Source organism: Acanthopagrus latus, chromosome 21 (genome assembly GCF_904848185.1).
Source record: "Acanthopagrus latus isolate v.2019 chromosome 21, fAcaLat1.1, whole genome shotgun sequence".
Classification (NCBI taxonomy): domain Eukaryota; kingdom Metazoa; phylum Chordata; class Actinopteri; order Spariformes; family Sparidae; genus Acanthopagrus; species Acanthopagrus latus.
In genome coordinates this window covers 14,195,325-14,256,272 of record NC_051059.1, presented here as the reverse complement: position 1 = coordinate 14,256,272, position 60,948 = coordinate 14,195,325, and the positions used below count along the sequence as shown (strand labels likewise).

The 60,948-nt window shown below is 40.3% G+C and overlaps 4 protein-coding genes across 10 annotated transcripts in view; 2 read left to right on the top strand and 2 right to left on the bottom strand.

Moving 5' to 3' along the window:
* Positions 1 to 1,708: 1,708 nt before the first annotated feature.
* On the bottom strand, positions 1,709 to 35,418 carry prkci (protein kinase C, iota). Its single transcript, XM_037084404.1, has 18 exons — positions 34,952 to 35,418; positions 26,082 to 26,203; positions 22,307 to 22,396; positions 19,636 to 19,686; positions 18,939 to 19,024; positions 18,376 to 18,513; positions 18,208 to 18,265; positions 15,917 to 15,972; positions 14,839 to 15,015; positions 12,011 to 12,108; positions 11,014 to 11,100; positions 10,787 to 10,922; positions 10,576 to 10,663; positions 9,068 to 9,193; positions 8,566 to 8,645; positions 8,163 to 8,252; positions 3,571 to 3,686; positions 1,709 to 3,477 (listed from the first exon to the last, which is right to left on the bottom strand). Exons 1-18 carry the CDS (start codon positions 35,032 to 35,034, stop codon positions 3,390 to 3,392), a joined length of 1,770 nt encoding a protein of 589 aa, XP_036940299.1. The 5' UTR covers positions 35,035 to 35,418; the 3' UTR covers positions 1,709 to 3,389.
* Positions 35,419 to 36,306: 888 nt separating this feature from the next.
* On the top strand, positions 36,307 to 48,017 carry phc3 (polyhomeotic homolog 3 (Drosophila)). 7 transcript variants are annotated; one of them, XM_037084120.1, is made up of 15 exons: positions 36,307 to 36,871; positions 38,196 to 38,419; positions 40,044 to 40,199; positions 40,537 to 40,617; positions 40,717 to 40,875; positions 41,062 to 41,151; positions 41,377 to 41,599; positions 42,099 to 42,748; positions 42,838 to 42,961; positions 43,422 to 43,708; positions 43,922 to 44,081; positions 44,171 to 44,282; positions 44,991 to 45,120; positions 46,219 to 46,525; positions 47,264 to 48,017. In XM_037084120.1, exons 2-15 carry the CDS (start codon positions 38,231 to 38,233, stop codon positions 47,416 to 47,418), a joined length of 2,823 nt encoding a protein of 940 aa, XP_036940015.1. In that variant the 5' UTR covers positions 36,307 to 36,871; positions 38,196 to 38,230; the 3' UTR covers positions 47,419 to 48,017. The 7 variants fall into 7 exon arrangements, with proteins under 7 accessions (XP_036940015.1, XP_036940016.1, XP_036940010.1 ...); XM_037084121.1 differs by having other exon boundaries at positions 36,309 to 36,871; positions 43,425 to 43,708; XM_037084115.1 differs by having other exon boundaries at positions 36,309 to 36,871; positions 44,165 to 44,282.
* Positions 48,018 to 49,809: 1,792 nt separating this feature from the next.
* Positions 49,810 to 57,318, bottom strand: dapk3 (death-associated protein kinase 3). The gene is made up of 9 exons (XM_037084123.1): positions 57,198 to 57,318; positions 56,262 to 56,366; positions 54,753 to 55,113; positions 54,110 to 54,239; positions 53,901 to 53,949; positions 53,775 to 53,801; positions 53,507 to 53,659; positions 53,356 to 53,401; positions 49,810 to 52,213 (listed from the first exon to the last, which is right to left on the bottom strand). Exons 2-9 carry the CDS (start codon positions 56,321 to 56,323, stop codon positions 51,677 to 51,679), a joined length of 1,365 nt encoding a protein of 454 aa, XP_036940018.1. The 5' UTR covers positions 56,324 to 56,366; positions 57,198 to 57,318; the 3' UTR covers positions 49,810 to 51,676.
* Positions 57,319 to 59,934: 2,616 nt separating this feature from the next.
* sppl2 (signal peptide peptidase-like 2) overlaps positions 59,935 to 60,948 on the top strand; it is a 12,471-nt gene continuing 11,457 nt past the window's right edge. The window contains exon 1 of the mRNA XM_037083338.1: positions 59,935 to 60,088. Coding sequence (XP_036939233.1) covers positions 60,041 to 60,088 — 48 coding nt within the window. The 5' untranslated portion in view covers positions 59,935 to 60,040. The remainder of the gene's footprint in view (positions 60,089 to 60,948) is intronic.

The window sequence follows — 60,948 nt, the reverse complement described above, 5'->3', positions numbered from 1 at the left end:
TTCGGTTTACATCATTAATTATACAAGGTTAGTGTTCCCTGTGTCTTCCACAAGGTGATGTGGAGCCACAGTGCCTGGGGAGGCGTACCCTCATTCTCCACCGGAGAGGGCACAGGAACAATGTCAAACACACCATCATGGGAGTACAGAATTATGCAAAGGCATTTATCCTCGTCCTGCGCGCGGCGATGTGGTATTTGTCTCGTGCAGTGGTACAAGGGGAGTGTGAAATCTGGTTCAATTGAAACGATATATAATGGGGAAGCGGAGCAGGGTGTGAATTAAGCCCCACACAATTGGCTTCCATCTACCATTGTGCGGCTTATTGCAGCACACAAATCAATCCATTTTATTATTTCTGACACATCATCATCTCCGCGACCCTTTCTTTGTCACCTCTCAGCGGTCAGCAGCATGCGAGGGCAGAGGGGGGAGCAATGGTGTCAATGACCTCGTGACCTCTGGGGATGCCGAGGGCCTCCTAAAAGCCAGGCGGGAGTCACGTGACCAGCGGAAACACAGGCAGCTGGACTGGAAAAGCTGAAGCTTAACGACTCAGGCCTAATTCCCTTCGCTCCAGACGACCATGTGGGTCTGAGAGGGCTGAGGTCTGTCTCAGATGTTAGACGGTCACAAGCCTGATGGTGCAAGTTTGTCCAGACGGGAATGTGTGTGCACGATCTCAACAGTGAACCGCTTTCATATCCACTCTGTAGTCAGTCCGTGTCACATAAGAGGTGTTTCCTTACAAATTTTAAAAGGTAGGATCTTTTAGCCTCACTAATTGTGGTAGCTCTACGGACGATAATGTCTTTGGTCCAGACTGAAATATCTTGACAACTATTGGTTGGATTTCCTCTATAATCCGTGCAGATATTCCTGAGGCCCTGCGGATGAAGCCAACTCAGTCTGGTGACATTTTTGCTTTTTAGTGTAACACCTTGATAACCACTGGGCTCGTTGCCATGACATTTTAAACGGCCATTGATGGTGCAGACAAAATGAATCCTAAAGACTTAATCCACTTAATCGAATTAACACTTTGCTTCATGACTAACGTCACACGTCACATTAGAGCATAATACGTGTCACGCTTCCTCTGGAGCCACAAAAAGCTCTATACAACGTTTTTTCCCATCTGCTGCAGTACTCCTCACGACCCATTAACACACTTTATTGTGTCAAGTTGGTGGAGTTACCCTTTAACAGGACAAGTTATTGTTATTATAAAAATCTTAGGGAGGAAGGTGAGTTTTTATTTCAAAACATGGCACCCCATTTTTCTTCTTTGGCAAACAGGAAACACACTTAACATAATCTCCACCACTGTTTCAGTTTTGTTCAAAGGTATCATGTTTGTTTTCATTCATTTAATTTCCATTATTTTCTAGTCAATGTCTGCCCACAATGAATGGAAAATAATCACTTTCTCACCATAAACAGTCCTAAGTATTTATATCACAGTAATTTCAAAAAAACTGAATTTACTTAAAGAGTAAATTCAAGCCTTGAAAATTGCTTAATACTTTTTTTTAAAAAAATCATTTCATTGTTTGTTAATTTCATTGTCTGTTATTATAGAGTGTTGCCTTCTTATCCTATACAAAGTTCCTCTGCTGCCCAAGCAGACTTTATACGGCTTACTTATGTATAAAACTGACGGAGTTCTCCTTTAAATGAAGGACAGACTCACACTGACACAAGCACATATTACCACAAGGAGAGAAATAAAATGTTTATTTTACTGTCTGTGTTTTTTTCTTTGCACACTAATAACAAAGTTCAGCAGAGTCCTTTGGGTGGTAAACACCCCCAAAACACAAGTACAACAAATAGTGTTTCCATTGGGTTCACCCAGTAACATTTTGGAATCAATGTAGTGATAAAAAAAAAAAAAAAATTAAAATTAAAATGTGACTCGCAAAAAGAGAAACAACAGTAATGCGTGTAACAGATGAACGTGTTCCTCCTCCGGTCACCACGTGAGCCCAAAACAAAAAGTAGAGAGAAGCTTCGATTGGATGAGTGTCTGGAGGTTCATGCACCATCACTTTTAGTGTCAGGGGGTGGAGAGCGGCTCTACAGAGCCTTCAGATGCTTCAAAGCAGTTATACAAAATGTCTAATTCAGAAGATGAACAGTGGGTTCGACAGACACAGTGTACAGTTCTCAAGCCTGCCCTGTGTCACGACTTTGGACTTTAAATCGAGCTCTCGTCGTAACAATCACTTTTGATTTTAACAAAAGACATACATGGAATGGAGAAAGTACAAAAAAAGAGACCAGACCATATGTTTCCAAAAGGCATAGTATTAAAAATTAGCAAAAACAAATCTGTATATATAAATTCTATGACATAGGACAGCACATCTTCCTTACTGTACCTTCTTATTCGTACCAGCAAGACATTTTTCTGAAAAATGTTTGTTTGGTCCTGGTGTGAATGTTTGTTTCATGGAGGCTCTGCACAGCGATATGTAACCTCTGTTCCAGCGTTCAGGTATTATGTGCTTTTCTTCCAGCCCATTTCCCTGCATAGAGAGCTCTTTCATTCACAGTTTGAGAGTATTCACTCGTTACTAGTGTTGGTTGGATGCTTCTGTTTCCTTCATTCTGGGAGAAGGGACTCGAAGCAGACACCTTCTGTTTTCCAGATGTTGTGTGTTCGTCAAAACAACAAAAGCCTGAACCATTTTGGTTCCATAAGTCAGGCTGGACATTAAATGCTCAGAACAACATATATATAATGACTGCTATGTTGTTAAATAAAAAAACAAAAAGGAGAAAAATATATAGATTTTTATCTTTTTGTTTTTTTCAAAGGCTAGTCTTATGATTCTTCTTTAATCTACAGAATGGATGTCGCCACAAAAATCAAAATGATTTTATGATGATTATGTTTTGTCAGACTATGGCTTGAAGCTAAAAAGGCCTTGTCTAACTTTTTATCCTCAATAGTAGATTCATATATATACACAAATAAAATATGCATTGTAAGCACCCCACCAGCTGTAAGGAGAGGATGTTCAGTTTATGTGTCAGGGCGTCACCCCCTGTACAGCAACCTTGGAAGAACTTTGTAGCCTCTTGTTGGCTACCAATAAAGAGGCCCCCGATGAGAAAGTTGATATCAGTGCAGATTTACATGATATAAAAATAATTAAGAAAGAAGGTAGGCTTAAGGGCAAGTGGTTATAAATGGCTGAGTGTGAGACTGGTTTTGGCAAATAAGCGTTCTACTGTGCATGTGCGGTCCTGGAACAGAAGGTTGATGTCGTCAGGTTGTCTCGTAACCATGCAGCTTGAGGACACTGAGACGCCACGTAAAACACGTGCATGAGTGTGTGTGTGTGGGTGGTGTGTGTGAGCGAGTGCAGACGCTGCGTTGCTCACACACACTCCTCCGCCGACATCAGGAGTGGGTTGATATACTCGAAGCCTTCGAACTCAGACTGGTCGATTTTCTTCACGACATCACTACAATGAGCAAAAGACGAATGTTATTATTTTTTCAAGTGTTTTGTTTTTTTCTTTTTTAATATTAAAAAAATGAAGGGGGGGTGAACTCACTCATCATCAGGCGTGAGCTGGATGGGCTCGTTGGTGAACTGAGCATCGAAGTTGTCCAGTCCGAATTCCCCTGAGATGTTGGGCTTGAATGGAGGGACCACCTGCTTCTGCTCCAGCTGAAACAACAGGAGAGGAATCAGCTTTATTCAGCTTCACTGAAGCATTTGTGTTTTGTAGATGCAGACTAGTACATCAGTCGGTCGATATTATTGGCCGGTCATAGACATTTCAGTATCAGCATTTAATTCCAAATGAAATTTTGACTGTTTCAGTGCACTGGTGTCATTTTAGAGGCTGAAATGTATTGTTAAACTCCTAAAAATCCTTCCTTGACTACATATCATTGTTACATGTGTTTGAAAGCGACATTTGACTGATGATGTATCGACACTGAAATTTTTTACTCTCGAAATTCAGTATTGGCATCAGACCCAGTTATTGAGTATTGGTTGGGCTATAGTATTTTTATGTATGATTAATCATTTCAGTTATTTTTCAAGCAAAAAATATAAAATATTATTTGGTTACAACTTCTGCAAAGGTGAGAATTTACTCCTTGTCCTTGTCATATATTGTTTAAGTCTACGACTGAGGATTACTTTAATTGTTGATTAATCTGTCAATCAACCTCTCTCTCAATCTTTTAACAGATCAGAAAATGATGAAAGAAACTCTGGAAACTCTTTTTAAGATATTTTACAGGCTAAATGATTAATTGAGAACAAATCTGATAATGGAAATAAACTAGTTGTAGCCCTTGAGTGATAGTCAAACTTTATTCAGGCTCATCATTTATGTGTCAATGGAAATTAGCATTATCATTGGCCGGCTCATCATATAATTTCTTTCCTGTTTCCAGAAATAAAAAGCTGAGTGACCAACACTAACACCTTTAACCAAAAACAATATGAAGCCACAGCCATTAAAACATCAACTAAAATACTTTATCTACTTCTGAAAACACTAATCAGTATGTGGATATGACTCAGTGCTTCATCTGCCTCTGAACACCATACCCTGTGAGCTCAACACTGCTCCCCCTGCAGGCCGTTAGGAGCACAGCAGGTCAAACTTTCAGGTTAGTGTGGGTGAGGGAGAGGTGCAGGGGGGGTGAGGGAGTGAGAGGGTGGGAGGGGTGTAAGCCGATCCCTCCAGACACTCTGACCGACTGCTGGGTCTCTGCTCCAGACCAAACAGGGAAAAAGAGGTCATGCTGATCCCTGGCGAGCTGCCCTGTCTGTCTGTCACATCATCCACCAGTGCAAGTCCGTCTATCCACTCGTTAAGGTCATGTGGGTCTGTCTGTCTGTCTGTCTGTCTGTCTGTCTGTCTGTGGAGGTGACATGTGCCTGATCATTTACACGTGTACAGTACAGAGCTTCAGAAGTTCCCTCCCTTTACATTAAAGACTTCTGACATGATCTTGATATGAAGCTGTTACAATATGAAACTGAGCCATACTGCCTCTAGCGCAACCGAGTTCATTAAAACAAAAATAAAAGATGACACTTTGTTCTTTAGTAAATGTGAATTAAGTCGATTCCATAGCTTTAATCTTTAGTAAAATAAAATCAATCAATAAAATGGATTTCTTACTAAATGTTAACCCTTGTATACCCCCCTTGTATCCCTAAAAATACCATGCCAGAAAGCAAAAATATTTGATATTTTAAAAATATCATTTAAAAACAAAAGAAAAACTGTCTTTAATCACAACAATATACATCACTTGACTTAATTCAGCTTCTATCGGTCTTTAACCAAAGATCAGCTGTAATCATCATTTTGTTGGTTAAGTTCAAATATATTTTCAGCATTAACTGTGTGCAACTGTCGAAACATTTTCCGTAAAAAATGTTTCAAGCATAAAGTCAGGTGAGGACGAGTCAATTAAAAAACTCGTCAACAGACGCATATTTAATGGCCATGTATTCCAAATAAATCCATTAAGTGTTATTTTCCAAGCAGAAATGTTTGTTCCTGCTTATAAAATGTGCTGCTTCTCTGTGTTACATATGATTGTAAATTAGATATTTTTGTGTTTTGGACTTTAAACTGATACAAATTGTAATTTGCCGAGTTAAGTCTGTATTCTCACAATTCTTCGGACATTTCATTTAATCAAAAATCTACAGATGAATCAATAAGGAAAATAATGGTAATTTGCCACGAAAGAAAAATACAACACTAACATCAGTCTGTCAGTATGTTGAGAGGCCATCAAAGCTACTGAGAAAAACTTTGGGACATGAGTGTCATTTTACAGTTCTGGTATCTGTCATAAAACGATAATGTCAGTCCCTCTCAAATAACAACATCTACTCATTGCTGAAACTGAGAACAGGAAGCTTCATAAATAAACCCACTGTATTTTTAGTTCTAGTTTAACTTACAGTAAAGTTACTTGAAGTGATTCTGTAATGCTTCATATAGTCAAGCCGAAGTCAAGCCAGCTTTATTAATAGGGTTTTACAATCTGTACAGAATAGCGGTTGTAAATATGGCCCATATGTTCACTTCCTACACCCTGCTCCACATTAATAGTCGCATTCACAGTTTTAAAGCATCGACAATATAGGTGGATTTCACTTAAACACAAGTCACAGCCAAAGGCAAGAAAAACCTCAGACATATGCATTTTCCAATTCCAGATCTGATCAAGGCTACAAACCACAACACCAACCTCTTCACTTTAGCTTGGTGTAGTCCAATATCTCACTAGGAGAGCAGGTGTGAATCTTCACCAGCCTCACAATTCAATTATAATTCACCTGTCAACGATTTAATGTGTTGCCTCCTCAATTTCCTGAATTACTGCAAATGGCTACAAGCAGACAATTAATACGAGCTGTCAGATAAATCTATATCAATTTTTAAGACAAAGTCCTCTTTGCGAATCAACGCGACTAAAACAGTCTGTCTAAAAAGCTCCATCTTCTCAATACCTGCAACAGTGTAACAAGCACAGCTCTCCTGCACACACATGTCTCAGAGCTGGATGGCAAACTTCATAGCCTCCTCCACTTCATAGCTGATGAGCTGGACTCACTGCATTCTTTATGGTTGCAGACGTAGACTCAGGGTGAAAACAGCTGACGGGGTTCCTCAAATTGTTGTGTTACCCAAGTATTTAATATTTGTGAGAAAGATTTTATAGCTAGGGCCTCATTTTCCTGTCCCAACCCAACAAAGTCCTAGAGAGTAGCAACTGAGTCCGACGCAGTAAATGTAAGCTGAAGCACTGAGCTGGTCATGCAGTTGCCATGGTTACAGTTTGCCCGATTACTCTGATTGCAGGCGTGTTCAGTGTAGGTGACTCTGAAAAGGCATTGTTCTATGGTACAAAATAAAAAACAAAATAATAAAACTGCGGGACATTAAAGGATTTCTGATTCTGATTCTGATAACATTACATGATGTTTAAAATACAGCAAAAACACCATGTCAACTGACATGACCAAATCCGAGCTGCACCCGGACACCACGTCTACATTTTTGTCCAAACCGAGCCCGAACTGTCAGGTATCAATGCTCTAGTGTATTTTGTCCACAAACTGCAAGAGAGAATGAAAATTAAAAATCTACATTTTGTGCGGATCTTGTTCTGACCTGGTATCGTTTCAGAATATTTTGGCGATATGATGCATATTGGAATGAGGCGAGGAACGATATTAAAGTTTGATCTCAACATGGGATTAAAACATTCTGGATCTAACATGGATCTAAAAAATAAGACAATAAATTATAAAGATCCCCCCACATAAATAACTGACAAAAAAACACTCATCTCCCTGTCATTCTTTTGTTTGACTAGACAGAGGCCAGCTTCACCTGGTTGCAATTTATAATAAATAATATAATAATGAATAAATCAGGGAATCAATATAAAACTGAACATTAGAGAGCTAGGTAGGCTCTCCAAGTCTCTCATGAGGATTTTCACAAACATCCCAATAATGGAAATTCACTAAGACCAACTTACTTTGATTTCTTTTTTTTTTTATCTTGTCCACAATAATATCTGAGATCCTGGCAGCCCAACTTGGAATCTAGACATTTCCACACCCCTTGGAACAAAACAGTTCCTCAACAATGAAGCCAAGATTAGATTTATTAAAGACTTCTTCATGCCAATGAATTGTTGTTTGTTTCTTAATCTGATGGATCAAGACCTCTCTGTCAGACAAATGAAGAGGCATCATACATCCAGACATCAATTTCCTTTCCATCTTTGCCTCCAATCGCAATCTGTCTATTTCTGCTGCTGTCAGTCTCCTGCCTGCTTTCCACAAGGACACGACTCATCCCATCTCTAATAACCCTCTGCTCTGACAGAGCTTCTGTACCCGCAGGGCAGGAGAGAGAAGGTGACCTCGTGCACTTCAATTTTACCTTCTGCTGTCTGGTAGCAGCTCTCTGGTTTTCCTTCTCTGCAAAATCAATATGTGGATTGATTTTGACCTATTTTGCAACCGGCATGCACTGATTTCCTTCATTTGAGATCATGATCATGATGAAGTCGACCAAGGGCACATGAAAAGTAGAAGAGAGAGAGACCTGGAAACACAGAGAATTAAAAGTGAATGACTCACAAGGTCCCAGTCGACGTTTCGGAAGAACGGATGGCCCATGATGTCGGCAAAGCCTGTCTGAGGGTGGCAGCCTAGACGCTCCTTAGGATCCTGTGGGAGATCAGTGTGAGAGTAGGGTGAGAGACAGCAGGAGACGATGAGGGAGAAACGAGACAGAAAGTCAGACAGGCAACAGAGGTGAGAAAGAACAGAATTTGCAAGAAAGGTGTAAAAGAGGGGTGGATTTGGGTGATGGGAAAAGAAAAATATAACAGGGGTAGGTGAAAAGGTGTGAGAGTCAAATTGAGACAGAGAGGGAAAGAAGACAGTGAAAGATGGCAGTTGAATCAAAGGCCATAATAATGTCATTCTCAGGGGCCATCAGGAGCCACTGCGGTTTAATGCCTGCCTGACCCCTTCTTACCTTGTTGAGGAATCCCTTGAGGACACTGGCGGCTTTGACTGACAACGAGCGGGGAATTCGGATCTGTTTTTCCAATATGACTGTGGAAGGTGAGAGGAAAAGGGAAAAGGAAGAAAAAGGGTGAGACAGACTATCCCTTAAGGCTGAAATGACAGAGGATGGTGCTGACGGTGCTGCAGTTATGAGTTCAGAAGGCTTTCAAATCAAGTGTCAATGGCTTTTGATAAAAGCGTCTTGAAATATGACTTTGACAAGCCCTAACATTTTATTTCCCAATGATGCAACACTTTTTCTGGCAGTATATAAAATGCTGGCACATTTTGAAGCCGTATTTCCAGACCAAAACACACATGCATTCACACATTTCCCTGTAACAGATGGAACGTGCCTGGTGGCCATTAGAAAGGTGTCATCACAGAGGTGTTGCATGCCTCCACTGCGCTGATTTTTCCTCTAGTTATAAACCTCAGTGTGTGTGTCGGCGTGTGTTGGTGTGCGTTACCTTGAAAGAGGTAGTCTTCTGTGTTCTGGTCTGGGTTGTCCGAGCTCCCTACAATATCGAAGGGCGACCGGCCTGCCATCATCTCGAACATCAGCACGCCCAGCGCCCACCAGTCCACACTGAACCCTGAAGACAAACACATACACATACTCCATATGTTACAAAATCATATTTCTGACAAGAAAGCAGCAGAGATGGAGGAAGGATCATTTAAAACCTTACCCTGAAAAACATTTGATGTCATTTGTGAAAAAAAATTGAAGTGAAAAAATAAAAGCCATAATTGCCTATTTCACGGCATAATAAAAGCCATAAAACAGGCAAAAATCTCAGAAAGAGAAAGAAAGAGGTCAGGTAATGGAAAAATAAAGATAAATAAAAGAATAAAATGTATGAAAGATGATGAGAAGATGACATTGTAAATTGCCATTTTGGTCCTTTGGGTGCTTTGTTAAGTATGTTGCATTAGCACTTTTGTGAGCACTGGTCAGTGGCAGCGCTTGCATATTGGATGCCTGTATCCTTTTGCCTCAAATGCGAAGTATTTCCAAACAGCACTCCAGCTGTTCTTGACAATCAAACACCAGTTGCACCACTGTGTGTGCCATCTTTAGTGAGCCATCAATGTGAGCTAACTGGAGCGAATGAGACAGGTAATAAGAAGCAGAGAAGGTGAGAAGGCGCAGCTGGTACCGGTGTATTGTGACTGTATATAATATGTAAGGAAAGCATTTCAAATATTCAGTAAATCAGTCAATTTTTGACAACAGTAGTTTAAGCACAATTCTCAGTATCACATTTACCTAAACTTACATCTTACAGTTGCATAAAAAAATCCTGCATTTTACAGTTACTATGGCAACCACTCCTTTCTTGAGAGCAGTGTTTTTGCATACCTTGCCCACTTAACGACACACTGCAGACTTTATAGCTGGGGCTTAACTGAAGTTTATCAAAATACATAAGTACAGTTCTATAGTTTCACCAGATATGGGCAGCAATTGCGAGATAAATCAGAAGAGCAAATGAGGGGTTCAATAGTATTTTGTCAAAATCAGTTCCAGCACTGAATCCATTCTATCGCATCAAGTTTTCCTTTCAACGTTTGCAGGTAACTTAAGGATAAAATAAGTACAGATTTTAGTTTAATTGTATTTACGTGTTATGCCAAACATCTGGCGGATTCCACATGGGATTACAAAATATCACCATATTACAGGGCAGGTCTGGCTCAGGGGTAGAGCCAGCGTCTTGTTATCAGAAGGTCACAGGTTTGATTCCCCCGGTCTGCATGTCAAGTGTCCTTGGCCTAGATACTGAACCCCAAACTGCTCCTGATAGGCTGGTCGGCACCTTCCATGGCAGCCACCAGCGTCAGTGTATGTATGTATGAATTATTGTAAGTTGCATTGGACAAAAGCTAAATGACCCAAATTTAGGGTATATTGAAAACAACTGTACCACTGTAGCATTCATAATCATAAGTGCTTGTGTGATGCAAGCCTCACCGTAGTCCTCTCCTCGCAGTATTTCCGGGGCAATGTAATTGGGGGTACCACAGAAAGTGCTCGTTGTGTCCCCTGGTCTCAAGCCCTCCTGCAAAAATAAAATGATCATCTCAGACAGCTGTAAACCAACACTCATGCAGCTCTACTGCAGCTTTTATCCAAAGTGCATCGCGGCATCAGCTTTTCATACACCGCAAACTGCAAACCACACCTTGCACATGCCATAGTCTGTAAGTTTGATGTGTCCCTCAGAGTCCAGCAGCACGTTGTCCAGCTTCAGATCTCTGTAGATGATTCCCCGCTCGTGGAGGTAGTTGAGTGCCAGACTGATCTCTGCTGAGTAGAATCTGAAAGAGAGAGTCAGGTATATTCGTCACACTACAAAATGACACAGAATTAATCTTATTTGGTTTAATGACACGGAGGGCTTGACTCTACCTGGCATGTTCTTCTGGGAGTTTCCTTTGTCTCTGCATGTGGAACATGAGATCTCCACCATTCACATACTCAATAACAAAGAACAGTCTGTAAAAAGAAGCAAATTTTGTTTTTGTTTTGTTTTGTTTTGGAACTGAAGGACCGAAAAAAAATCGTGTCAGTTAGCTTCTTACTATTCCAAATTAACACCATTCTTCAAAAGTTAGAACAGATTTGGTTTCATGTGAGATTCATTTTCTATTCTACAAATTTAAATAAATTACATGTTACATATAACCATACCTACCCAACTACTTTGATGGGGGCAAAATGTCAACAAAAACTAAAAGAAAGGTTTTTTTTGTGATCTCTGATGAGATTCTAAAATGTGTAAATAGATTTCCAAGAGCAGTTACAGTGTCTAATTTCCTTAAGCTTGATACAATTAGGTACTTCCACATTTAAATATTTTCTTGTTTTTTTTTTGTTTGTTTTAAAGACGGAAAAGGGCAATTTCACATTCTGTCATGCACCAATCAGAATTAGAATCAAAATGTTGTGATGTTTGTGATTGTGTGCCTGTGTTTCTAATCCACTGTCATTCAAATTTGAACAATCCAAACCAAAAAAATCTTAAACTGATGACATCTTGACCTTTCCTGACGCACTGGCTATGTTGTACTTTTTTTAATCATCTGATTTTATCTTACCTGTGTGTGCAAATACAGTATTTATAAATAGTATAAAGTCCTCGTGCCTAACTGAGCAGAAATTTGAACTACTCCAACATATTTTGAAGGAAAACTACATTTTGTTGCTAGTTGCTTTACAGATTCAGATTATTTATACTTTGTCATTATGCATTAGGTGGAAGTAGGACATTTTTAAAGTAATTTATTGTATCAGCAACTGATGCATTTTCAATCATTTTAAAAGACATCAAAATCTCATAAATCTTTTTTAATTCTTGCAGGCCTTAAAAAAAACTGTGTGACTCATAAAGAAGAGATGCTCTCACCTGCTTTCTGTCTGGAAACAGGAGTGGAGGCCAACCAGGAAGGGATGATTAGAGGCCTGCTCGAATACATGCTTTTCTGTTTGGACCCAATCAATGTCCTGGAAGAAAAATACACAAAGAACACACCCAAAAGTACATCAGAGATCATTCTGACATAGTACCCTTGAACTTATACAAGCTGAATAAGCAAAGTGCTCGATCGACCATCCTCAAAGATAGAGGCTCGCTCATGTCCATGACGGGCAGCAGCCAGAGAAAAGGGCTGAGCCAGTTGAAGCAGGCTGGTCTCTATCGATGGCTCGGTGATAATATGTGTGGACACGGATGTTGCTCACGCTGGCAGGGCAGGGACAGCACAACACTTCACCATTGATTGAAAAGCACTTGTCAATTTGTCAATCACGCTAAGTGCGTCTAATCAAGGCTAACTACTCCTATTGCCTCCGGCTGTGTTGCTACATGTGTACGTCCAGATCAATCTTTGATGACATGATGGTTTATCTACACCTTCTTAGGAAGACTGATGGCTGAAATGAGGTCTGTCAGCGTAACTGAGTCTTTCAGACAAGATACACAAGATGGATGTTCAATCGCATGACACACACACTTACTGTGCTATGAATAACAGCTCTCATTGACTGTGCTAATTGTATTAATTATGCATAGCAGTGACAGAGGACGATGAGTTCACTATTAACTAACCCACTCATATCTCAGTAAATGGGGATTTTATGTTATTGTCACACTGTGCAGACTAAAAGAATGGTTCTGCCCTTGAGATGTTGTACATTTTTCCTTTTTACGTAGATAATTAACAAATTTCATGTTTAAGTGGCTATTAACAAATAAGCAAATCTAAAGCTGAAGCAATTAGTCAATTAATTTGTCAGTTAATCAACATTAACAAATATTCTGATAAGATATTAATCGTTTAAGCTGTTTTTAAAGAAAAACACAACAATTATTCTCGGTTTCCATCCTCTTCAATTTTAGGATGTGCTGCTTTTATCTGTGTGCATGATTGGTACATGAATAACTTTGGGTTTTGGACTGTTGATCGGGCAAAATCCTTTGGGCATTTGGAAACAGAGATGGGATTTCTCCACAATTTTCTAATGATTTATAGTGCAAACAATTCAACAGCTGATAAAATAAGCGACTTATTAATCAAATAATTGTTAGTTTTAGCTTTAGAAACACCCTCATCATTATATATGCCTAAACTGCAGCGGAGGCAGTGGTTCAAATAATAGTTGTGTATCAATATGCAAATTAAACCTCTGCATGACGAAGAAAAGACCTCTGGACCGATATTTGTCTTTGATGTTGAGGATATTAGTACTAATTTCGCTCTTTAACACACATTAGACTGCATATATAGATACAAAGAAAGCATACATGGTATTGTAAGGGAAAAGTTCCTTTTTATGGAGTTAAAACATAACTAAGGAAGGGTTTTAATAGCATTTAATCTTCAGAATCATCTTAATGATTATCATTTGGTCAGTGGGAAAAGACATCCTTTGTCTTTGTGGTGTTTTTGTTGTCCTCAGTATCATACCTTAAACCATGGAGGTGCTGCAGTAATACAAGGCTGTTGGGCTTTCACCAAATATGTGGTCACTGCTCTGTGACATTCATTAATTCTGTCCTGACTCATTTTTCCTTTTGCTGCGAGAGAAAACAGTGTTTGCTTCTCACCAGGGGGAGATTGCTACTGCTGCACAAGTCTAAGAAGCTAAAGTAAAAGACAGTGGAACTAATATTCTCAGCAAATATCAACTTGCATGTACAATGTATTTCATTTCATTTAATTAACTGAGGTAGTGCTGCTTTAGGTCACAGAATACAGTGCAACACTGTATTCACTCGTTATCCTCAAGTCATCTAAACTGCCACAAGTTCTTACTTTAGCATGATGGAAGGTAGATAAATACATACACATGGGACTTGTCAGTCACCTGCTACAAATATTGCCCGTCACAGCTGTTCAGTTGACTTTGCTAAAGTGTAGCAACACTTTGGAGCAGTTAAGTCATAATGAATCCAACCCTGGTTCCAAAAAGCTGGGACGCTGTGTAAAACATAAATGAATCAGAATGCAACTATTTGCAAAGTAATTGTGTTTACCGACAACAATTTAATGAAGTGATGCTGAGCCCATGTAGTAATATCCTTTATACAATATATTTCAACTATGACACTATAACCTGTTAGCAATTAATATGTTTACCTGTGGAAAGTTCCAAACAGGTGTTTTTGGAGCAAACCACAGCTTTCTCAGTCTTTTGTTGCTCTTGTCTTAACTTGTTTGAAACACGCTGCTGGCATCAAATTTACAATAAACATATATTTACAAAAAAAGAGTTGATGATGTAAAATATTACATATTACAATCTTTGTCCTGTTTTAAATTGAGTATGTGTCAAAAAGGGTTAGCAAATTATCGCATTCTGTTTTATTCTGTCCCAACTTTTTGTAATCTGGGTTCTAAGTTAAGTGGATCTGCCATGTTCAGTCAGTCAGTCTTGTTAGCACGTGTTTGTATACGTCACCAGTTTTTGTTTCTTTGTAGACGCCTGTAGTGTCAGAAAGAGGCACAAGAGACAATCTAAGATATATTGTGTGTGAGAGATTTGATTAGGGATTCTTTAGCCGTGGAGCTCAGCGAATTTGTTTTGGTTTTTTTTACCCACATTGGAACAGGCTTTCAGAACCAATCCCTAATTATAACTCCATAAAAAGTAGCTATGTCACTTTAATCAAAACCTAGTAACTCATAAGTAAGTAATTTTGCACAAATTTGATGATCAAAAATCATTGTTTACCTCATCGTCATTGACCAGCTCCTTCTTCACCACCTTCATGGCATAGATCCGCTCTGTCTTTTTCAGCTGCACCAGCAGCACCTTGGCGTAGCTGCCTCTGCCGATTACTCTCAACAGGTCGAAGTCTGCCAGACCAAGGCTGGAAGGCGATTTACCCGTGTCCCTACTGCTCCGCGCCTGGGGGTTGGTAAACACAGAGTGAGAGGACAAGCATGAGAGACCATTGGAAAGAGACATAATGTGATGAACATAAAGTTGACTCTCAGGCAACAGCCTTTCTCAAGATTTCTCAACCGTTCTCAGGATTTTTAATGAACTACTGACATAGCTGACTTTAGCTGATTTCCTTTGGTGGATTTATAAATGAAGTTTAAACCAGCACCAGTTTTTTTTAAACATAAAATCTTAGTCATTACTTTCTTGTCTGTATTAAATATAATCAAATTGCCTCCATTAGTTCGACTTCTTGGTAAACCTGACTCCACTTTCACCATTTCCTCACCTAGCTTCCTCTCTCGTCTCTCCTGTAATCAGTTCTGTAGTGAACCATTCCCTCTACCTATCCATCTAACCTCCCTTCACATAACAACCCCTATCCCCAGAGTCAGACATGGAACTGTGGATAAGATCATCTGGCTTGCCCTCTTTTATCTCAGTCATTCTGTGTCCAACTCGATCCATTCTTTTCCCACCTTTGGCTCTCCAACAACCCCCCTCCAACCCCAAACTACATCCCTGGCCATTAATCAGTCTCTGGTGTTAAAAGGTTACTTTATTAGCTCCACCAAAGGAAATCAATACCCACAGCACTGCAAGGGTGCCTACGTCTGCACGCTCTCTATATCACACAAACACAGCAGGTGGAAGAAGGATCACCCAGATGAACAGATTTTTGTCCCTGGCAAAATATGCCAGGGACAAAAATCCTGTTTGCAGGTGATCTAATTCTCTCACACACAAACGGCACCGATTTGTTTCTCAAAATAAAGATATAAACACACACATATCAATCTATTCATGAGAGTTTGACAGACCATGAGTCACACATCAAGAGAGTTTCAAAAGATTTCTCTCTCACCTCTTTCTCCTCTCCATCGTAAGGCAAGCTTTCTCTGGAGTCTTTATTCTGGGGGCCTGAGAGAGAGAGGAGGAATGTGACAGACAGACAGAAGGAGAGGGGGAGGCAGAGAAAAAAAAGAGAGAAAAAAAAAAGGACCGATGAGACAAGGAGGAGGAAAAAGTAGGTGAGAGACAGTCACACGCTTTGTTCACAGCCCTGCAGTGTCGGAGTAATTTCTCTCTCTGCTCAGTGAGAAAAGAAAATACCCTTTTGTGGCTCTAACAATACAACAAAACCAGAATATTTAAAATAAGACGTTAAAGTAACTCAGCTTTTTACATACATGCAGAGAAGAAACGCATCTCATATCATCGATTCATCATGTTCAAGAATTTAACAAAGATATCTGTATGCACAGCCCTTTTCATACAGCCTTTTCAAGTTGGGAATATTGTGTCGTCATTCTGCGTCTGTATAGAAGTTACAGAGGGGGAATAGGGGTTCAGTTTCGTTCTGCCTCTGATCCACCAGCGGAGGTAGTAACACAGCCGCCTTCAGAGGCAAGACAACCTCTATGTCAAAGATTAAGTGGCATCACAGATAGCATGATGACGACTTTTCCCTGTTCGTGTGGGACAGGGAAAAGTCGTCATCATGCTATCTGTCCTTCCGACTCTTTGTCACAATTCCGCCCGGAAACCAGTGTCCATCCCCAGCACCGAGAGCCAGCCAGCTCATAAGAGAGAAAAAAAAAATACATTTACAATGTCTTTTCTCACCTTCCACTATTGTGTTGTAGTAGTTACTGTCTTTGGCAATTTATTAAGACAAAAAAAAAATCACCAAAAAAAATAAGCAACAATCACAGTGACTCGGTCTGCCCTCCCTCGAGTCTTCAATGACCTTTCCCCCCCTGGAAAACAGAACCCCCCTCCTCAAGTCAGAGCCAGACATGGTCTGCTATTTACTAATGGTGACTATGAGATGTCATTTAGAGCAAAAAACATATCTTTGTCACTTTTCAAGACACATGGTGGGTCAGGATCTCAATCACAATACACCAACAGCATCAATATAATTATAGATGGTTTTCTGAGACATTTTTAGATTAATAGGTTCCAATTTGTCAATTAATCGATCAGTCAATTGAAAGAAAATTACTTGACAACTGTTTTGATAATCCTTTTAACAATTTAAGACATGTTTCTATGAAAAAATGTTGAACTTTCACTGATCCCGCCTGCTTAAATGATGAATGAAAGAATTTGCTGCATTTCTTGTCATTTATTAATAAATGAAGAATCGTTTGGTTGTGGAAAAAAGAAACAATATAAAGAAGTCACTTTGGGCTCAAAGAAATTATGATGAGCATTTTTCACGTTTTCTTTACATATTATAGACTAAATGATTAATTAACCAGTCGACAGATTAATTGTGCAGCTCTTTTTTCCGTGATTGCACCCCACACTTTCAGGGGTGTCCCATGAGTATCTATTGTAAAAGGCGTTTCAAACCATCCTAAGCTCTCTCATACCAGTCAGCCTCTTGACCACCTGACTGGACTTAAGTCTGGTGCTGTAGGTTAACCCCAAATGCAGCTGACTGACTTGTAGTCTGGGTGGTCACTGCTGTGTTAATGTCAACAGGAAATATGGGTAGAGAGAGAGGGGTGTGACATGCAACAAAGGTCCTCCACTTGAATCGACCCACGAATACTGCAGTTATTTGATATGTATTTTAACCACTAGGCTATCACAATCCCCTGATTTAGCCTTTTTGCAAAAATAAAATAAGATGCTTTTAAAGATTTACATCCTGCAAACAGATGAAGTTGCTCAGGGGGTTAGAGCCACACACAAACTGTGGAAATGGTGGGAGACCAGCTAATGCACTGTTGGGTTTTGCTCTTTTTATAGCATTTGTTGACAATAACAAAAGTAAGACCACAGCAGCCTTATCTTTTAGGAGCAGTGTTGTAAAGCTGCAGGCAATGAGTCAGTTTAAATCCTCATGTCAAAAAAGGCAAAGAGATTCAAAAGGGAGAGAGTAAAATGGGAGAAAAAGTAAAAACTTTGCACTGATGTTTCAAACGCACATAAATTAACATATCCCTGATATTTAAAGAACAGTGTTATGATCTTTTCTTAATTTATGAGATTCCAAACCAAAACTATTTCCTTTTTAAAAGAAAGGACATCAATGTTTCTGACTTCTGAGTACCATTTGTAAACACTTTAAGTGTGTACACATGGGTGTGTGTGTGTGTGTGTGTGTGTGTGTGTGTGTGTGCGTGTGCATGCGTGCATTACCTGGCTGTTCAGTTGGGTCTAATGGACTTGATGGTGTTCCACCAGGCATCATTGATTCCTACATAACAACAGTCACCATTAAGTATTATGACAGAGACAATATCAAAACTATATGTATGACCAATAGATGGTAACAAGGCACTTCACGCCATCAAGTTACTGACTCACCTGGAACATTGGTCTGCCACACTCCACTGTGACCAGTTTATGGCACTTCTTGTGCACCAGCAGTTTGCAGTTGATGCATTTGTATCCTTGTCTACCCAGACCCCAGATACGGTCTGCACAGATGGCGCAGTGGGCCCGCTGCTCATGAAAGTAGATGGAGAGAGATCATCATTACAAACAAGCACAGATTATATTCCAGGGGATGAAAGAGAGACAGTGATGGCTTCGGAAACATGTAGCCCTGCTGGACAGGAATTAAAATGTAGCAGAGCCATAGCTCTGTCAGCACCATTCTTTTTACTCCATCAATCAATCAATACAAACACAAATTACTCTGGCCCAGTGGACATCTCATTCTCCTTTAAATACAGATACAAATCCAGTACCTAAGCATTGAAATGTGCAGTGTGTTTAGGTTTTACTTGTAAAAACAGAAGATATTTCCCCTATTACCATTACTCAACAATGTAAAGTACATGAAATACACAATATTAAATATATAGTAGAGACATATGAATGAAGAGCCTTTAGGTGTACAATACTGAGACAGTGTTTTGTCTCACCCGGTTGAATCTCTTAGCCTGAAAGGCGTGACCACTGGCATAGTAAAGCTTCCTCCAGCGCCGCGCTCCACGCCGATATATAGACTCTGTGAAAAAAGGAAAAGGAGGGCTTCTGCTTTACATGTTCCTATTCATTTGTCTAGAAGTATATAGGAAATCCACTTTGACATCTGAGGTAACTACAGTAGGTGACAATTTAAGTGTGGCAAAGCTAAAGTAAGCTCAGTGTTCTGTAAAGTGTCAAAAGGTTTGAAGAATGTGCTTGTAGAAGGCCCACCCTCTGCTGTTCATTTTTGGAGGCCAGAATCAACACCATCAACACACTTGCACTAAGATGTGTATGTGCATGAATGTGCAACTACAGAGTTACAAACTGTGGGAATTTTGAGTGCTGAGTTTCACACACAAATCTGCTGTAAGATGTTTTAAAAGCTCTTTTAGAGCCCGGACCAATCATCTGTTGGCTATTATTGGGCGTTATGAACTAACTCTTTTTTTAAAAGAGATTATGATACATAAAAAGATGCTCAGGGGGTAATTTATATATTTTTTATTCAAAGTGAATCTTCTCCTGGAAAAAATAGGAATTTGCTTCTGTGCTCCAAATCTGACATAAATAAAAAAAGTAAAAACAGGATTCTTTGGGACCTCGGCTGACAGATTATGTGAAACTGAAGAAGCAAATGGTTAAACTCACTGTCTTCTCCCGGACAGGGCATGCCAGGTTTCTCTGGTACACATGGGAACACTAGGAAGCAGAAAAAAGAAAAGAAAAACACAGCTACATGTGAGAAAATTATTTTTTATCCAAGGAAGGCAAGTCTGACAGTATTCATGTCTGAGTGCTTGCATATTTTTCACTTCCTCTCAACACTACAGCTGTTACAGCTACCTGTACCAACCAGTCACCCCAGCAATTCATGATGAAATTCACTCATGTTGTTTTTATGATGGTGCCAGTTTATATGTGTCTGTGCAGCATACAGTCAAGGGGGAAAAGACATAGTCTCAAAGAAGCCGACACAGATTATTTGTGTGCGAATGTTTGTGTATGAGAGAGGGAGAGATGCTCGAGCTAGACTGGGGGCAGTGTGAGTCAGAGGCGAGGCGTGGGATACAGCCGACAAGCTCGTTAACGAGCAGACCTGGCGACCCCCCTGCGGCACCGTGACGTCCCCCCCACCCCCACCCCTCCTCCGTTCATCCTCTGCCGTCACGCTGGCATCCACTGTACTCTTGACCCCTCACCTCTGACTTGATTAAAACTTTACATTAACCACACAGGCAGCTTCTGTCCCCGCTACCCCCAGGTTATATGCTTATACAGACTGTCAATCAAATGTTCTATATAATTCCACATATACGACCCCTGCCGCTAGCTCCGCACCCTGCGTCTGAGTTTAGCCCTGACCTCTGGATTCATGAAGCTGTACAAGTATTTGTCAAGACTGCTGAGCTTAGACGAGGATGTGAGCTAGCTCGAGGGCTCGTAGACAGACGTCAACAGCGGAAGTAATGTTGTTTTCACAGGTCAGTGCGGCGTTAACCATATGTTTTGATGCTTCCTTGTTGTGTACATTATCGGGCTGTCTTTGCTTGGATTGAACAGAAATCTAACATCAACACATTTGAAGAACATTAAAGCAAAGGATATCAGCTTGTCAAATGTCAAGATTAGTAGTGAACTAAATCTAAATCTGTCATTTACATTATTGTTGCATTTCAGAATGCTGGAAAAGAACAAAAACAAAATCAGATTCAAACTATTTTCAGAAATGAAGAATATTCAAGACATCACATAAGCGAACATCTAAACATTTTGATCAGGATTTCCTGGAAATCAGAATCAGGGTTATCATCAGCAGTAACTAAACACGACTCCAAGAAGAGTTAACCTGCCCCAGATGACGAGATCAAAACCTGTAACCAGCATGCCTGCTGACCAATCAGATCAGTTATCATTCCCACAGGATACCAATATGGACTACAGCTGACTTTATAATAAAGTGACACATAACAAAGACCAAAAGATATCTTAACAGAGTTGTAGATACATTTTGTGGTTCCAACAAACAGCGGGATAGTTCATGACACTAAATACATAATAACGTTAATAGTGGCTTTTTAATTCCCAAAAGGATTCCTGACAGTGTTAATGCTTTTACACTCGACACTCTTTCATCAGCTCAGCGTGACACTAGGTGACTTTATGATGATGATAATTGGAAATAGTTTAATTAATTAGCTCCTGGGATTATAAATGCAACACGTCTGTCAAATAGACCTCGTCTGGCATCCATTAATTTTCCCACTTTACTTTTAACTTTTTATAACAGAGTCAAAATGATTCAGCATAAGATTAAAAAAAACAAAAATAATACTATATTCTACATATATGTATAGTAATTCCCACACTAATTATTCTGTTCCAACTGCATGATTCTTTTGAAGATAATTCATCTCGTTGAGTATCAGTTTCTGTTGTCGCTATAACAGAATTTTTCCTGCAGGTATCGCATTCCATCTCATATCAAATTATACACTTGCTAATAGTTCTGACTGTCAACGCCACTTCTTTCATTAAAATGTGCTGGATATGAAGCTAAAACCCAGAGTTAATTAGGTAAGTTGATAATAGGTTTCGTGACACAACCTACCATAAACTAAATTGTTGTTGATGTATATATTTAAGCCTAAGTGTTTCACAAGTCTATATTGTGTTAGGGTTTTATAAGAGATATATCAAATATATTTATCTGTATGGTGATTAAAAACTCATGTCTGGTGGCTGTCATAACTCCTAGATACTTTGACTGATCTGTTTACATTAGTACTGTCTGTAAACACAGGAGTTAAGAAGACTGTTTTTTAATGACATACAGGAAACCAACAATTATATAATACAAGATAACCCATCTTTTCTAATATATTTTGTAAGATATATTAGTTAGTTTTAAGAACACTATTTCCCCCATGTCGTGGCAATATATAGATTTCTCACTTAAAGATTAATTGTAATCAGCAGCAGGCAGTTAATTACAAAAGAGTCAAGTTTGTCCTGGATGATCTGTGTTGGCACTGCTCATTAGTTGTGATCCAGGGCCTGAGGTCTTGTAAACTGTAGCTCAATGAGCAGTAATAGAAAATACTGTAACACTGCCAGCTTGACTGATGATTAAAAGCTCAACAAAGACATCAGCGAACTGGTCGAGGAGCAAAGAGTCAAAAGATAACAGGCTTCTCATCTGGACCAAGGATCTGGTGTGAAGTAACATCTAACTGGTTACAGGACATGAGGACATCCTGTGAGTTAAATCCTGAAACTGTGCGTGATTTGTTAGAAGTTCTGCCTGTGTGAGGAGGCTCACCGTGGATAATGAGTTCTGAGTCTTTGTTGAGTTCGTAGAGACGCAGTGCTTCTTCCAACTCCAACTGTGACGACACAGTGCAGGGGTCACCTAACAGCAGAGGAGACACCAGATGTCATTCACCACTTTAAAGAACAGACAAGAAACCAGGTTGATGCAAGAACTTCGGTGAGGGACGACCATCAGAGAATGTTTTTACATCCTCTGCACTAACCACATTTCTGTAAAGCTACATTTATTTTGAATTGATTTTTTCCTCTATGATGTACCTTTCTGAGGGACCAAAGCTGGCATAGATCAAGTATAGTAGTGAGAGACAAAGACAATATTTTACCTTTCATTTTGTTTGGACAACATTTGGACAGACAGCAGAATGAAAGTTGTTTCTTACTGTGTGAATATGAAAAACATTTAAAATTTTACAATTAACCCACTGCTTTAGACTTTGTTTATAACTTTAATTATCTGTGACACGAGCAGAAATTAAAAAAGAAAATGAATCAGTAACTATCTTGATACCTGTATAATTGGTTAGTGATCATTTTAAATATATACTGAAATGCGAGGATTTGATGCTTTTCTTTGTTAGTCATGATGGTAATTTGAAGGTGCCACCTTGAAATAATTTTCATAACATTTTCAAACATTTTATAGACAAAAACATTCATCAGGAAATTATTGGCTGATTAACAGAAAAATAAAGTTGCATCTGCTACAGGTAAGAAAAAAAAATTCCTTTTATCCATTTGCGCTGCTGCGACACAGTAACAGTTCCCGTCTCAAGTTTTCTATCTTGTTTTGATCACATTTTTGTCAGAAAGCTAATAATCCAAGTTCTTTTTGTGCCCCTTAGTAGGTGCTTGTATTAACACAAATCAAATTCTTTCATGTAAGTAAATGAGGGAAACCAGGCATCTCATTTGCATGACATGTTGGAGATCAGGTAAATGAAGAAAATCTACAATGACCAGGTTAGCCAGGTTAGCCAGAAGACATATAATGTCTTTTTCTAGGTTCCTCATTTTATTTGGGTTACTACTAAAATAGGTTTACCTGCTTTAATGCTCAAAAAAACACACCAGCCAGCACTGCACACAGCCTCTTCAGTCAGCTGTGTGTCTTCAGCTTCCAATTAGCTTCACTTCTACTATAAATATAGGCCTCAATCATGCAAATTTGTGACATGGTGATGTAGTCTGATGTGGGAGCGGGAAGTTGAGCTACTAGAGAGGTGTTTCAGGCTTTTCAAAAGCAGTGTTTTCTGTGAAAGGAGAGAGGAACCCCCACTGGCGTGGACTTTGGCCTTTTTAACTATCAAGTACCTGAATAACACACTGAACAAAGTAAAATAATTAAAAAGCATAATAGGTATCCTATAATACACAGAAATAAAAGAAAATAAAACGAAAGACAACGAAGTAGTACATATACTATATTTCCAGTTCCCAAAGCAAAAGGTTGTAAGTGTAAACGGTGAGTAATACATGGCCAGCACTGACATTAAGAAAGAAACATCAAACTGTTGCAGGTGTGATAGGAGTTGCACTACATGATCTAAATGTTGAAAAAAGTATGTGGGTGAGAGAGAACATCTGCTGCAGCCATTCCACATAGTTTTAATTGTACAAGCCTATTTGTACAGTACTCAGTCTACATCAATAATTAAAATGCCACTCAGATGCAGATCTAATTATTTCCTTATCATTACCAGATAGAGTCAAGTGTTGGTGTAACACACTGAGAGAGGTAGTGATGTCATGGACTCTATTCTTAGTGATCTACCAAATGAATCACAACTAGAGCCTGCTGATTTTATAAATAGCTCCAGAACAGAAACTATGATACACAGTGTGTATCTAAGATAACATACCTAGATAACAGACATACAACAGTGGGTGGACAGGGACAACCATCAAGTAAAGGTAGCATATGGTGTCCTACACTGTCTGATTTTATCTTTACTCAAAGGTTTTGGTTTCAGGGGGTGTCGTAAAGTTTGTGAATGCGGCTTCTATGTGGTTTACAGAGAAAATCAAACAAGAACAGATCATTTACATGAGTACATTAAAAAAGAGGTACTAATACAGCTGAATCCCTTACTGAACCAATTGTCCTAATAAAAGTAAATTCAGAGAGCTTTTGCCAAAACTTTGCAGTGTGTTTTTTTAAATTCTTGATGAGATTTATAAAGCAAATTCTAGTATGTCTAATGTTTGTAAGACAAATGCATATAAATAAACGTCGCTGTGGGGCAAAACATTTTACAGTGAAAAAAGAACCTTGTCCGTGCTCTCTGGTGGTAAAACCGTCACAATATGTTTCTAAATGACAAACATCTTTTTGTCCCCTCGTCCAATTCTTTAACCTTCAGTATGGATTGTGAGCCCATATGCGCTTTTGGAAAAGAAAATGTTTTTAAGTAAAAAAAATACGATTGCTGCACCAGAAATGGCATATTGGCCCAAATATGTGACAAGATTTTCTTTGCCTCCCAATGTCTCTGCTGTGGAAACAGACTGAGATCTGAATCATCTGTCAAGCAGAAATGCCAATGTCACAGATGATGAAGAGCTCAAAAAGTCAAAAACTGATTCTTAAAAATGAGAAATTCTTTTCGAGAATCAACATCAGTAGTTTCTTCTACAATTTCTGACTATATACTGGCATTGGCATTTAGAGTCAACTGACCTGACACTTTGACCTGTTGATTATTTCAACCGTTTTGGGTTTCTAAAATGTCAAAATGGTAATTAACCTGTAACAACTTCCTGCCCACCCCTGGTTTAAGCAACATTTCCTGGTTTAAAACCTGCCTATTAGGAATATGACTTTGGTTACAGACAATTTAGTTGGCTGAACAGGTACAGACAAACAACCAACTGATTGTTTAAGAATTTCAGCTTTGGCTGGTGAACTCTTTGAAGTTATAACTCATCCACTTGTGGTATATAGCTATTTGTCACAGTCATTAAAAGTTGTGGTTTGTGTTTACCTTGGTTTCAACTCAACTTTTTATAACACATGGAGAAAGATACCATGAGAACAATACTTCTTTTAGAAAGATAGTCACTTTATAAAGTTTTTAATTTTTAGCAGATCAAGCAGACGTCTTGGTGCCATTTGGTACCTTTGAACCAGGGTTACAAAATAATTAAATACAGGTACAGTTTCTAATTATCTCAGTAATAACACAAGTTCACATTGCAGAGCTTTATGTATCTGGTTTCCATGGATGGGGCAGTATGAGACACACACAGCTACCACTGAAGTACTTCGTTATGACCATCAAGCAGATTTTCTTTCTCAGACAGGCTAATGACTCCAGTGGTTGTATGTGGGTGGCAACCAGTGCGAGCTGATCTGAGCCTAATGAGTTTGGGCAGGCTGACCTTATCCTGAGCAGAGCGATTTGACGGCTCCATCTTTCCTATGACACTATTATTGCTGCCTGAGTAACTGGCAGACAACAACAAGGAATTGGGTGGGGGGGATTTACCCTTTCTTGACTGACAAGAAAAGACTCAGTCTTTACAGAAAAGTGACAAGACTGTGTGTGCTCCTGTGAGCATGTGTTCATTTTAACACATGGAACTGCCAAATGCTGGCAAATTCAGCCAGTGGCCTCTAAATGTTTTTAATCTACTTGAAGATGTTGCATATAGCCATGACTTGATTTTTATTTTGTAAACAAACAGACAATAAAATCTTGCAATTCTTGCTGGTCGTCTTGAAGTACAGATGGAAAAATAATAAAAGGATGGAAGAGAAGACGTACCTTCCTCATCGATCCACTTCATGGTGAAGAGTTGGTCGTTGTCCATGGAGCACATGTCCCTCACCTCCCCGTACAGACCCTCAAATGAGATGGACGGCTCAAAATGAGTGATCATGATGTCCCTGCAAATAAGACAAACGGTGTTTTATTTAACTTAAGTATTGCAACTAAAAATATGTTTGCTTTGTCAATATCATTAAAAATGTCAATAAATCGTGTATCAGTCAATTCAGACAGTCAAACAGTTTTCAGACAACAAACCCAATCACTGTCCAACATAAAAATAATTCTAATGTAGCACTATGTAGCAAAAAAATATATATCATGTCATTTTAATTTTAGCATTTTTTAAGAGAATAGTAATTGTGATATGATTCATGATTCCTTGGACTGATCATTTTTGCATCACAATATTCAATTTCCCTGATAAAACTAATCAGTCATACAACATGACAGCTGAACAAGATTTGTGTGCCAGAACATCTTTGCAGCACTACAGTACTTTATTATGATGTTCTTTTGTCAGACATTTTACCTTTGCTATCAATCAAGCAGCACTGGTAACTGATCAAAACTCTTTATCTGCAGATATTTACAGCTGAGGCATAGGAGTCAGGATGGAGAGCACACATGTCCCATGAGTGCATCACCAGTTTTACATACAGTAGAAGGCAAAGGGCAAAACCAAATTTACACTAAACGTTAGGTTTCACAATTAATCCAAATATAAGCAATATGACAATATGTGCAGTAAGTACAAGATCCAAATATCATAGACCATGATTAACAACGTTTTGGATTTTGTCAGTGAAAATGAAAATTGTGATGCAAAGTTAATCATTCTCACTACTCATGAATCACAATATTGCGCAATATGTTATCTAAATAACTTCCACTACCACACAAATCTGCCGTATTGATGTCAAAGCAAAAACTATTAAAATATTTATGATGTTTATTTTTTGAAAAGGAATGTATTAAACAATTTATGGTCTATTCTATTGTGTACTGAGCACTGACTCGAGTGCCATCTTGAAAACTTTAAAATGTAACACACATATTTAAAACAAACACATTTTGTTTAAATATATATACGTCTGAATAAATCACAGAGAAGGAGATATATTCTCAAAACATTTCAATAAAGACAAATTCCATGTGTTATCTGACACTGTTCGTGAATGAGACTGCTGGTTTTCCTGTGTGGAATAGAAGCGAGAATAACAAAAACTCAACAACAAAAATAGTATTGGAATATCTGGGAACAGGCAATTTCGGTTTCCCTATGAAAATAAACAGAAAAATAAACTTTTATGAGTAGGGAATGTGACGTATTACCACTGACAGACAGTTAATATTAACACACACAAGAGAGCCAGAAAATATTTGGCATTTTCATTTGACAACTGAAAAAAATGATTTATCAGCTGATTGATTCAGCACTAATCATCCAACATACAGTTACAACACTCCCACTCCCTCCTGCTCTCTGATGCACTCCGAGGCAAAATTCTAGAAAATGCCAGACTTTTGACAAGGAGAGAAAGAGGTGAGAGAGCATCCTTTTTTCCCAATCGCTGCTGTGTGTGAGTCACAGTCTCACAGTCTGTCACATTTGTGTGTGCATTCATCTGTACAGCATGATTGTGGGTGTGAGAAAGAGAGAGCGAGAGGAGGAGCACAAAATAGTGAGAGGGGGAGACAGACAGCCACAAACTAAAGTAGAATGACTCATAGGCAGTGGTGGTTGGAGTTGTACTGTGCCCGCTTTCGTTAAGGCTCACCATCCACCACTGCACTCCATCAATTAATGGAAAGCGGTCAAAAAAAAACAAACGAAGAAGCTAAGAAGCTTTTAATCAACAAGGACATCACTCTCTGCCTCTTCAGTCCACACAAACAATCAAACAAATGGAGAGGTTTGAATAAGGAGCATAGTGGTTGGTGACCAACAGCATCTATCCCTGTAGATGGGATCATCTGCCCCTTATCAATTCACGGTGGCGTTAGGATTGATGTCGCCAGTTCACAGCCCTCTGGCCAGGCTCAGTGGTGTTTACAACCCGAAGATGGGGGATGGAGATGGTGTACACATGAGCTTTTACAGGTCTGCAGGCCACAGGGGTCTGAGCTCAGGCGTCTCCATGTGTGTGGAATCATAAGACAGAAAGAGAAAGTATGGTAAAGAGGTGATGTAAAAAGGGAAGTTAAGAGGGGGTCATGTGTAAAAAGCCCTCACACCAGCCAGAGAGTGGGCCACAAGGACAAGGATCTCTTACTTCCTTTACTGCCATCGTCAAAGAGGAACCCTGTTTTTCATCAACGTGAGAGCTTTACAGCAGGATGATAAAATCCCAATACAAGAAGTTAACAACACATACTTTCAAGGACACCTACTGTACAAGTCCAAGGACAGCATAGAGTGTGTAAGGTCACTATGGGGTCAGTCCTTACCAGGAGCAAACACACACAAATAGCAATCGACTGTGATTTACTGGCTGGTATTCCAGTTTAATATTAATACTGAGCACAAACACAGCAAGTAAATAGAGCACTCTGGGTAAGAATACACTGATGAAGGCCTCCAACTCCTGTTCCCTGCCTCTTGCTCTCTCCAATCCGGCTGGTGTTAATCATTAGTAGGGGGGAGGAGAAGACTGGAAACTACACTCCTACAGTCCGTTCTCTCCTTTGGGAGAAGCATGGTAGCTCTACTTCCTCTTAAAGCTCTGATAACATCAGAGGATAGAGAGTGCACACTGCAGTACACACACACTAAAGTTCACATAGACGATACAGGCAGTGTATTAACACCAGCAGACGACTAACTGTGTCACATGCAAGAGCTGTGGGTGTTCATTAAACACTGTGCATCTGCTCTGTAGTTAAAGTTTAGCCACGTCTCAGGTGCCTCTAACAACATCCTCTATGTAACATATACAAGCTCAGCTGATGGCTACAGCAGGGACATGTCAATGGCAGAGACTATAAAGACACAAAATCAAGTAAGAAGCAGAAAATACTTAAATTTCTTAAACTGCTGTTTCATAGGTTTCTTTACATAATCATGCTTTTTTAGGGTTTTTTCTGCATACAGAATTACGAGACAGCCTCCAGTGTCAAATTTGGTTCAGCCTCCAGCTCCTGACACAACTCTGACAGGCCTCTTGTCAGAGAAACACCATTTTCAAACAAGTTTCAAGGCTCTAACACTTTGTGGATTTCTTTAATTTGTCACTGCAATAGTTGGAACGTGCTGGACCATAATCTACACAGTGCACTGGGAAAGGCACCGCTAAAACTGTCAAGAAAGAAGGAAAGGGCTGCAATTCTTCTTCTTTTTTTTACCTACAGCAACAATGTGTAACGTGAAGCCCTTATAGTTTGTGTGTTGGAGCAGGTAAATATTGTTTAGCATGCATACAAGTGGGTCCAATTTCTTAAAAAAAAAAAAGTTTTCCTAAATCAACTTTATATCCCATAAGTACAACATGTCAGGTTTGTGGATACGGCTTTAGAATCAATAATTGCTTTACAAAGCAAGTTTGAAAGGCAGAGACTCATGAGGGCTAAAACAGTGCAGACATCACTTGATTATCAGAGGCATTTAAAAAGTAATAATTCATGTTAGGGATGATAAGCAGTAAATTTGTCAGGTCTTAAAGCAGTGTAGAACTAGAGGAACTGAAAGGGACCCGATCAGAGGCAATGTCCGGGACACAATGAGGAGTCAAAGTGAGGCTATTCAGTTGCAAAGTAATTAGGAGTGTATTTATGCCAATATCTGGATCAGGATGGAAGCACCTCCACTTCAGTTTGAGCCTGGAAATGCCCATGTCAATCATTCACTGTTTCCAGCAGATTAGATGTGAAGATTTGCTGCCAGTTTGTTTCATATCACAGTTAACCAAGCATCTTTTGGTCAGCATTGTCTATTATGATGACAGGTCACAGAAAAAGTATACAACTGATTTATAAGGAAAATGACCGTCAGAGCAACTGACAATAAAAAGAATGAGTTGCAGAAGAAATCTGAATTATGACGGACACTTACTTCCTGACATTTTCCAGCCTAGTTCAAAAGCAGTTCATACTGACTGAACTTTATTGAAAGTGACAACATTTAACCCTACTAGCCTGATGAGCAGGCAGCTGTTTGAAGACTTCTGTGCTTCCTTCGATTTTAAAATAATAATTAAAAAAAAATATTAATCTGAAAAGCTACATTAATAATGCAACATTAGCCCGTAGATTAACTTAAAACAGAATCTAAAATTATGTTTAAAAATAAGAGACTTGTGTAGTATGAAATACCAAGCAGTATGAATCCTCAGGGTGACTAAGGTAGAAAGACTTTGCAGTGAGCAACTGGGAGCTCATCACTTGTGAGTAACTGGGAGGAAGTGACATTCCACACAGACCTGGCATTCCTCTGCTCTGCACTGTCCTACAGTACAGCTAAATTAAAGAAGGAGGAGGAGGAGGAGGAGGAGGAGGAGGAGGAGGAGGATGAGGAGGATGAGTGCTGGCCTGTGCCCCAGGCGTCTGAACTGCCGTGAGTAGGACTCAGCAGCCCCATCTGCCTAGTATGAAGCCATTCGTCACTGGTGAGCGCTCAAGCAGGAAGAAGGGCTTGGGCGCCTCTCTGGGCTTACATGAGCATCTCAGACCATCCATCTTTCTGTCATCACTGCCATGCATGGGCACGGCCTCCGCAACACCTTCACAGCCAACATGCACATGCTCGGATATCCAGAATCACATGCTCGCATGTATACACACTAATGTTTTTGCTGCTTAAGTTGAAGTTACAGCCACCTAAACAAACCCAATCCAACAAAAACACCTGAACCCTCACACTACATCCCTGGTAAGGTCAGGGTAACTGAAACACAGACTGCAGGATGCTGTGGTCTCCAGGCAACACAGTCCGCCTGTGGTGCTAAACAGGAGGGAACCTCTCTCCACGCAGCCAACCAAACTCACTCCTGCTGAGCCTAAGACAAGGTCACTCGTAACGCCACACAAACTCGTATGAGCTGTAGACTCAGTAACACACACAAACTCTTCACATGTGCATTAGCAGCTGCTGAGTATCTGATATAATCATGAGTAAAGATGTGTGCCAGTGCGTAGGTGGATGAGGGGTGTATGACTTTGTGGTTCCGTGCTTTAGGCGCTTTCAGAGCCAAAGTAAATGGCAAGACAAGGAGCGCTTCCCATATTTTAAACAAAGCCAAGCCTCGAAGCACTGATGCAGATGGCAGAGCCTTTGAAAAAGACGAGCAATGAGCCTTTCAAAAGAGGAAAATAACTGAAGTGCTCCGTCGAGCCGGTGTAATCCCAGCTTCCTGCCAAACAACATGGATTGCACAGGAATCCTGAAGTCGATCTGGCACAGAAGAAGCTCTGTATTTGTTGGTGCTGGCAACTCTGCAAAACAATGTTTTATCCTGGCTTGACATGGTGATACACTGGCAGTGACATACAAAACTTTTTTCAGAGAAGATCTGCTACAGTGTAAACAGCTTAACATTTTTATAAGCCACAACTTTTGAGTTGTGTGTAACTCTTTGTTTAGAAATAGGCGGACTTTTTTTATTTGAGGGCCAAAAATAGGGATGCATGATTTTGATTTTTTTTATTTATTTCCAGCCAATAAGAAACTAATTATTACCTGCTTCTCAAGGCTGATATTCTAATAATATAACAGATTCAAATGACTATAAATACATTTTAAAGATAATATAAAGCAATACATAATCCATCAAAGCTGTGGTACAAGTTATGTATGTTTTGAGAGCTATTAAACTGTCAAGCATTAGCGTTTTCAATAACTGAAATGTACACCTAATGCAGAATAAGTGAGCCGCTGTACTGTGGGGGAAAAAAATATTTTTGAATATTATACTTTTTTTTTTAAGTGCAACTGTAATCAGGCTGCAAAACAGTATACAGTCCTCTCTACAACAGTGTAATGTTTATACACATAGGTCCCTTCACTGCCACGCTCAGCGTCACTGTCAGTCTCTCATCATGTGGTCAGTGCATGTACAGCCTTTTCTATTGACCATCAGCCTGAATGAGAACAAAATGAAGATGAGACAGTGACAGGCTGAGACTGCTACAGGCTGACACCAGTCTGATGGTGCTGATGCTGGAGCTCACTGACAAAAGACTTGCAAACAGAAGAGAATGGACTCAAAGGACACAATCCTGAAAATAGATAAGCAGAGAGACTAAAAAGGTAACGATAAAGAAAGAAAATATAGATTAAGGCCATTGAGAGAAACATGTTTGATTTGGATATTTTAAAGATTAACAGAGTAAACAAAAACAGTCAACAAATCAGCTGATTCCACTGATTACCAATTGGAAACAAGGAAATGGAACTAGCCCAATCAGTAAAATGAGCGGCTGCAGTGTCTAGACAGCAGGGAAACCTGCGGACTCTCTAGGCTTGATGTCACATGGTGGAGGGTGGCAGCATTGCATGTTTACAAGGACTGTGACTACTGATTATTTTCTTAACTGATAAATCTGATGTTTAGATAACTCATGTCAAGAAACTGTGAAAGAAATGCCAAATCACAACATTGAGGTTCACCAGGTGATGACTTTAAATGTCCCAAAACCAAAAAGTGTTCAGTTTACTATTAAACATGACTGAGAGGCTGCAGCATGAGAACGAGTAGCTTGTTTGTCACTATTTTTGCTTGAGAAATGACAATTACTCAATTATCAAAATGACCTGTGCACATTTTGTTAATATTGTTTTAAAGGTTGATTTGTTGCATTTGTATACAACAGTCAAGAAACAGCACTGCTGACGTGTGGCTGATACCTGATATTTCAGTACTAATTCAGTATATATTGATCTGGTGCATTTCTAACTCAATCTCCCACTCCTAATGCAAGAAAAACAACAACAACAACACTTAAGTCATCCTGGCTTAATGCATCCCGATAGCCAAACACTGAGACCATTTTACTGTATTCCCTCCTTGGCAGCATAGCTGAGATTCCTCAGCAGCAACCTCATAAATACTTGAGATGCTTTGTTTGATAGATGACACCTAATCATCAACACACACTGCAGTGCTCCTGAGGTGTGTCACAGACCCAGTCAGGAATACAACAGGTCTGGCTAAAGTGACTTGCCCTACACGTTTTTCAAGCCTCAGCAGGGCTCCAATCACTGGCTCGATCAAACAGAGACAGCGGGGCAGGGAGTGTCGAAAAAGTAAACAGGTGACCAATGATTTCCATTCTCACATCCAAGTGCTGAACTAAAAAAAGCAGAACAGGCTTCGCCAGGTTTGGTATGACGAAAACTTCATTAGGTTTAATGTAGGTTAACATGAAGCACCAAAGAGACAACTGGTTAGGACGAGAGATTAAACAGTGAATCACTTATCTAATTATTCAATCAAAAAGGAGATTAATCAGCAGCAATTTTGATGATCCACTTATCAGTTTAGCCATTTAATGGAGTGAAAATGTCACATCACTTCTAGTTTCTGCTTCTCAGATGGGCTGATTGGCATTTCAAACATAATTCAGTTTTGGTTTCGGACTGTTGGTCAGACACAATAAGCTATTTAAGTTGAGGTGGGCTTCTTCTACTATTTGTTTAACCCAAGTGATATAAACAACAAATTAATTGCTAATTTGTGCAATCAATAGTTGCAGCCCTTGTTAGAGTTCAGGTTGGGATCAAGACAGGGCTGTCACGATGTCACACTTTCACTATGCGATTATCATGGCCAAATAATTCACAGTAATGATATCATCCTGATATCTCGCTCTCATCTGTTATCTCATCAAATATGACTTGGTATGGCAGTAGTAAAAACACTGTGGATGTAGCTAACTAGCTAGTTACAAACACAGCGTCTTTTTTCTTTCAACAGTTTTATGTCAGGTGGCAGCAGGTGTTGAGGTGCATTGTGCAACCTACTATGACAACGCAAGGATGGAAATAAGTGGAAATGATTACTGAAACTCTACATTATTCACACAATATTGTCATCTGTGTATTGATAACACGATATCAATATTTCGGTTTCAGATATCGTGATCATCATCAATATCGGCATTTTGAAACACTCCTAGCTAAATAAAAGGTTAAGGGAAATACAAATACATAAGGAAACAAATGGACTGTAAAGTTGGACTTTAAAATATGTGATGTATAGGATAATTGAGAAAAATACAAACTGAAATTGATGAGTTGAAATCGATAATAAAACTTATTCTGGTGTTGCTACACAGTGCCAGCTTTGATATCAGCAAACAATCTAATGGTCATGTTTTCCTGTTCTCATGCTGCCCAGCCCTTACTTCAATAACATTATCTTTTCCCACGTTTACTTCCCTAAACCGACCATGGAAACTTACTAATCGGTCTTGCATAACAACATGCCAAGCTTGTCGTAACCCAAATCAAATGAGCGGATGAAGTCGTCATCAATCTACCTGTAAAACAAAGCAAAACTAACAACCACTGCTAGCAACTGTTAGCTAGCTGAGCTAGACACTAGCTCCTGAGGTCTCAAACTGTGTCAGAATAAAGCTTTCACCACGAACAACGACTCATTTTGACTGAGTTTTACGCACTTGACAACTTCACCGTCTGGCTGACACATTTCTCGTAAAGCCGGGTGTCGCACTGACAGTGCGCCTGGACAGTTTCACCTGTCTGTCTGCCTGGTTAAGTTTACCTAAACCTGGTACCCAACATTAGCAAGCCGTTAGCTGGGTTGGCTAATGTTAGCCAACTCGTTAGCCACCTTTCCAAGTCTATAACTGCTACTAGTTAGCTTGTTAACAACATCGATAACATGCGTTGTGAAACAGTGATTTCTTACCCTTTATAATACGCTTTCACCCGGACTTGGTGAGAATTCTCGCCGGGGTGGGACATGGTGCTGTCCCGCAACGTCGGCATCATAAGCTCAGCTCCGAGTCACCGATGCCTTCCTTCTTTCTTTGGATCTCTAGTTGTGTACCACGCCCAAAACACTGTGTTTGTTTAGTCCGTCGACACACCGCATAAACAGCGAGGCAAGCAATGGTAAAAACGATGAATTTCTTCTTCTTTAGAGAAACAAAAATAACATGTAAAGTAAAGAAAAACTTGCGGAGTCCGCCAAACAACTCCCTACTGCAAAGGCCTAACGACGGAATAGTCCATTGTCGGAATGTTAGGGGTTGACTATACAGACATACAAAAACGTACACTGATGCGAAACAAATATCACGTCCGAAACATCAACACAGATTGTTCCGCGGATGTTTCAAGATAACATAAAAAGTAACAAAACAATATAACGTGGTTAACATATCTGGAAAGTTAAATGTATCATTTGCCAGCATTCCGACTGTACCAACTGAAGCAGCTTGTGTGGGTAAGTGCTGCTTTCAAGTTCAAACGTCTGAGCTCGGACATCGTGGAGACCCTCAAGACATTTCGCGCATTCAAGTGCTGTGGTTCGGAAATGACAGCGAAATTGACCAGTAACAAAAGCAGAAGCATTTCCTGTTTACGTTTATTTTTAGAAGAGTCGTGCTAGAATGGAGAGAAAAGAAGAAGAAAATGAACCACTCCAAATAGCATGCATAGAGCAAATGACTGTATATATTATCATTAACTGAATGTATTTGTTTAATGCATTGCAACACCCGGCTACATGAACAGCAACATCAAATAAGATAATTAAATCAATTTCTGCTGCTCCCTCCAGAGCCACTGGACATATCTTTTTGTCATTTGCATTCACGTTCAAACCATCAGATTGCATATTACTTACAGTCTATGGTTCAGACATCGTGCCAGGTAGTGCACGCAGATTTAGTAGGTATATTTATTGAATACCGTGTGAAAAGAGCAACCCTGACAGTTCGTGATGACCAGCACCAGGGAAACGTTTACTGTATTTTTCTGCCCCCCCCCAAAAAAACTGAGAGACAGAAACAGAGAGGGACTGGAAATTTAAAGAATTTCTTTCTTTCTTTCTTTCTTTCTTTCTTTCTTTCTTTCTTTCTTTCTTTCATCCTACATTCACTCCTCCCCCCGTTCTCTCTGCATCATTTAATGCATTGATATGCATCCATTATGATTACCAAGCATTTTAGAAAATATCATCGGATAAACAATAGCCTATGTATAATCATTTGATTCGCATTCCAACTTAGCAGAAAATGAAGGCTACTTTCATAAAACATATGCAAACAATGGATTAGGCCCACGTGACTCGATAGTAGGTTAATTACTCAAATGACTCTGTCAGTTTGAAGCAGCTCCAATTCTGATTTACTTAATATTGTTGTTGCAAATGACTGATGCAGTTGACAAACATGGGACGAAAACAAACCCATAGCAGGGAATATTGTGGAGTTAATGAATATCTGTGAAATCAGCGGGCTGTGTCCCGACGCATATCTCTGTGTCCAGCCTCGCGGTTTTACCTGACAAAGCCCTGAAAGCTCATATATTTAAAGCCTTTCACCAGACGTCAGTCAGGGCGGATAACAGCACAATCTGAAGCCCGTCAAACATCTCCGGGACTCTCCGTGCGGTGACTCCCCGCCTGTGGAAGGTCCTCCCGCACTGCGAGCGGTGCTGTGTCAAGGCTGTTTTTACTGCCTGCTGCTGCTGCTGCTATGTAGCGTCTGGTTTTTTTTTAAATCTCCATTTTAGACAGAACTGACGCATCAGTGGGCTTCATGACTGGGACAGTGTGCCGGGGTCTGGTCCGCTACTGATGGCTCCTGTCTATCAATAACAGGCAGGTAACGCCGACAAGAGGTGAATGATTGTGCATGCATAAAGCTCTGTGTGAGCGACGAGAGGCGGACCGTCAGGGGTGACATCCAGATGTGTTGAATGTTATTATCCGGAGATTCCTGAATCAGAGACAGTGTATTTTTTTTTCTTATATGAGACTCATTTGTGATCGTTTAAAATTTATCGGGGATTTATTCTGCCGGCGTTTAATTGGACAGAAGCGGCTCTGCAGCAAAAAGCAATCAATATTCAAGCTGCTGTAGCAGTGTAGACCTTCAGTGTCCAGCCTTGTGAAATATGGCAAATAATATCAGTATTTTAAGACTAGCTCTGTGAGATTATTAGATTAATATCGTGGGAATATTTTACGCATATTTGTCCATTTTTTTCAGTAGCTGAGATGTAAACCGACCCTCCACTGTGACACCTTTGTCTGATGTTTGTCTCTTTACAGATGTGTTGGTGGCATGAAATATCCCATACACATACCATTTTGAAAATAAATCAGTTATATGGGTAATTTACCTTTTTAAAGATATTTATTAGGTCTTCATAACAAAGAATTCACAGGTAAAGTGAAAACAGGAGTTTTTCCTCCTGTTGTGTTGTTATCGTTTGTTCATCACTTATTTCAAATGACCAGGGTCAAACAGAAGTTCATGATGTCCTGCAGACCATAAAGTTTGTTTATTTGTTCGTTCATTCATTCATTCACTTATTTATTGTTGGCTAAGAAGAAAATAAAACAGCAAGGCTAGTATTGCAGTGCTGCCCTGGTTAGATTACCTTTTGAATGTAGGTTATAATTTAGAATTATGTGACTTCATAATAATTGTATTTGTATGTTTATTGGATGATATTACTTATGGGTATACTCTATAAATGAATTCATATTTTCTTAACAAAATCACAGAAGAATCTTTAAATAAATGACAAACTGAAATAGTCAGAATTTCATTAAGGTTCCTCCAAAGTGTGATGAGGATAACCTATTCTGTTGACGAATAACCAGGAAAAGAAAAAACATCTGCTCAGTGTTATATTAAAGTAAGATTGTGCAACCGCACTGAGCGTGAACACGGGCCGTTTTCCTTATATTGGACCAACACCTGTCAGTATAGTACAGCTCCTACTGGCTTGTAGAATTTCTTTTCTAGACAAATCAAAAAGCTAAAAGCTCAAAGAGTCAATTAATTAAACTAGCAGCTAAACAACAAAAGAGCAAGATAGCAGCACAGCTCCATTACCTGCCTTCATCTGAAGCCGGAGCTGTTTAAACTGAACTACTTCCTGTTGATTAATTAATGTCTTTTTTGCCTCCACAGTTTCCTCATTACTGAATCTGAGTGTGACCTGGGAGATGGATAGACTGAGCCCAGGAGAGAAGCGGGCAGACACTAACAGGACTGTGGCCTCCACCACCACCCCCACCACATCAGCAGCCGTCACCATGGCAACAGTCAGCCCCAGCAGCAGCACCACCACCACTTGCACCCAGCCGCCCTCAACTTCCCTCAGCATCATCTCACCCGACAGACAGGCAGTCCAGGTAATAGACAACACCTTGGACTGCTGCATATATTGTTTGACTTGACTGACAGACAGTCCAGTCAATAGACACCCCCTCCCTGGGACCTCTACATTTATTGTTTGACTTGAATGTCAGGTGGTCCAGGTAATAGATAGAGCCTGGGACCTCTGCATACACTGTTTCATTTTACAGACACCGATTTGAGGTAATAGGCAGCACCTGGGACAGATGCATACATTGTTTGACTTGACTGACAGGCAGTCCAGGTAATAGACAGAGCCTGGGACCCCTGTATACTTTGTTAAATTTCACAGACAGGCAGTCCTGGTAAGATTAAAAAAAAACCTGGGGACCTCTGCACACACTGTTTAATTTTCCAAGGCAGAGAATCCAGGTAATTGATATCACCTGCCTGGGACCTCTGCCTTTATTGTTTGACTTGACTGTCATCTGGTCATGGTAATAGACAGAGCCTGCACACCTCTGTGTTCACTGTTTGACGAGTTCAGGTATTAGACTGCACCAGGGGCTTCTATATACACTTTAATTTTACAGGCTGGGAATTCAGTCAATATACATCACCTGCCTGGGACCTTTGCATTGTTTAATTTTACAGGCAAGGACTCCAGGTAATAGGCAGCACCTGGGACCAGTGCAGGCATTGTTTGACTTGACAGGTAGGCAGGTGATCGATGATATTCTTAGAGCCCCCCAAAAATGATTGTAAATTTTGAAATAAAATTGAATAAAGGCAGTGCAGGATATAGACCGTCCTTTGTACTGCTGGGATAATTTAAGAGAGACGCTATTCAATCACAGACTGTATAGTCTATTTTTTGTTCAGTCTACCAGGAATTATATGTTACTTCAAAATGATTGCTATTGTTTTTTTTCTTTTAATAATGCTTCCTAATAATCTCGACTAATTTAATTGAAATTAAAGGCTGAGGGTATCTCTTGTTTTCCCAAGGTTACTTTTGTTGTACAGCCAGTATTATCCACACAACAATCAGATCTGGGAGTCTGTTGGACCTGCATCTAGAGAGATTATGTATCATTATTTCTTTTTTGCAGAGCAATTTCTCAAATCAAATAAACAGATAAATATCAAATAGCATTTTAATTGTTAATTGCCTTGATCATTTTAGATTCAACAGACTAAGAGCATTCTTGTAATGGTTACTTAATTTTTTTGCATCTTTCAAAAACAAAGTTACCTGGAACTTAAAAAATAAAACAAAGACTAATTAAAACAGCAATAAATACCATCAGTTAAGAAAAAGCCTTTTGATAAAAGTGAGATTTAAGAGGAGATTTAGAGGAGGATACAGAGTTTGCTTGCCCAGGATCCTCACATAGAGAGTTCCACAGCTGGAGAAAGAAAGGCCAGTCGCCTTTGATGCACAAGTCAAGAGTTAGTGAATCACAGATAAAGGCAGGAGCCAGACCATTCAAAGCTTTAAAAACAAGCACTGAAGTCTTTAATTCAGTTCTAAAGCTCACAGGTAGCCAGTAACCGGCAGCAAAGGATTGTTTTAATGTTGTCCTTTTTTTGAGTGTGTGTTTAAACCCTTGTGCTGCCGTCTGTAGAGCCAAGTCGTTGTTGCGAGCTGCTTGACGTGTCTGTCGTGCGATTTAACAGGTTATCCAGCACGCCATCCACAGACCTCAGAGCATGGCGGCCCAGTACCTGCATCAGATGTACGCAGCCCAGCAGCAGCACCTCATGCTGCAGACAGCGGCCCTGCAGCAGCACCAGCACACGCCCCACCTGCAGAGTCTGGCCACCATACAGCAGGTCAGGCCGTGTCTCTAATTACTTCAACCAAGGTGGCCATATTTTCAGCTGTGTCCGTATTTTGTTGGTTGTTTGGTTTGTCGGCAGGATTAAAAAACTACGGAATCTGTTTCCACAAAACTTGACAGGAGGATGGATTCTAGCTCAAAATAGACCCCATTTAATTTTGGGGGGACAAAGAGATGGATCCAGAAACTTTTCCTTACTCTCTTTAACATTATTGGGTATTTTCTAACATTTTTGTTAATTTCTTAGGGAATAATTTGTTTATTTTCCACTCTAGTTTGTTAATGTGACCATGAAAATTCTTATAGGGTGTCTCTCCAATGTTCCTCAGGCTTCAGTCTGTCAGAGGCAGTCACCTTCATCATCCAGCAGCGGTTTGCTTCATCAGCCTGCTGGTGTTTCCCAAAACTCAGTGAGTATCTGAGTCACCGCTCTTGTCGGTCTGACCTGCTCTAAACACAAATATCAACCCCAGATTCTTTTTTTTTTTAAACCCCATATCTGAATCCAGATTACCTTGCCGGCATCTCAAGTGACGGCCCAGCTCATTGGCCGGACTCAAACGTCCAGCTCTACCGGTGCTGCAGCCACAATATCCCAGCAGGCCATGCTCCTGGGAAACAGACCGCCCAACTGTAACCAAGCTCAGATGTACCTTCGCACTCAGATGGTAAAAACCTTTTCAAACATGTCAAGCTGTTTTTTCGTACGGGTATTTGAAAACGCATGACTCGTTTGCCTTATTTCTATTTTTTACCGACTGCGTTCTCTTGTGTTTTCCGACAACATTGAAAATCTTTATTTTTAACCAACTTGCCACCTGTCTCTCCCTGCATTTTTGCTTTTCTTCTGTTAGCTCATTCTCACCCCTGCAGCCACGGTGGCTGCAGTTCAGTCAGACCTCCCTGCTGTCACCTCCTGCTCCTCTTTACCTACCTCCTCTCAGGTACAAACTTTGCCAGGCACAAAATTGGAATGAACCCGTGCATGCAACAAGACTGCAATATTAGTAGAGCTCAGGATGCTGCACACCTCGAGCACAAGCCTTCGTTCAAAAGGATTGCGGCTTTGGATTTTGGTGAACGTTAGAGGAGCCATGAATAAAGGTGCATGATAGGAACAAGAATGGCATAAAAGGGACCACCTTTGCTTTCTTTTTGCACATCTTCAGGTGCAGAATCTAGCTCTGCGCGCTCACCTACCTGGAGCTCTGGCTACAGCCCACGGTGTGATTTTAAAGCCATCCACCCAGTCCCAAACCCTGACCCCGGCCGCATCTTTATCCAAGACGCCAATCTGCTCTCTGAAGACCAACCAGCTGACGGACACCTCAACAGAAACAGGACCGGCTGATGTCACCCGGCTGGCCTCAGGGCCTAAGATTATAACCCCAGGTGAGCCCATGTGTTCAAACACTAAAGATTAAAGGAAATATTTCTTGAAGGCCCATGTGTTTCAGACATAAAGGGACAGTTCACTATATTCTTTTGCCTCTTACCTGTGGAGCTAATTATCCAGCTAGAGTGATTTTGCCATGAGTTGCTGAGATTCCAAGATACATTCCATAGAATATTATGGATCTAGATGGAATTAAAATGTACAAGACGGAACTGTTTTTGAATGTAGCTGCATGTTTTAATAGTGAATATCACTAAGAATAACTGAAAGGGGCCTAAACAAAATGCACCTGAATACTGTTCATGTAAACAGAGATATGTCCAAGTTCCTCTAATGTAAAGTCACACCCCAAAAGTGATGTTTTTCCATGTTAAGTTTTTAGTGCACGTACCTTGACAGTGGTGCAGGTGTTGTTCGTTCCAGGACGACCTTACTTGTCTTGTGTATTTGTTAGTTTTCGCTCCTCGTGTCTAACCTGCATCGCTCTACTCACAGCCTACTCTCCAGTACAGACCCACGCTCTTGTCAAGCAGCAGCTGTCCTGTCCACCGGGCCAGCGGGTGGCGCACCACCAGCTCATCGTCCAGCAGGCCGCAGGAGGAGCTCCAAACCACAGACAGCTCCAGCCCATTGCCCTCAGAGTCGCACCTCAAGACACTAACTCCAACCCTCTCCCCCTTTCAATTAAAAGACTGACCAGCAATCAGTCCCAAAACAACAATGACTCCCGAGCCCCTTCTTCTTCTTCTTCTTCTTCTTCTTCTTCTTCCTCCTCTGTCACCAGCGCGTTTGCATCCTCAGCTCAGACCTCAATTCCAGCTGCCACCGTTCAGCCTCAGCCTCCTCCTCTAGTGGCCGCTCCGCAGCGTCGGACCTCATTCCCACAAGTACAGAACCAGCGTCCACCTCCTCCTCCACCTCTGGTTCTCCCCAAACTGCCCCAGAACCCCCCAGCCTCCCTCCAGAGGCTATCCCTGCACTCGGTCCAGGCTTTGGCCGTCCAGTCGGGACGGGTGATGCTGACGGAGCAGGAGCTGCCTGTAGCGGAGGCTCTTGTCCAGATGCCCTACCAGAACCTCCCACCTCCTCAGACGGTGGCTGTTGATCTGAAAGTGCATCCGGTCAGACGCAGTGAAACTCCATCGGTGAGTGTGCTGCAGTTCAGCCTTGTAAGCATGGCTTGTTCTCACTGCGTGTCATTTTAACCAAGGGTTTGTCGTGCTCTGAATTTCAGTCGGGGCAAACGTGCAAAGTGAACGGACTGATTGCTGAGGGGAGGAAAGAGGAACGTCCCCACAGTCCACAGAGAGACAGGACCCCAAAACCTCTCAGTGGGCCTCCTAAACAGAACGGTTCAGGTAAAACATGATAGTGAAATAGAAAAGAGAAGCCAGGACGATCAAACCCTTTCTAACCCTTTGAACTCCATAAAGCTAGCTCAGAAAATCAGGACTTATTGTGAAAAGCACCACTTGAATGAACCTTAAAATGAAATAGGAGCCCCAGTTAACTTTAATGCAAGACAGTAACATCATTTTGAGAAACTGTAACTAGATTACATGCCATAAACTGGGTTGGGTCAGATTAATGAATTCAAATTACAAGGCATTATTTGTAATTGTAATAACATCAATTATTGTATCACAAAAAATGTAAACCAATGTAAATAATTTTGGATCACTTAAAAAAAACAAGTGGTGACCGCTGTGCTGTCAACATGCGAGGAAATAGTACGTTTCAGTCAGATTGGTTCAGCCTGAGGGGAAGCTGTAATCTTATTTTCAGCTCTGTTATCTTTCCTACCTCCTTTACTTTCAGCAGTGATGGGCTCATCCTCCATCATATCCAGTCACTCGGTGATCAGGTCACCAGTGGTGGAAGAGCCGTCCCAGCTCACCACAACCAGCAGCAACAACAGCAGCAACCCTCCTCCTCCGTCTCCTCCTCTACCTCCTCCCATCATGCCTGCAGCAGTACGAGGCCCCAGTCAGCCCCCCTCATCTCCAGCCAGCGTCCCAGGGAGCCCCGAGAGGATACTCACCACACACGTCCTTACACACCTCGTAGAGGGCTTCGTTATCCGGGAGGGCCTGGAGCCATTCCCGGTAAGTTTGAGCTGGACCTTCCACCCACAACACTTGGCAAACATATCTTGTTTTGTTTTTTTTAGAGAGACCCCATGATGGAAAAATTTCATATTGTGGGTTTCATCTCTTTAATATTAGTTAAATCATTGTAACCTGATGATAAATACACACTATCTGTATCTACACAGAACTCTTTCCATGCCAGCGTGTGAGATTTGACCTCTTTTGCAGGTGGTGCCCTCATCATTGTTAGCCGACCAGCAGGCTTCACTTCCTGAATGTCAGGAGATACAAACCAACGGGGACGCAGCTGCAGAGGACAGTCCGCTGGATGCTGACCAGTCGGATTCGACTGACTCGGAGATGGAAAACGACGGCCCTGCAGCAGATGGTGAGGTGACGTGTGTTTGCGTGGGTGCGTGTGTATATGTGTGTGTGCATGCACACGTGTGACTAACAGCTGGTCCTGTGAAGTTGCAGAGCTGGGGGAGAGCGTGGCAGACATGCTGCAGTGTGAGTTCTGTGGCAGCAGAGGTTACGCTCACACGTTCCTGCGCTCCAAACGCTTCTGCTCCATGACGTGCGTCAGAAGGTAAATAAATCACTCACACATCGAGACGTGACCGCCTCATTTCTGGTTCGCTTAGTTAACATAAGGGACATCAATAATCAGTCTGGCTGTCTGAAATAATGTCAGTCCAGTTACTAAAAATTTACAATTGCTTTATAGTTAAATTGCTGTACAGGACTGGTTGTGTATATATATATACGTATGTATATATATATATATATATAATATCAAATTCCATGAAAAGCCAAGCATAGATCATATTCATACAGTACAGAATTCACAAAACCCCAAAATAAAGCCCAAAAAAGCATCAGAATCCAGAAGGCTTTATACAGGATTGATTGAAATCACAATAAAGTGCCCCTGAATGAAGCTACCCGGAGCTCAATAAAATATCCTTCCTTCTATGAATAAAGATAAAACATAATCAGCATTTTGTGGTATTTCCTTTACCACACAAGATACGTAAGAGAAAGGAGATGTTTGTCACAGCGGTGGTGCAACAAGGCTTCTGACATCTGGAATCCATCGAGTTCCGTTCAGGCTATTAGTAAAAGTCTTGCGTGTGTGATGACTCCCCGGTTTTTCCATCCAGGCATCAAAGAGAGGACGGCCTCAGTCCAGACGCACGCTATCAGCTCAAAGACAAATGGCCTGCCTGCCTTACACAAATGTGACTCTCTGCAGCGGGCTTCATTAAATCTTCTATGATATTCTGTCTGTGTTTAGGTTCAGTGTGAGTTGCACCAAGCGTATCACCATGCTGAGGGCCGGTCGCTGGGGTCACAGGCCTGCGGGCAGGAGAGGTCGACCCCCCAGCAGAGTCAACGGAGCCTCCAGAGAACATTTTCGGAGACAGGTCAGTTAATATCACTGACCTGCTGCAAATATCAAAATGCCGGGGTGCTGCAGGGATCGCTGGTCCCACGAGACAAGCTGCTCCCTGGGGAACAACGGCTGCATCTGACAGGAGCAGAGCAGTGAAGGAGAATCCGGGCTTAAAACACGGTTTCAGGATTTGTGTTGTTGCAAAAAGACAGAATGCCCTTCAGTTCTTTGTTCAGAGTTGTTTTTTCGTTGTTTCATTTGAGTCAATTAAGTTCAGTTCAGTCCTGAAACCCAGAAGAAAAAATAGGAAATAGGAATAGAAGAAAGACTGAGCAACACGTGACAGAATATTTTTTTTCTGCTTTTTGTATCATAAAACATTTTTTTTTTTCAATTCTTTACATGGTCCCACCCCCAAGTCGGAAACAACTTGTCTATAACTTAAAGAACCACCCAAAAATGAGAGTTCAGTCGTTATCTACTCGGCATCACACCAATGAAAAAAGACAAACAACTGTAACATGGCTCCATACAGCTTGTCCGGCGCAATCCAAGTGTCCATTTACTTCAGTTGTTTAGAAGAATGCTTTTTTTTTTTTTTTTTTTTGCTGTGAACCTCCAGAAATGTTTTGTGGACCACAGTAAACCACATGACATTCCATTGGCATGAGGGGGAGTAGATGATGACTGACTTCCCACTTTTTGGGTGAATTCAAACTTGGAAAGCAAGTTTGTAGACAACTGTGAAAATAAAAGCATTGTTCTTCCCGCTTCGCCGACTTGAAAGTTAATCTGAATCAAACTGTATTTGTATCTACAGAGTGACATTAAGTAACTCTTTTACTGCCACTGCCAGTCACGTGTATTTGTATAATTTTTTATAGATAGACATAAAAAGTGCTTTGGAAAAAAAAACACAACAGAATGAAACAATGAAATAAAGTATTGGAGGCTTAAGGCTCTATGGAACACCAAGCATAAATTCAAATAAATCAAAACTATATTCACTCACTATAGGTGAACAAAAACAATGACAAGATGACAAAGGCTGATACCTGGTTGACCCTCGCTGTAGGTGGTCAGCACTGAGTCAGTACAGTATTTATCTGATGGTCTTTGTGCTCCACAGGCGCGTGGGTCGTTCGGCTTGGAGGAGGCCCAGGAAGACCAGGAGGAAGAGGAGGACGATGAGCCTCCTGTCCCCATGACAACCAGGCTCCGTAAACAGGCTGAGAGAGTGCGAGAGAGGGAGCAGGAGAGGGAGGAGGAGGAGAGGGAGCAGGAGAGGGAGGAGGAAAGGGAGGAGGAGGAGGAGGAGGGGGAGGAGGAGCAGGCGATGACAGAAACAATCACTGTCTCTGACGGAGAAGAAGACGACAGCTGTCCGTCTCAGTGGAACGTAGAACAAGTGTTTTCCTACATCAACTCCCTGCCAGGTACCGTCTCCGGCCTTTGAGGTCACACATCTTATCACAAACAAAACACCAACAATAGACGAGGAATTAAAAAGTGTTGGGCTGTTTCTTACAATTACAGTTTTATCTGTGTAGGGAGCAGACTTTTACGTTCTCCTTTCTTTTTCACGGGCTGCTCGCTGTTTCTAGCTTTTCTTTGACATATACTGGAAACACTTTTCTGCCACTGCCTTCGAGGACAAACAGTGAATCACCTCCTGTGCATCAAATTAATGCTGCCAGATGTTCAAGACAGCAGCGTTAGCTTTGATTAAACTGCCCCATAAAATCCCGAGCAGGCCCGTTTTTCACATAGTAACACAACGACAGTAACTGTTGTGTAAAGGGGCACCATGTTATTCTGGAGAAGAAATTCTAAGTCCGAGTGTAATATCGACATTATTAGTGAGAAAAAAAATACAAACTCAGAAATATGTATTTTTATCCATAACTGTTCTCAGAGGAAAACAAGGTCCCCGGAACACTGTTTGAAGCTAGAAAGGTGGCAGGGTCCGCCACGTATAAACAACGTAAAACAGTGTGAACCTGTGTTGTTCTTTAAGGTTGCGTTTATTCAGTCCTGAAAACAAAGAGAGTTTGTTTATGTTGAAAAAACAAATATTTCACTTGTGATTAAAATTTCCTCCCTAAAAACCACATGGTGCACCTTTAAACGTAGTCACACACAGGTATGAGCTAACCGTCCTCTCCTCCCTCCAGGTGGTCAGGACGTAGCCGAAGCGTTTCGCTCCCAGGAAATCGACGGGCAGGCTCTGCTGCTCCTGACAGAGGACCACCTGGTCAGCACCATGAACCTTAAACTGGGACCTGCACTGAAACTCTGCGCCCACATTAACTCTCTGAAAGACGCATAAACAGTTCACATTCCTGCTCTCAAAGAATGGATTTGTGCTGATCCGGATCAGGATGAAGCACCGTCCATCTTTTAAGTTCTCTCACCTGGACTTGGACTCATACAAAGAGCGGCTCGTGAATGCACAGCCCGACGTTTTTTGTTTTTTTTTCTTCTTCTTTTTTTCTTGACACCACTGCCGGAGATTTCACTCCTGACGCCTCCAGCTGTTCCAGCTGTTAGTCCACACACTGTCTGAGCTGACTTCAACACACAGACGATCAGCTCTCTCTGTCTCCTCTCATTATCCCATCGTAGTGATTGTAGCAGTTTGAGTCCGGTTATCCATTTGTTTCAAAATGGTTTTAAAAAGTCCTTTGTATCATTTGTAAACAAACAAACAAACAAAAAAAAAAGACTTTAAAGTCACACATAATTGTATAATCTCAAAGTTTACAAAAACAGAATATGACCTGCTATCTTTCAGATGACATTTGATACACTTATCAGCAAACACACAGCTGTTTGACTTCTGGAAACAAACAGATGACAAGGTTGTTATTTATGAATTATTTATTATTGCCATGGTTAATATACAAATAAAAATGTGAAAATATTGTGCACCGTTTTGTGGTTTTCAGCATCAGACTCGAGACTCTATCTCTGTCTCTCACTAACATACACAGACGGACAAACTGATTTTTGAGAGCATGAAGACAAGTGTGTCCTGCTGTGTCAAAATCTACCTTTCAGAAGTAAGAGTGATCGTATAACCTGTCCGTTTGTTTGCTTGCTGGTCGGTTTGTCAGCAGGACACAAAAAAAAATATTAAACAAAATTCCACAAAACTTGGATGGAGCCCAAGGAACGGATTCATTTGCTTTAAAACTGTGAGACATGGTGTTTTCCAACATTTTCGTTAATCCTTGATGGAAAAAAATCAGGTGCGTCTCCGGGGCTGGTATCGATGAGTGAGTTTAAATCGAAGGAGATAAATCAGAATCCAAATCCGAATCAGAAACAGATTTATTGCCAAGAAGGGTTTTACACCAATGAGGCATTTGTCTCGGTGAAGAAGGTGCATTGAGACAATAAACAATAAATAAACAGTGACTATTATATATAAATATACAATATAAACTAACAGAGACATAAGTATGGGATGATGATGTGATACAGCAACTCTTCAGTTCACTTATTTAGAAAATATGTTATTGATATTTCTTGGCCGGTGATTGTGGGATTCAAACTGAAGCTTCTGAAACTCTAACATGTGAGTGAGGCGCCACCAGAGGGCAGCTGTTACACAGATACTGAGAACTGCGTCTCCCTCTGCTGCTGGCAACAGTCCAACAGCTGACCACTGTGGATGTGACAGTTCACTGTGTAAGTTATTATTGTGTAAGCGGTTTGTGTGCAGCGTTAACATTCCCTCCCTTTTCTAATCAACAAATCTGCAAATCAAAAACAGATTGTGTGAAAATATTGGAGGAAGTTTTGGGACCATAGAAAAAATTAGTTAAAAAAAAAAAATGCCTAAAACTTTGACTCCAAATAATTTTATTGTACATTTTCCATCTAATTATATTGTGAAGGTTCAATGTATGTCTGTACATTTACTTTATTTGTGATTTATTACAAGAAAGCATTATTTCTATGATAAACACTTAGCATTAAATGTAATAATTGAGAAACAAAATGTATGCACAAATCTGTATTAATCTAATTTAAACTTTTAAAAAATGACGTATTCACATTGACATATTTTTTAGAAATGCCACACTACTAAACTGCACTTCATACGTTACGTTAATAAAACCATCGGAGCAAAACCTTCTAGAAGTACCAAAGGTAAAGGTAACTTTACCGAAGGTAAAGGTAAATATCCTATGTGAGTGTTATACATGATATTATTTGATTATTTTAATTGATATATGAATGTCTAAGCAGCATTCCACCACTGTCGCTGGTTGAAGGGGCTAATTCAAAATATTTTAAATAATTTGGCTAGTTTAATCTGTGACATCATTATTTTGTCACAATATGTTCAGTTTGTATCATCTTAATCAGATGTCAAATAAATGTAGCGGAGTAAAAAAATTAAATATTTCCCTTTGAAATGCAGTAAACAGTAGCATCAAATAGAAATACTCAAATACCAGTGGCCTAAGATTGTACACATGTGCAGTAGCTGTAGTAAATGTAATCAATTACTTTCCACAAATGGGGGAAAACAAGGTCTAACTGACAAACAGAATCATGTCAGAGCGGTAAATGTAAATTGTGCAGCCATGAAGAACTACGATCACGACCATCATCGTCACAGTCCTCACATATTTGATAAGATGCTCTCTGCTTGGTGACAGTGTGCTATAACACTCACATTCATACAATGACAACCCGAGAGCACGACTCGGCAACAGTGATAACTTTATTTATTTGAGACGAGCCCAGACATTTCATCTTTGCACCTCTTCCTACACGTAAGAGACAGATTAAAATATATTTTGGGACACCGCGATAACCATTCAAGTGCAAACAATACAATGGTACATTTCTCTACTCAAAAATACTACTGACTATACAATAATAACAAAAATAATAATAACAATAATAATACACTTACTATGCTCTACATGGGGAATGTGTTGGCTGGATGTGAGACGGACTGATGGAATGTTTCAGTGTGCAGAGATGGTCAGAATGACAAGAGTTACAGTTTACGGACAAAGGTTCCATGCACACTATATTTGGTTTACAAGGCTACTGTGCAAAAGTTGTTGCGTTTAAGACATTGAGCAGCATCAACGTGATAGAAATGTCATTAAAGAGGAATTCTGGTATTTTTAATCCTGGCCCTGATGTGTACATGTTTGAGCCACACTTCTCCACGAATGAGACTTCCTGGTGGCAAAATCAGATCTTATTTATGTGGCAACGTCGGCCTGAGTGACGAGGACAAGCACTTGTCCTAGTGGGTGTAACTGAGGGTAGGTCAGTCACCACAGCTACGTCTACTGAGGTGATTCAAAAATTCTTGGTAAGTATGAATCATTTACTTCCTCAAACATGTTAGTATCGGGTCAAGTTTTAAAATTACCGGAGTACTCCTTTAACTCGATGACAAATGAGCGCTCGCAGAGGCAATACGGTCGATCAGTTTACAGGCACTGCAAAAATAATTCTATACATTCTGAATCTGGTAACGCTTTATTTCACGGGTCTGTAATTCAAGATTAAAAGTAATCTCCTCAGAGGTTTCCTGAATATAATACAAAAAGGACAACTAAATCCTGATGGGTCACAAATGTTCCAACTTTTAAAAAAGGGATCCACGCAACAAAAAGATCCAAATTGAAGATAAGTCCTTCAAACAAGATGTTTTTGGTTTGCTGATCTCTTTATTTCAACTCTGCCAGGTTTCCTGGAAAGAACCTAGATTTTTTTGGTACAAATGATAGATAAAGCAGAGTGATCGACGGGCACTGTGCATCTCCTAAATGCTTAACTAGCACAATCTTAAGACTTTTAGTCAGGGGATGGCTGGTGAGGTCATTTGTAAATTATAAAATGGTATTAATAATAATATTTTATTCACAGACCTGTAAAACAAAGCTTTTCTATGCTGAGGCTTTACATTTATTGCATGTTTTTTTTTTTTATTGTCACCACTCTGTTCCAACATATGAGAGAATTTAAATATCAGCTGCAATTGAATCTGAAACGTATCTGGATAAATAAATACCGCTGAACTCTACACTAAACTGTTTACTGTGAAGCTTTCTCACAAGACTGGCCAATAACCTGAGGAAAATGAGCCGACATCTACGTCTTTTACAGCACTGGGAATTTAAGATGTAATAAGGAAACTAAGAAGAATAAATGAACGTATTTTTTCAACTGCCAAACTGACAACTGCAACAAAAAGCCGATAACGTTTGCAAATATTTGTGTTAAGTACGATGCAAAAAGACGGTCAAAAAAACCAAAAAAAAAACAGAACTTAAAATATCTAAAATTATAAATAAATGTATAAAACACAGGAATTAGCTTTTTCAGGGGGGAATGGGTTCTTTGTATTGCCTCTCTGCTTCCGTCTCCTTCTCTCAAGCATGTTATAAAATGGTGGAACATTTTTCCCGATGGGCAGCAGCAGCGTAGCTTATGATGACGACTGACCCACTCATACTCCACTGTGTCAGACACATGCAGAGAAGACGGGCAGGAGGTTACTTGAGATGGAAAAGTGTCATTGCGTCATTGCTGAGCGTCAGCCCGGCTCAAGGCGTACTGCCCACGCCGAGGCCGTCCCTCTCTGCAGATATGGATTTGACCAGCTCCTCCACCCAGCGGACCTCAGAGGCCACCTGCTCAGCCAGGACGTCGTAGCGGTTTTCCAGGCGCCCGAACTTGCGCTTGAGGATGTTGGCCGCCTGCATGGTGAGCCGGGTCTCTTCCTGGCTCTTCTTGCGCTGGGTTTGGGTGCGCTGCAGCTCCTGGCGGATGTGGCTCAGGTCGCTGGAGATGCTCTGGTTCTCCTCCTTGTACCAGCCCTCCTTCTCTTCGTAAATGGACAACAGCGCCGCCACGTCCTCCCGGCACGAGCGCTGATTGCGCTCCAGATCCCTCAGGCCTTCCTCTGCTGCCGAGATCTCCTCGAGGACCTGGGAGAAGCGCTCAAAGTTGACGTAAGTGTTGTTGGGCGGCATGCTGGAGTGGGATTTGATCGTGTACTCCTTCAGACGAGTGGTCTTCAGGCGTCGGCGCTCAGTCTTGTGGTCTCTCTCCTCTGGGCGGACGTTTCGCCTCTTGATCACCTGGAGAGAGAAAAATGAAGAGGTCTGAAATAAGGATGTGTTTGATTTGTAATCATGACAACAAATAAACCAGTGACGAGGCAGTAATAGTCCTAACCACAGCTTTACATTACATGGGCACTGAGACAGTGAAGATGTCACGAAGAGATGGTTACAGACACAGATCCTTCTCCAAAGGGAGGTTAGATACACTTTCTTGAAACCCTCATTCCTGATGTGATGAATGTAGAGTTTTTCTTTTTACTTTTTCTTATGATTTGAATACAATCTGTGCTTTGTTTTTCATTACTTTTTAATGTTTCAGTTACATATATCAAGAGACTGAGAAGGTTATGGCTGATGATTGCTATGATTACCTCACCTGTATGTACTGATTGTGAAATTTCCAGAGCAAATAGAAAAAATGCGTCTTGCCTGAAACATCCATGGTGAAATATTGAGTTGTCTAGTTGGAGACCTGTCCTGGTCTTTCTAATCATCTACTACATTGAGGAACCAGCATCCAGTACTTAAGTCTAAAAGTGAATTAAGTGCATTGCATTTCTTCTGAAATAAGGATGTTAATATGATAACATCCCCCAGCTAATATTGGATTTTAGAGGTATATAACACTGAAAGTTTTAAACATAGTATTTTTTTCACATAAATAAACATTTTTGACACAGCTTTCTACACTATATAATGAACAACAGTTTTTTTTAGACACCCTGAACATTTCTTTGGAATGGCTATAATAAAATTTCTTGTTACTTATTGGCCAACATATACACTGATAGGATATACTGGCAAGTATATTGGAAGTTAATATCTGCTGAATATATCTGTCTGGCTGTATTTCATCAGAGAAAGACCAAATGTGAATAGCTTTACTGAGTAGGTCAAAATTAATATGTAGAACTTTTCAAAACGACACTTAAAATGCTTTCCAACTGACAGGATAGTTTTAAGAAAAGACAAGAGATCTCATATTTAGAGGGAAACAATTTCAAAGATTATGAGCAAGACAGCTATAATGACTAATCTTCACTTTCAGTCTGGCACAGCCAACATTCAGTAAACACAATCTTCAGCTCATCAGCTGGGCACCTCACTGTGAACGCTGCACTGCATCCGCAGAAATGAATGCTAAATGAAACACTCACCTTGATCCAGGGGTGTTCAAGACTGTCATCGATCGTCATTCTCTTCCTGCAATAGAATAAAATCCACCAGTAAGACAATGACACTTAATATTTCTTCACAACAGACATTACTCCTCTTTACTTTTGTCACAGAATCTGGAAAAGTTCCTACTTGGGATCTTTGACCAGCAGACGGCGTATGAAGTCCTTGGCCAGCTCGCTGGTATTGCTGAAATACTCCTCATCAAAGTCGTAGTTAACAGCTGAGATGTTTGTCAGGGTCTCCTGCTTGGTCTCTCCCAGAAACGGTGACGCTCCACTCAACCTACAGGAACACAGACGATTAGATAAAAGGCTTTATAAAACACATGCAAGAGGAGCAAAGTGATTTATGTTTCTACAGATCCAAACAGCCATTTGTGATGGGAACCGTTACTCACAGAATGTATGTGATGACCCCGATGCTCCTGCACAGAAGAGAAGAACCAGACATGAATAAAAACTGTCACACAGGTCAGTAAAAAGCTTCAGAGGACAAAAAAAAAAACCACATGTTGACATCTTACCACATGTCCGCCTCCAGCCCCAGTGGCTCATAGTTGACTATTTCAGGCGCTGTAAAGCACAGAGGAATGAGCACTTTAATTCAAAGCAGATGTGGAGATCTGAAACACACTCATCATCCACTTACAAGGTTTAGCTTACTTGCCAGCGTGGGCACACACCAGCACACATTTTACCTCATTGAACTAAGCAGAGTGAAACACGATCTCACCAACAAACTCTGGTGTTCCAAAAATGTTCTTGAACTCATTTCCCGCTTTAATCTGATGAGCGATCCCAAAATCGATCAGCTTGATCCGGGGGTTGGGGACGTTCTTGTCCAGCAGCATGATATTCTCAGGCTGAAAGATACAGAGAAGGACAAAGGCTGAACATTAGTGAGAGAATGAGGTCATTGTATATACTACACATGTAAACAGTGAGCTAGGAAAGAAACACTGTAAGTTACCAGGACATCAGTTCATCTTGTATTGGGCCAGCAGCTCACAGATGGAAAAAGTTAAATACTAATGTATATATCATAGTGGAGGGAAAAGCAGATACCACAACATTTTGTGGATTATATATGATACAGTGATTCTATACAAGTGTGTAATTATCGTTATATTGCTGACGTATTATTTTGAGACTTAGTTTACTTATTATTTTCATTCTTTTTAAAATTTTTAGTGAAGTTCACAACAACACCAACACGGTTATATCAGATTATGCTCGTGTCGACAGCCTCCCCCATCCTTCAAATGGAAAAACCTCTATAGATACTTCAAGTTACGAAATTTCTCACTGACACGTCAACTATGACTGCTGGCCCAGAGCCTCACAAACAAGCTGTCTTAACCAAACAGACTGCTGACCTTGAGGTCAAAGTGAGCGATGCGTTTGGAGTGCAGATACTGAACGCCGTCCAGGATCTGCTTCAAGAACTGTGTGGCTTCCTCCTCTGTCAGAGACTCCTTCTCAGCCAGGAAGTCAAACAGCTCCCCTCCAGACACCAGCTCCAGGATCAGGATCACATCCGTCTTGTTTTCAAAGATGTCGTGCAGCGTGATGATGTTGCTGTGTTGGATCTCCCGCAGGATGTTGACCTCCCGCTCGATCTCCTCGCGACTCACTCCTCTCCGGCTGGACGACAGCCGCCGCTTCTTGATGAACTTGGCTGCGTACTCAACACTCGTGCTCTTCTCCTTACACTTACGAACAATGGCAAACTGTCCACTGCAGGGAGAAGAGAAAGCAAAGGGAGGTTAAAAATATTAGGATAAGATACACCTGCCTTCCTTTTTGTGATCACTTCCAAGTTCATGTTATCATAAAGGTGTCATTGTTACCTTCCAGCCAGAGTAGATGAATACATACATACACATACATAAATATATATACATATCAAGAGTAAACTTTACACAATACTTCAGGTTGTGATTTACAACATTTTTTGGCTTGTGCCACTTAAAATGAAGCAATCTCTTCTTGTGACCCTCAACACAGATTATAGCCTCGATGTTGTCATGTAAATAAATAACATTGCTGACAAGACAATAAAACCAATGTGCAGATGCGGAGAACGAATTACATAATGCATGACGTACAGAGGACTAAATGTTCCCACATTTAATGGTCGCATACCTTTCCTTCTCATCACACACACACACACACACACGCACACACACAGTGCCCTCTCCTTTAGAGCCTCTACACCACAGCAGAGGTGGAAAGGCACATTGAGAGGCAGTGATGTCACACTTTTGCTGCATTACTGCAGAAAAACAGCTCATGTAAAGAAAGTTGAGTTTGAACTTTAAAATGTGATGACTCGTCCACAAACTCAAGCACAATGTAAAAAAAAAAAAAAAAAAAAGGTATTTGGTATGCTGCTGAAGGGCTCATACCTGGCACCGAAATGCATTTCAAGCCCTCCTCATGTAACTATGTGTGATCTGATCGCATTTCACGGCCACATGTGGTTTTATTAGTGAGAAACTACAAGCACTGCATTTGTGCTCTGCCGTGCAGCTTTAAATGAGAACCGCAGCAGTGTTCTGATCCCTTGCTTTAAACATCGTACCTGAATTATTTCACTATGCATATGCTACCTACTAACTGCATAGTTTTTTCAATGTCAGCAGTCAGCAGGCAGACATTTGTATTTACAACGCTACCTGTGCGAAAACACGAATCTCTGATGGCCTTCAAACAGGGCATAAATTAACAGGCCCTAAGCTTTAGATCACCACAACACACTTGTATTTGGAGATGTCCTCCACACAAGACACATGTTAAAATCCAGTGTGAATAGTATATTTTGTATAACCGACTGATGTTTTTAGATATGTGTCTTGTCAGAGAAAGAAAAGACAATAACCTACCTGCCGAGCTCCTCTCCCATCTCATAATACATCTCAACATCCTCTTGCCTGAAGCCAGCCATGGTGTGCCGACTCACGATGGTAGGAAAAATGCCTTAAGAATCACTGCAGTGGGAAAGAAAAGAGAAAGGTATAAACACAGTACACAGTGGCAGTGAGTGGTCGTAGTCATGACAGAGCCAAGTGATCAAAACAAAGCCATGTTAGTAGATCTAAATTGTTACAAAAGTCTTAGTTATGAGCCACAGGCGATCATATCCTGATTAACCTCCGAGTACCTTGGTTACTTTCCTCCTTATTTGGCCCGAGTCAACACAGCTTCAGTTTTCACAGACTTTCTGGCTGATGTCAGACCTCTGCATACCAGTCCTACTGACATCATCTCCTGCCTCGACCACATATCTCTAACTCTATTAAAGGGACTGGGATCCAGCCAAACTAGCATGTATTTGTCTCATTTAAGCCCCGTTTAATGCAACTGGCATGTAAAAAAAACAAACAAAAAACACGGTATAATTAAACTATGTGTTGTAGCTTATAACATGTGTTAGACACTGTTAAGGATGCTGTCTTTACATTACAAGCAGGCAGCAGAGACGTCTTTTTTCCGCAGGCGAAAACGTCATGAAGGTCGAGCTTATAGCCACTAGCACTAAATAAAATGAGTGCCACAAGTACAAGACAGTAAATTATTCAAGATAACAGCAATGCAATAACATTAAAAAGAAGAAATGAAAGTAATCCCGGCGACAGAAGGCAGCTAGCTTAGCTGGTTAACAAGCTAACGTTAAGGTCCTGTATAAACGCCGGCTTTCTCTGACTGTGAAAGTGTTACCTCAGTGAGGAAATCTTTCGGTTAATAACATTTACATACCGATAGAAAAGTGTATATTTAGCTATTTAAAGTGTGAAGACATTGCTACAGCGTATACTTACAGTACGGTTGGCTACGACTGCTGCATTCCGCCTCAAAAGTAGTTGTGTGTAAAATTCCCAGACTGACCCGTGTCAAGGTAGCACCGGTGGAACACGCAGACAACTTCCGGTAATCTCCTTAGAAATAAAAGCACAACCACCTGACTGGTTACATGAGCTTCAGGGTGAGCCACTGAAGTGCTTTTTATTGGTGTGCTTTAATACTAAATATACTATACTATATATGTTTAAGGAACTTGTTGTGGTATCTACACATTTCTTTTAAAAATGACTCTCAAAGAACTTGAATCTTGCATACTTACCATTTAGGATGCCAAGACAATTTCTTTCTGGGGTTCACGTTTTTCTTTCTTTCTTTCTTTTTTTTTTTCACTCAATCATACACAAATTACCTTTTTGTTTTTCCCTCCTAAGCTTGGTCTGACTTGTTTTTTTTTCTAATAATCCTTCCTAGAATTACACTGGTGTGGAAACATTTTTGAATCCGCAATTAGAACATCAAGTATAATTGTTTAATTTAAACAATTAATGAACATTTAAAGAATAAAAGTATTGAATAGAATAACAAATGTAAAATGAAAGAGAATATAATATAAATGATAAAGAAGATTAAGAAATATGGGGGGGGTTGAAGGTTTTTGGGGTTGCATTGCATAGCATAGAAACATTTGGACAAGAGCTGATATCAATACTCAGCAGGGAAAAATTATAAAATCACTTTGACAAAAATTTTTGTGATGATTATTCACAGTCAAACAATAGCATTTATTGTCGCACGTGACATGACTGCTCTGAAAAGTAAACTTTTTATTTTCATTTAAGGATTGTTAATCAAATTGTTGTTGATTATTATAAATTACCCAAGCATCTTCGTCCATTTTAGCACACATTGGACAACATATACGCTAATGCGGGTATATCTGTGGCAGGCAAATATCAGCTGATGATACTGGCCCAGGCCAAATTTGCTAAATGGGACACACAACAAACTCACCACTTTTATTGTGAAGGCAGAATTCGATGAAGTTCCGGCGATGTTGATGCAGGTGAATATCCGGCAGCAGGACGAACATATGGAATGACATCATGCCGAGTGAATCAACCTGCTGCAGTACGTCAGTGAATAACAGGATCGAGCACGCAGAGATAAAACTGAGGTCATGCAAACAACACTGGTAACCTAGTAGCAATAATGAATACACACTAATCACTTTTTGTTCTTACACAGTAAGTGTGGTTATGGTACTAGATTTGGATGAATAACCTCACAATCTCGAAGGAAAAGTTTTAATAAATTATTTTGAAAAAAAAAAAGTATAATAACACTTTAGCTTTGTAGCTTTTATGATATTCATTACCATTTAAAATGTATTAATGCCAGTTCAACCCTATCAAACATTGATGCACCATTCTTCTTGATGCTATTTTTAAAAATAATATAATTTACACTGAAATCAAACAGGAACAGAAATTAAGCAGAACGCCCATCAAGTCACTATCCACATGTTTATTTAATAAGATTTTCTAACCTTAAGAATACAAGGTAAGCAGGAGAAGATAATTAGCAGTTACACTGCTATCCTGTAAACTATACTTAGGGAAAATACAGAGTTAGGAATGGAACGCATGCTGCCACCTTACCAGCCTTATTAGCTCAAGTCTGACTTCAGAAGTGCATGTCATGAGTTTCAGGCAACAAACGTGTTGATGTTTTGTGTGTGTGTGTGTGTGTGTGTGTGTGTGTGTGTGTGTGTGTGTTGTGTTGTGTGTTTTTTTTTTAACTTAATGGGGACTTTGTTGCAACATTGTTCTAGAGCTCTTTATTTATTCATTCATTACCTTTTTTTATTATTTGTTGAGGGACCATGTGCAATATTAAACATAAATGTTGCCTTATAATGCATTGTATCAGATTAAGAACTTCACAGCGTTTAAAAACAGTAGAAGACCAAAATCCTCCATTTATTGAAAAATACAGTTACAAATTTACAAAAAACAAGATAAAATAAACTTTTGAAACTTACACAGAAAAATATCAAAATGTAAGAATTCATATGATAATATGTTTTAAATATGAACCGAAAAAGCATTATTTATTTATTTGAGTTATTACTGGCTACTTGTACAATTTATATTGATCATTTCAGACGTTTAAAATGAAAACATATTACATTTTGATGGAAACCTTCAGTATCATGCTTTTAAGTTAAGTTAAAAAGCCCAAAATCCCAACATCACATTATGTCACCATGTCACACATTTGTATAATTTCTACCTGGTTGCTAGTTTGGCATGTAGGAATTGATTTAGCACAGCAGCTTTGGCGCTGGCTCAGGTGTGTCTGAGCTGACCAATCAGAGTGGACTGGGTATTCCAGAGGAGGTGCTACTGAGGGGGAATACAGATCTTAAGCACTGGACAGTATGGTGTTGATGAAAAACTGATGTGTTTTGAGAATTAAAGCCAGTTAACCTATTCTAGTAGTAAACCCAACATGAAATAATAAAGTTGAAAATGAGCATAATACTGTATGTCTCCTTTAGCAAGCTTAGTATATAACCACACCTGCATTATTTTAACATAATTCATTAAACCATACTAACAATGTTTTGTTATCCTGTTTTAAGGCTTTCACAGATTTTAAAGGGCTTTGTCTTTTTGACTGACTTCGACTTTGATCAATCAGGGACGTAGCCACTCGCTCGTGACGACCACAGCCAATTAAAACTCCCGCAGCGGTAAAGGGGGCGTGGTCGGTGAGAACAGCTGGTGGGGGCTAGTGTGAGGCGCTGGAGCCGAGTGGTTGGTTGGTCGATGGGGGAAACAACAACAAGCTAGGCATCATGAGGGTCCCTGAAACACTGTTCTGGGCCGCTTTTCTCATCCAAAAGGTGAGAGAGACCGAGTGTATTTCTTCAAAAACTGTTTCTCTGCGCGTGTACGGCGCACGGCGGCACGTGGCCGACACGGACAGACTGTATTTTCCTTACTGACGGGGTTCTGGGATTATTAGCTTGGATGCTATGACTGTTAGCTTGCGGAGATCACCGTGGGCCCTGGAAACCCACACAACACTCACCTTTTCCCCGTAACGTTAACCTCGGAGGATTATTTCTGCTTCACCGCAATGCTGAAACCGACTCAAGGTTCACGACAGACCGCGTTTTGATAGGGACTGACAGACCAGATGCGTCTGGAAATGTTGGCTAACAACTTACACCATGCTACAGTTATAAACGTGTGGTAACGCGTCTCAGATTTTAGACTTGAGGGCAAAATATTCGCCTGCTCATCATAATGTCACCTGGTAAAATATTTAAACGAACAGTACTTTGACCCGCTGAGTGAAAGTATAACTAATGCCGACCGGTAGTTCTTTTTCTCAGCTGACTGGTGACTGTTTTTACGAATAGAAAAAGTGTTTTAATTCAGGTACTTATTAGCATCATGATGACTGTAAGTCAAGGCTCGGATAACAGACGGCCATCTGATAACATCGTCTAGTTTATGAGACTCACCTGGCTGAAACTAACAGCGATTCTTTCCTCAGTGAAATATTCAGCAGATCTTCTTCAAGCTGTTGATTCACCTGTATGGTAGTTTATGTTGTTGCTGCACTGTATTGCTTCATACTGAAACTTGTTCATAATATTTTGTCCATCCCATTTATGTATTTATTTATTGTTATGCATTAATAGCAATCACAACTGCTATTAAATACCAAAATACAGTGTAGTTTTATGGTAGTTTT

What these genes read in the sequence shown, in the direction of transcription:
- prkci (XM_037084404.1), bottom strand. Translation starts at nt 35,034, where the DNA reads ATGATGCCGACGTTGCGGGACAGCACCATGTCCCACCCCGGCGAGAAT. An exon ending in GCCCTGTCCGGGAGAAGACA is followed by an intron (nt 19,025 to 19,635) that starts GTGAGTTTAACC and finishes CTTTTTTCACAG; the next exon opens with AGTCTATATATCGGCGTGGA. An exon ending in AGCTGGTCAATGACGATGAG is followed by an intron (nt 12,109 to 14,838) that starts GTAAACAATGAT and finishes TTTTTCTTCCAG; the next exon opens with GACATTGATTGGGTCCAAAC.
- phc3 (XM_037084115.1), top strand. Translation starts at nt 38,231, where the DNA reads ATGGATAGACTGAGCCCAGGAGAGAAGCGGGCAGACACTAACAGGACT. An exon ending in TCCATGACGTGCGTCAGAAG is followed by an intron (nt 44,283 to 44,990) that starts GTAAATAAATCA and finishes GTCTGTGTTTAG; the next exon opens with GTTCAGTGTGAGTTGCACCA. An exon ending in GAGAACATTTTCGGAGACAG is followed by an intron (nt 45,121 to 46,218) that starts GTCAGTTAATAT and finishes TGTGCTCCACAG; the next exon opens with GCGCGTGGGTCGTTCGGCTT.
- dapk3 (XM_037084123.1), bottom strand. Translation starts at nt 56,323, where the DNA reads ATGGCTGGCTTCAGGCAAGAGGATGTTGAGATGTATTATGAGATGGGA. An exon ending in TGGAACACCAGAGTTTGTTG is followed by an intron (nt 53,950 to 54,109) that starts GTGAGATCGTGT and finishes TGTGCTTTACAG; the next exon opens with CGCCTGAAATAGTCAACTAT. An exon ending in CTGCTGGTCAAAGATCCCAA is followed by an intron (nt 53,402 to 53,506) that starts GTAGGAACTTTT and finishes ATTCTATTGCAG; the next exon opens with GAAGAGAATGACGATCGATG.